At 40.3% G+C, this 71,617-nt stretch overlaps 1 long non-coding RNA gene across 1 annotated transcript; it reads right to left on the bottom strand.

Annotated features, from left to right (window-relative positions):
• Positions 1-26,464: 26,464 nt before the first annotated feature.
• LOC148214570 (uncharacterized) lies at positions 26,465-50,719 on the bottom strand. Its single transcript, XR_015797769.1, has 4 exons — positions 50,527-50,719; positions 41,087-41,157; positions 37,223-37,327; positions 26,465-27,277 (listed from the first exon to the last, which is right to left on the bottom strand). It is a non-coding gene; the product is annotated as an uncharacterized LOC148214570 (long non-coding RNA).
• Positions 50,720-71,617: the final 20,898 nt, after the last annotated feature.

Raw genomic sequence — 71,617 nt, 5'->3', positions numbered from 1 at the left:
AGGGAAAAGTTTGAATCTCAGCATGGCATGAATTCACTTGCATCCTCTTAAACATTTTTCTTTCTGTCTCCCTTGGCATTATGGATACGATTAAGTGTTCATTTATGTGCTTGCAAATAAAATAATTAGCTTCCACTTTTAGGGAAAAAACTTTTTTTTTCCCTACGCCCTCCAAATGATTTCCTAGAACAATCATTTTCTCAGGGTTGACTTTTTTTAAAAGGTTATCTGACTATGTTTCTTCTATCCCTTCTGTAATTGCATTTATTATTTATGTACCTCTCTTTTCTGTTAATTTTCCATTATAGATTCTGGCTAGTTGCTCTCTTTTCAAGTCTCTACTCAGTTTTTGTTTTCTCTCTCTCCCTTTTGTTTTCTTTCTTCAAATTCTTTCATATAGTGTTTTTCACATTATTTTATATTCTTTTTGATTATTACTAAGAACTTAGCTGAACCAATCTATTTCTCAAAGTGCTTCTATGCTGGATCTAGCATCCTGCCTGTGACAGAATGACAGGGTAGAAGCAATGATATTTGTCCACCTTTGTCCTATTACAAATAGTCTAAATCCGTGCTTTTCAAACCTGGCAACTTTAAGATGTATGGACTTCAACTCCCAGAATTCCCCACCCAGTATGCTGGCTGGGGAATTCTGGGAGTTGAAGTCCACACATCTTAAAGTTGTCAAACGCTGGTCTAAATTGCCTCTGGGTCATTGGCACTGCGGCAGCTTGGAAGATTAAGGATCCTTCTGCTTCAACACCTTCCTAATCTCTTTTCTAGCCTTCCAACATCTGAGTTCCCAGTATCAGAAAGAGCTGGTCTTCATTCGGTGCTATATCTCTGTTACCACTTTTCTGTCTTATCAACCGTGATCTGCATATTCCTGCTGCTTTTATATTCCATATCAATAGATAACATCAAAATGACTGAGGAAAGAAGGAACGGAAGAACTGTGAATTACGAAGGAGATCCCGAGGAGTGCATTGCCTCTTCACCGTTTTCTTATACAGTTTAGGTTTGTTGCTGCTTCGCACTCTTATTTCTCCAAGCTGTGTTTTTTCCTAGTTGTGGCTTTGAAGTGGAGGAAAAAGGAAATGTTATTAATGGTCTCTTCAGAAATGCAGAGGGCCTTGTGTCCTATTTTTAAATTAAGATGCACTTCTTTCAACAACGGAGCCAGTTTGGTGTACTGTAGTGGTGAAGGCACCAGGCTAGAAGCCAGGAGACCGTGAGTTCCAGTCCTGCCTTAGACACAAAGCCAGCTGGGTGACCAGTCGCTCTCTCTCAGCCCTAGGAAGATGACAGCAAGGGCAAAGCACTTCCAAAAACCTTGCCAAGGAAACTGCAGGAATTTGAAGGGACTGACTTGAAGGGACAAAATTATTTCTATCATCTATCATCTCTCTCTCTCTCTCTCTCTCTCTCTCTCTCTATCTTTCAACAAGAGTTTTAAAAAGGCACACAAATTGGTACACTTCTTTATTTAAATATTTTATATGTTTTGTTATATGTGATTGTTTTATCAGTTGAAAGGCAGATGATTCGCCAACTTAACATTGTGCAGTCATTTCACAGCCTCAGTGGACTGCTCTGCTTTGGAGTTGGCTAATATTCTCCACTTCTCGCTACCTGATTTATTGTGTGAGAGTGGACGTCAGCACATCTGTATTGCAAATTAAAATGATGCCTAGTTGATAGATGAAGACAATGTCTGGACAGGAAACAGAATTCTACTTATATCAAAACTCCCTTAGCCTTCTGTCACTCAGGCATATGGGAAATCAAACACTTGCTGGGAAAAAAAAAAGTCCATTTCTCTGCAAGACACGAAAAAGACAGGACTATGCTGGGTGTTTTTAATCAATTTGATTACAAGGATATATTTTGACATTTGTCCCACTCTGCTATCCATTCCATTATTAGTCAGAGTTTCCCTTCACTCTCAGAGTCCATGTAGTATATTCTGTGATTTGATTCAAGCCTAGTGTAGCTTGTTAGTTTAACGAGTTATGCAAATTCAGCCACTGTGGTTTATAAGCAGTGATTCACATCAAGAGTGGGCAAGCTACATCAAGTGAGTCATATACAGTCCCCCAATCCAATTATTGCAACCCCTAGATCATTTAAAATCACTAGATCATTTAAAATTAAAATGTAAATTTGAGTTTACATCCCCCTTTCCTACATCCAATTCATAATCATCAAGGATTATTTGAAAATTTTGTGACAAATTCCTGATTTTCAGCAGCGTTATGGGGTCAGGGAGAGAGAAGGACTAAAAAAAGATGGCAAATTTCTTCATTTCCATTAAAAGAACTTGCTCTTCCCCACTGCAAAAAGGTCAACATTTTTGGTTACATCACTGTGTTACTGCCTATACCTATCAGCCCTAAGGTGCAGCCTTGGAAAGCTTATACAAACTCAGCTCACTGTGGTTTGTTCAACAAACTAAACAAACCATGGCTTAATATAACAGATCAAGTCTCTGTATGACTCTCTCATCTCCATATTCAGCTACATACACACTATACCAATTATGAAGTTGCCAGACAGGGTTTTTTTCCCATTAAATGTACAGAGTTAAGCAGGAAAAGACCAGATCCTGGTTCATGTGCATTTTATTCATGTGGCATTTCTATTGCACCACAACATGTGAGCACTTGAAATATTAGTGCAGCTCTGCAGGTAATCCTTTGAGATAGATCCTGCCAAGAAAGAATCATGTGTGCATGATCATCTATGAACCTCATTGCTCAGGGGGGATTTGAGTTTACATCCCCCTTTCCTACATCCAATTCATAATCATCAAGGATTATTTGAAATTCAAATATAAGACCATCAGACCAGCATTTTCCTTTACTGTTTCTATTTCAGCAGTTTTCAAGGACAGATCATGCAAACTTCACGTATGGGGGGAGGTGTAGTCCCACACAACAGCATGCATTGATCTGTTCTATATGCATATAGTTAAACTACACAGAGAAGGAAAAGAGATTAAATATAGGAAAGATCTGTTTTACACGCATTCAGTGAAACCTTTGGAAAAGCATATGCCTGTATAGTCAAGCCAAAAGCATTGATTGTAACAGTGTTGGAGATTTTTGTGGAACATTTTAAATGGAAAAAATCTGGTAATGTGCACGTGCAATACAAAACTAAAACCAATTGGCATCGGTTGAGTAGGGAGAGATGGGACCCCTTCTTCATTTTTCAGAAAAGGGCTTTAAAGAAACATACTGCAATCTATGTGATCTAACTATGGATTTGATGATTTCTAAGCATGAGCCACACGGGTCTTATGTCACTTGTTTTTGCTTCAAGGAAACCAGAATCCCTCAGAAATCTCCTTACATAAAAGTGAAATTTTGTTTACAGCGGAGGCATATTTCTACCTCGGATTCTGCTTTCCCTGTTGGCAGCTTCCTAGCTGATTCCTTGGCAGGAGAGAAATGACAAGCATGAGAAATTCTGCAGGCCGTGAGCATGAGAAGCTTTGTTTATGTTGGACTTCTGAAGCCCATTTGGTTTGTGTTGCTCAGTGTTTTAGAATGAGGGCTTTGCGCTTATATGCTTAGTTGCATATCCTCGTTTTATTGAACTATTTCCCCAAAGATACTGGGCTTGGATCTTGGAAAAAGAGTTCAAGCTGGAGTGGGCATCTCTTCCCCCTATCCAAAAGATGTTCTCCCTGGAAGGATAAGCTTGCTGTAATACATTTGTTTGTTTGCAGTATTTCTAGACTGCTTCTCAGTATAGAAAATCCTGAAGCATTTATAAGTATACAGTGATACCTCGGGATACGAACGCCTCTGCTTGCGAATTTTTCGGGTTACGACCAGCTCTGGCCCCAAAATTTTACCTCGGTTTGCGAACTCCGCCTCGGGGTACGAGCCATTTTCCGCCCGTGCCACGTGGTCCGCGGCCATTTTCTGCCCGTGCCACGTGGTCCGCGGCCATTTTTCCGCCCATGCCACGTGGTCCGCGGCTGTTTTTCCGGCCCTGCCGCGTGGTCCGCGGCCGTTTTCGCGCTGCGCCGGGCTGTTTTCGCGCCGCGCCGCGCCGGGCCGTTTTCACGCCGCGCCGCGCTGCACCCGGCCATTTTCACGCTGCACCACGCCGCGCCCGGCCGCTTTCCGTGTGGTCCGTGGACGCCAGAACGGATTAACGGTAATTACATTGAACCTTATGGGAAATTGCCTCGGGTTGCGACCAAATTCGGGCGGAGGGCGGAACGGATTAACCAGATTTACATTGAACCCTATGGGGAAATTTGCCTCGGGGTGCGACCAAATTCAGAGGGCGGAACGGATTAACCGGATTTACATTGAACCCTATGGGGAAATTTCCTTCGGGTTACGACCAACTCGGGATACGCCCAGAGTCACGGAACGGATTAAGTTCGTATCCCGAGGTACCACTGTACATAAATATCATGGGCAGGTTCAAGAGAAATTACATATTGCTATTGATTGATTATGTGCCATCAAGTTGATGTCAGCTGTTAGTGCCTACATAGATAGATTTTCTCCACGATGATCTGTTCTTAACCTGGATCTTCAGGTCTTCCAACCGTGTGTCCATAACCACTGTAACTGAAGCCATCCACCTTGCTGCTGGTCATCCTCTTCTCTTTCCTTCCACCTTTCCCAGCTTTAGAGCCTTCCCCAGAGAGTAGGTCTTTGCATAATGTGTAATGGTATGTGGGAAAGACCTTGGGAGAGTGGGCAAAGAGATGCTGCCAAGGGAACGGTCAAATAAGAGACAGCAAGAGGCTCAGAAGAGACCCTCCCTAATTTCTTGGGGGTAAAAGAGATGGGCGGGGGGATTGTACTTTCAGACTTGCAAGATTGACGTTGGCCTTGTGAGGTAAGCCAAATAGGAATCACAATCAGATGAGCTAATTCTACTTTATTGTAAAGCTACATTGACAGAATCTTGCAAGTCTGAAAGTACAATTCTCCCCCTTCCATTTCCTTTACAGCCTGAGAAACTAGGGAGGGTCTCTTCTGAGCCTCTTGCTGTCTCTTGTCTGACTGTTCTCTTGGCAGCATCTCTTTGCCCACTCTCCCAAGGTCTTTCCCACATACATTATATAATGTGTCTGAAGTAGGATAATTTGAGCTTGGGCATTTGTACCTTGAGTGAGAATTCTGAGTTGATTAGTTTGATGATTCATTTGTTTGTTTTCTTGGCTGTTTATAGTATTCTCAGGAGTCTTCTCCAACATCAAAGTTCAAAAGTGTCAATATTCTTCCTATCCTGCTTCTTCAAGGTCCAACTTTCACTTCCATAGCGTGTCACAAGGAATACCATTGTCTGCACTATTTGGATCTTTGTATGTATAGACAAATCATGGCATAACTTTTCCATCCCTTCATGGCTGCTTTACTAAGTGCTAGTCTGCAGTGTATTTTTGGACTGCTTGTTCCTTCACTGTTGATGGTGGATCTTAAAAGGCAGAAGCTATCTACCAGTTCAATATTTTCATTGTTAGTTCTAAGACTGGTTGTTGTATCCGTTGTCATTCGTTTGTCTTCTTTATATTTAATTTTACTCCCATTTTTTCACTGTGACCTATTGCTATTCCAGCACTTTTTAGGTTGTTAAATAAACCATGGTTCCCTAGTTTAACATCACACAATGGTATAAGTTTTGCACTTTATTCTGAGCTTCAGCTTCCATTATCCTCACCCAGCACCAACACTTCTGAGAGAGTGGCTTGGAGAAAAGTCAGTTAAGGTATCCAAAGAAAGAGAGTTGTGGGAAAGGATCAAGTGGCAAAAGACAATATCCTTTTTCCTTGCTGTTTTGCCACAATGCCTAAGGAAACAAAATGCAAAATAACACCAACAAAATCAGCCAATTGTTCTGTTCGCCTCCTGTGCATAGGCTTCCTTTATCTGGTTTTTTGTCTAGCTTTCAAACTTGTGATTCTGCGCTGGAGAAATGTAAAAATATTCTCAAAGGCTTTTCAGTTTCCTGTTGCACGCACTTCCTTCTCTTTCTACCCTGCTTCCCAAACATACTAAAGAGCTATTCCTTGTTGTATGCGTGCAGAATTCTGGGACTCTGTTGACTGGCAGGCAATTTCATAAAGAGAGCCATTGTTGTGAACCATTTACAGTAATTTATTGGGATGAGACCAACTAAAGTTCAGCAATTTAAGGTCGCAATGCTCACAGGTCTGCTAAAACTCTTCCCAAGTCTTTGGTTTTGTTCAAACGTATATAGTGGTTTGTGTAAATTAGCAAGGAGCAAATGCCTCTTGCCTCTTCATGAGCTGTAAGCAGCTCCTTAACACTTTCTTCTTCACATAACACAAAATACATTTATAGGCTTTACTGCTGCAGAATGTGACAGCTGCTAGCTGAGATAGATTTATGTGTTTAGAATATTTAATATTTTGGGGGGTTTCACCCTCAATAAAAGCTCTGAAAACTTTACATAATTTTTTAAAAAGTTAATAACCATTAAGGCCAAAAGCATATTTAAAAAGCAGAATAGAGACCTTCAGATACAAATCATTAAAAGCAAAGCAGAATAAAAATGTTTCTCCAGCTAATTCAATTGCTAGTCTCATCTTTTGATGGCAAATCTATAAATGAGGTGCTGCCAGAGAAAAGGTCCTACCTCACATTATGAAGCTGTCTGCCTTCCACTCAGAAGGCTCAGACATTCACAGGTATTCAGACAATCCCAATAAACGTTCACAATGAGACACTTTCTTTGTCACAGGCAGAAAGATGCCCCAGCCTTTCCCTCTGCAAGAAAAAGAAAGGTTCTAGTTTTTCAGGAACAAAGCATGGTTGAATTAGAGGGATCCCTAGAAAGAGAAGCTGGACAGGAGTGGAGGTTCACCATCTTCTCATCAGTCTCTGATTAAAGTAGAGTTTCCCCAGAAAACTGGAAGTCAAAATGAATGAAGCCAAGGAACGTTTGCTTTGAAAAATCACTATTTCAGTAGAAGCACGTGAAAGTCACTAGAAGTATGTAAAAGTCTAGCCAAAAACCTGCCTCACATGTAAACCAGTTAGTTGGGAACAGAGAAATCATACCATTTTTGTTTAAAAGATCTGAAAGTTAAATTGCTTATAAATGTAGCATTGAGCAATTAGTTATAACAGAAGATCTGTTCAACACAGCCAGTTTGGACTGAAAGCACGCTGGTCAAATTTCCCCGAGATGTTCCAAATCCATGCCTTTGTTTCGCAGATGTTACTAGAAAGCGTATCACCTTGCACTGTTCTCCGTGCTGTGGAAGCCCACATTGTAATTATCCACACAATGAGATAATGGCAGAAGCAGATACTCCTTTCTTTTTTTCTTTTTAGTCCCTCTTTTAAGGGACCAGCCGGTCTGTCCCTTTCTTGCTTTTCTCTTTTCTGGCCTCAGAAGGAAGAATGAGGAAAGGCAGGCAGGCAGAGGGGGAAAAACAAAGCTGGAAACACATCTTTAAAATGTATTGTCCTTCTTTCAGTGGATTAGGTTAAATTAAATTTCCTGGAAAGGGAGAAAGGAAATTAGTCATATCTCAGAGGATGGGATTAACTAGAAATAAAAATAATTTGGTACAAATTTCACATGGAGCAAATAAAATCCGATAAGGCTGAGAGTATGTGGTTCGGCAGGTCTGAAGAAATTCTGGATTTTTTAGGCTATACACATAGCGCACACTCTTCTTGATCTCTATGCAGTTCTTCCAAATATTACTTCACTTTTTAAAATTAGTTTTCGATTTGCTCTTTCCACTCCATGTCTTTCATTAAATGAGCCAATTATGGATTATCTGGGAGACAGCCTGAGATGGAGAGGAAAACAATTTAGGAAATCAACTGAAGTGTCTGTCAAGTTCTGATTTCTTCTTGAGCTGGTCTTCAGAAGACTCAGTCATTCCACTTGCTCTTGATCAGGCCTCACATCTGTAAGACAGGATGGACAAAGAGGGGCCCCCAGAATCTGATGGTTTTGTCAGAATTCACCCCTTGTGGATATGTGCACATGATACACAATGCACATGACATCACAATGCCTCATTTGACATCATAACAAAAAAGGAGTGGAGTTTTTGCTCAACACTCCCCCCATGATGCACATTCTGCCCTGATATTCTTGCCTGTGATGTTGTGACACAAATTAGAAAAGGGAAAAGTTGGGTCAATGCACCATAATGTATGTGTTGTTATTTTGGCACTGTGGTTGGGAATTAATTCCTGTCCTAGACAAAAAAAGCGAATACTTAATTGGTTAATTATTAGTCATGCATAGTTAATTTAAAATAATTGCTTCTTGCTTTTCAGAACTGGGCGAAAGACTGCTGAAAATATACAGATGTTGTTAACTATTAAGCAAGTTATATAAATTGAACAACAAACAGCAGCATATATAACAAGTTGCAATGATGTCACAATGATGACACGTGTAATTCCATCATTATGCAAATGGAGAGCTTATATAATGATGTCATGACATCTGGTGCAAGTACGTAAGTTATATTACCTCTGCAATGATATTGTCACACACATTTTGTCACATGCCCCCCCAACTCCCAATGGATGCCTGCAGAGACAGAGCCACCATGCCGAGTTCTACCCCTTTATATGTGATTAATCATCCTTTCCATGCAGTGGTTATTGTAAATCTGAGAGATATAAAATTAATCTTTTATTAACCTTTCCAATATCTCCTTTATGGCCTTAATTATGAAAGATTCTTCAATGAGCCAAAGTCCCACTAACATCAATTCACACCAAACCCATTGATTCTGTGCTCTTGAGAGCCTCAGATGTTCACTGTACCATGTGCATCCAAGCAATTGGAGTTAATGTAATCAGCTGTGGTTCAGTTAACCATGGATAAGTTGCAGGATAAGCCTAAAATGCTGGTTGTACAGCATTTGCACAATATGCTAAGCTTTCTTAATTTTAAACTTGGCTAATCTGCTTGTTTCTTAGCATCTTGTGAGAAACCCGCCGGTGTGGTGAGTGTATAGTTCAAGGACTTGTTTAATCCCAGAAAACTGACTGGATTGAATAAACCATTGTTAAGTTCAGTATAGATAACAGTTTTCAAGAATGATTATTCCCCAGTTAGTTGCATAGAATTACAGCTTGTAATTACAGTACACATATGAGTATAGCTTATTTGGAGATAGTTAGGATAAAAACAGAATAAATATACAGACCTTAAAACAGGAAAAGTCATACTTAGATTTTTATTTTTTTTTTGCTGTTAAAATTTACAGGTTCTAGGATATACCTTAAAGAGAGCACCAAGAATGCCACAGCTCAACCCTGAGTCATAGATATTCTCTTCTGTTGGATACTTTAAAGAGATAGGCCTGAATCTTCATGGAGCACCTACAGAAAAAACTGATGCTCCATCAAAGTGCAGAGAACAACATCTAAAAATAAGTGCATGTTTTTAGAGCAGTGCAGGGGGTAGCCCTTGCTCAATCTAAAAACAGACACAAGGGAAATGGAGCTGTGGGGAGTGGACACAGGGGAAAGATATAATCATAGCAGTTAGTGATAACTTTTCATAGTGACAAGCTACTTCATTAGATGCCGAATTGAAGTTCAGAAATGAAAAGAAGAGACAAACATGAAATGATTAAAGAAAAAATATAGGTAGTCCTCACTTACGAAATACAATTGGAACTGGCAACTCCATCGCTAAGTGATGCAGTCATAAAGTGAAAAATCACATGACTGCGCCCAACTTACGATGGCAGTTCATCACTTCTAGCAGCAGTTGTTATGCAAATCACCGTGGGCTGTTAAGCACGATGTCATGGGACCACGACTTGTGACTTCCTGATGGATTCCCCATTGACTATGCTTGAGGAAGGCCAGCAGTGAAGGTTGCAAATGGTGATCACATGACCGTGGGACACTGCAACCATCATAAATGCACACCAGTTGCCAAGCATCCAAATCATGATCATATGACTGTGGGGATGCTGCAGTGGCCACAACTTCAAGGACTGGTTGTAAGTCTCCATATTCAGTGCCATCGTAACTTTGAATGGTCGCTGAACAAATGGTTGGTAAGCAAGGACTACCTGTATTCTTTTTTACAGTTGCCCAACCTTATCCAACTGGTGCACATTGGATATTCTTTTGTACTTTAATCCCTTGCCATTCTGTTTGGGGATGATGGGAGTTTTAATCCAATATATATGGAGGTCAGTGCTTGTCCCATCTATACAGAGCAGATGCAGACTCTTATTCTGAAACTCCCACACGCCCTTTAACTGATACCTCACTCTTCAAGGGACCTCGGCTCGGCATGACATTTTATATCTGTGCCATCCACCATGCGAGCAGGTGCAGAAGTTGGTAAGAAACCATAGCTCAGTGGCAAGGTACATACCTTGCAGGCAAAAGGCCTTGTTCAATTTCTGGCAATCTCAGCTAAAAGGTCAGGTGGTGTATTTTGTGAAAGAGAGCTGCTCTCCATTATAGTAGACCATAAGTAGGTGGGCAAATAGTATCTGACAGCTTCCTTTGTTGGGTCTCGATATGAATGGGCGTAGCTACCCAGTATCGTGTTTGAATGTCTACATTTGCTCGGTCTTCAAAAGACAGGTTGCACTGTATTGTATTGTGCATAAGAACTCTCTCCTGAATGGCTCAGACTCGGATTTGAACACGATAGAGAATTGGGCTTTAAGGTTTAGGTCCAATATCATTCCAGCTTTTTCTTGCATTTCCTAGAAATGAGTCCCCAGAAGCCTCACTGTGCTGAGCCCTAAATGCAAATCTGTACATATAATTCAACCCAAATTTTGGTTGGTAATCAGATGTGCAAATTCACATATGAAAGATATACGGAGCTATATAAAGTCTGTTTTGTAAAGGACGGGAAATAAAGCAAGCAAAGTACTTAGTAACTGAGAACAGGTTGACCACAACGATGTTTTGTTGCAATGACGTAGGTTTTCATTGCTAAGCAGCAGTATGCTATTTTTTTGTTTGTAGCACTGGGCGCTCATGTTCAGTTGTTGGCTTTCCACATCACGCACACACATAGATGCAGACACACATACTATCCCATTGGCTACTCCAGCACAGGTATTCTTTTTTTTAATAAATCTTTAGAAAGGAATTATTTGTAATCAAGATCCTGAGAATAAGGAGAGGCATGTAATCCCTAAATCAAAGAGGGTATTCAGACAAGCAGATCAAGATCTTGATTTACTACTTAGAGTCATGCTGAAGGTGTCCCCAGTACTGTAGGGTTCAAACTTAACTATTCCTTAGTTGGTGTTACATGACTGCTTGTCTCTTCCAAAGTGGATTGTTGGCAGTTTGCCAGGGCTGTGGTGGATGTTTTTTATTCCCTTCTCCTTCCCATCAGGAAGCGGGAAAGCCTCAGCTTGATAGTGCTCTTCCATCCCAAATGGATCACCTCCTCAGAAATTTTATTATGATTTCCCTTGTCACACTGGTGGCAAACTGGGGTGGCAAAGTCATGTCATCCTTCCATTACAGTATACAGAAAGATTTGGTGAATCATTTGCTCCATTTTCTTTTCTGCTTTGGTTGTTCCCTCTACATCAGGGTTCCTCAACCTTGGCGACCTGAAGAATTCTGGAAGTTGAAGTCCACACATCTTCAGGTCGCCAAGGTTGAGGAACCCTGCTCTACATGAAGGTGATAGTTGCTTTTTTTTAAAATCACCAATCCAGAAACCATCTTTTTGATGAAGCTTTGGCCTTAACTGTTGTTCCATTCTGATTTCAGCTTCCACCAAAACAAAGTCCTTATAGCATAACTGTGTTTGTGGACATTCGTACCTTGCTGGTTTAGTTTCTTCCCTTTTGTGGTCCTTCTGTACTCTTCCTTCTACTCTCACTGGATATCTTTCAGAATGAATATTTAAATGATAAGCACCTTGAACACCAGCTGGTTTGTTGGCTTGATTTTGGATATGTTAATCTATAATCCGTCTTGTAGATTGGTGGCATGATATAAATAAAGAATAATTACAATTAACAAATAATTCATCATCAAGTAAAATTGTAACATGGGGGAAGTAACAAACCTGGGGGGAAAAAGCACATATGGGATCTAATTCTGCTGTCAGCAAGTATTCTTTGTTAAGTAGAAGTCCTGATGTGACGCATGAACCATGAAGAGCTTTAGAGGAGAAGCTAAAGTTCTCTAAAAATTATGTATTAAATGAAACAAGATGGGATCTCCAATGTTTGTCAACCCACACAGAAATCTGTCCTGTGGATTAGAGCAATTATACTTGATGAGACACTATGTCTGAAACCTCATCATGAACACACAGGCACATACCAAATATTAACAGTAACTAATACTAAAACTTTCATCTGTGATTATAAGCACATCTGGAGGCCATTACAGCTCTTAAAACTTCCCTTTAAGGGCTGGTTGCCAAAGCTGAAAACTAAGCACCCAAAAAAGATAGCACTTAGAGTAACTCAATCTTTTTTTCATTAAAAATTACTTAAAGAGATTTAGATTTTCTTCTCCCAGTTGACATTCCACTGTTTCTTGACCAAGAGTCCCATCACATTGATAGAAATAGTATAAGTGTGTTCAACTACTTGAACTAGGTTTTCCCTTCTCTTTCCCAAATGTTCAGCAGATATAAGTTATGTCTACAAAACCAAAGTATTATTTTCCAACTTTGGCAGCTTATGACTACCATACAAACTGCCTCTGCATTGCATGCAATGTATTTAGTGGTAAAAAATATGTTACAATATTGATGGGGTTGTTCAGAAGCAAACTAGCATACAAAATTGTCAAGATATCTAGTCTAGTAAAAGAAAATGTGGAAGTACTTTTGCCCAGTGATATGACAAAATTGGCTTTGCATGAATGGTCTTTAAGGAGGCTTCCTGGCTGTTGGCAGACAAGCTGATGACATTTTTCCTAGACTTGGGCTGCTTCACACTGTAGGAGGGGGTCATAGTACTAAGTGAGGCACACACAGTCTCTCCCTGCACACATGCCTGCACTCAGTCTAGATCAGTATTTCTCAACCTTGGCCACTTTAAGATGTGTGGACTTCAATTCCCAGAATTCCCCAGCCAGCATGGCTAGCTGTGGAATTCTGGGAGTTGAAGTCCACACATCTTAAAGTAGCCAAGGTTGAGAAACACTGGTCTAGGTAAAATGATATTGAGAAGGGGGGAAAAAAACCTTTTTGACTTTTTCTCTCATATATGTAGATTTCCCTTCTTTAATGGAAAAATATTCAGCCCCTCCTCTGAGACTGAAAAGGTGGCTTCCCAAAATAATTCTGCCATCAGCACCTGGTTATTGTCTTCTGTCAAACAACTTTCTGAGTTTAAAATTTTGATAAAGTTGGGTTCCATATCTCTGCAAATTTTATCAGCCTTACAATCTGAAGACTAGATTATGAGGAACTTCTTTATATAACTGTAGTTTATATTTTGTATTCTTGTTGGCATTACAGGATTGCAGATCATATGTGACCTCCCCAAATCTTTTTCTCATGAAGTTCATGCTGTTGAAATTTGGTAGCAAACCAGCAAACAATAATAATTTTTTTCCTCAAGCAAAATTGGGGGAAAAATCATAGCGCTCGTAGAAGCCCATGGGGGAAAGTCCCAAGGAAAAAAGTCCCAAAACTCCCACCCATCCTCCAGATGATATAATGTCATCACTGTCCTATCCCCTGCAGCTCTTAATTGAGGGGGGAGCATTTTACAGAAATGAGGCCCCCAACCTGTTTAAAGTGTCTTGATATTCTAAGAAAAGTTATAAGAGTGTTTTGAAACAGCCAATCTAATGGCTTGGCTGTAAAGATGGCGACTTCTTTGTGAATCTCCCTTTCTATTAGGCAGTGCTGGAGATCTGCCCTTCTAGGAGCAGGTTCATCCGTGGAAGCTCTTCTCATCAGCCACAAAAGAGTCCTTTGCTCTACTTTCAGAGAAGAAAGCAAAAAGTGAAGAATGGATGAATGGATGGATGAATCAGGAAGGATTTTGGATCTCTTGCATCCAAATTCCTCACATTCCCCTGTGAGATACCTAGAATGACCAACACATTCCCCAAAGTGTATGAGCCTTGAAGAAGATCATATTTTTTTTTTTCTTTCAGCCACCTTCCATCTTCTGCCAAGATTAGATTTAAGGATTCCTACCTCATGGATCTTCTTTTCCCCATCTTGCTTGGGTGGCTCTTCCCAACTCATGATCAGCTGAGAGGATGGCAAATTTAATTGTTATTGTTTTATTTCCTTGAGACTTAAATACAGATAATTAAATGCTCATTTCAGGACTGGTAGGCTCTAAATCATGTAAAACATGAAATATTAATATGGTGTGTGTAAAATATTTTTACTACCTAGGTTGGGATTAAGCCCAAGGATTTGCAAGGGAAAAAAATGCATTCCAGGCTGATATGAACCCCAGAAGCAGTCATTTCAGAAAAAAAAAATCAGTTCTACGAATTAGTTTATTGTTACAAAAATCTATTTGAATACAGATGAAATGGTGTTATGCTACTTATACCAGTTACTGTTACTTATCTGGAATTGGTGGGCAAGAAGTCCATTAGATGGGAAGTACTGAAGATCCTTGTCTGCCTTTGTTGAACTTGTACTTGCTACTAATGTGCAGAAAATATTTGGTCACATGGTTATTTGTGAACAACAAAACATCTAAATGCATGTTGAAATGAAATTAAAAGCACATGCTGTAGAGAACAAAAATTAATATAAATACATTCCATATTCTTGAGCTGTATATTAAAGCCAACTTTTGTCTGCTTCCTCTAAATACATAATATTCCACACCCATTTTTAAAAATTAGATTCAGTTTTGGTCCTTGCTCACTCTTTACAGGAAAGTCATGAGCTGGGTTATGGTGTATATAGATGTGTGATTAGTCTCAGAGCAATGAGAGTTTTAACTAAACCTTAACTAGTTCAGATCTGTACCTTAAAAATATGTATTTCTCTATCAGCAAAAGAAGTACTTAACTGAGCGTGTGTGTGTGTATTTCATGGCAGAAACTGGTATAATACATGTGATAGGAAACTGGACCAACCCAAGCACCTTGACTTAACTGAAGATGATGAGAGTTGTAGTCCAACACGCCTGAGGGATTCTGGGGAAAGCTGCAGGATATGTCACATTCACACATTACGTAACACACAAAACCTTCAGTCTATAGAGAAAAGACTTCTGCAGTATGTAACTATGGGGAGAGTGCTTGAAGTAATAAACCTTTTCATGGGGTTAATTGTGAAAGAGGTTGTTCAGTCTTTGCCTGAACGCAGGGATGCACCGACACACTTCCACTGCTCCCTGAGAATTCACAAGGACCATTTTTCCAGTGCAGGAAAAAAACAACTTCACAGGATTAAAAAGCAGTCAGCCTAGGAATCCTGCCTGATCCTTACCATTTTCTTTTTTAACTCCAGAACCATTTTTCATTTCCATCCCTGGGCTGAGGTTCTTGGTCCTACTTGTTTCAATATTCCCTCATATGGCTTTGCTTAAGCAATAAAATAGCGTGCATGTCTGTCTCACTCTGAGCAATGGGAGGCTGAGAAAAGGGGAACAAATGTTTGAGATGTTTGCAAAGGTATTGTCATGAGTTACTCTCTGGCTTGGAGGCAAATTTCTATTCATACATTCTGGGATCTGTTAAATTTCTCTGCGGCGACACTCCTGTAAACTTTCCAGCCTATCCTCTGGTTTTACCTTTTCTTCTCTACTCATACTATTTTTAAAGAGATGACATTGCTGGGGCTGGGGAGAGGTTTTTTTTAAAAAAAAATCTCCAAGCAGGACTAAGTGACATCTATAAAAAAGACTCCATTTTTATATTCTGAGCTGCCTGCTGGTACACTGATTCTCTTGTCACCCCTTTGGGCCTTTTCTCACTGCTTCAAATGAACCAACTTTGACTTGGTAGCAAACCCCCTTGGCAAGAAATTGACTGTCTCCACTACTGATCCCTGTCATGCTTCTTTTGTATCTGTCCTAACTCAGGGCCAAATGGAGTGCATCTGTGCTACCACTGATTCTTTAATTGGTAAATGACATCCAGCCTTTCTCAACCAGGTGATCACCAACTGTGCTGGAACTAAACTCCCTTAGTTTCCAGCCAACATGTCTCATGGGAATTGTAATCCCAGCACATCAGATGGCTTCTGGGTTGGAGAAAGTTGGTCTACATTATTAATATGGATCACAAACCAGCAGGGGGAGCTACACTCATGCTACTCTGAGCATGTTTCTTCACTGAGCATGGTACCATAGTTCTCCATGCAGTACCACATAATGCCTCCAGTTCTTTGTATATATTTCTAAACTGCTTGATTTGCCTGTTTTTACTACATGAATAGATACAATGGTTAGTGTTATGTACAAATCAGTGGTATGGCTTGTTAAACAAATCATGATTAAAACATCTTGGCTCAGCATGTGCTTGAATGGACCTTCAGAATAGCTAGTTCTGAATGAGAAATATTTTGCTGAAATGAAATTTTAAGGACGATTTTTCCTTTCATTGTTCATCCCAGCCTTCTCAAACACAGCACTCTCCAGATCTTTTGGAGTACAACTTCTAGTCCCAGCCTGTATGTTTGGCAATCAGGAAATTAAAGTTATAGCCCAAAACTCTTGGAGAGCAGTTCATTAAGGAAGGTTTGCCACTCTCCCACCTTTGGGCTAGGAAGTGCCATTAACCTTTTTTATACCAGTGTCATCTTTGACTGTCATTCTTTTTTCTGCCTTCGAAACCACAAGAAATATTTTCAGTATGTGGCCTACTGAGCACCAGTGTCATTTTTGCTCCACAAGGCTACCACGATCCCTCTGCTTTCTTCGCATAGCCGTGCATCCCCCACCCCCAGTGACTGTGGGCGAAGCTTCTGCAGTTAAGCTCATTCTGCGCAAGTGATAAGGGCCCACTAGCTGCCAACACCATTCCTTTATGGAAAAATATTTTCCTCTCTGATTAGCCCACCATATACCATCAATGTTAGAATACAGCATTTAACTTCCCGGGGGAACATTTATATCCTGGCCAATGACAGGTTTACTTTGTTCTTTGGCCAGCCTTGGCTTAGACTCCAGTGCCTGAGAACACCTGCCACATATTGAATGACCAGGCTCCCTTGGGATGGGTGGGGTATGATGTGGGTGGAGGAGCAGGGGGTCCACAGATCAGCCAATGTGCTTGCAGACACTTCCCGTTGCTGGCTGCTTAACTGGGCCGGCCAGAATGCCTGACTAAAAACCTGTGCCTGAAAAGCAACAAGGGATATTTGTTATTAGTAACAGCATCAACACTGGGAGCTATATTCAGCCAGGGCACAGGGAGGGAGCATAACTCTGTAGAGCGACCATAGCCATCGGACCAATGAGCGAGACGGCTGTAGGGCTGGGGGCTTTCTCATAATGGAGCTGTTAAACCTCAAATGTTCTCCAAGAATGTAAGCTTGTAATTAAGTGCCACCAGATCAAATTATTCTCAGAAACAAGCAGGGCACCTTCATTATGGCTAGAGGATTTGATGTATAATAGAATTCTTCCACATGGGTTGGTCCCCTCCTTTCTCCTGTCTGGTGGAAGAACATCCTGCAATAACCCACTTTAACTTAATGGACTCTCAAATTTGTTGCCACAAGCCTTTTACTAAGGCAAAAAACTATGGCTCATACATTTCCTGGGCTGGATATCTGATTTTGCATGGAGGCAGAAGCAAATGGGCCTCCCTTCTCTTTCTCATGAATAGATTTTATTTTATCCCTATACCACTTTTCCTTATGGATGGACCCCTTGCTATTTATAACAGAAGAAAAAAAACAGTCTTCAATGCAACCATGAACAATAAAGTAAATGATCCCTAAAAACAATAAATACAAAACCTGCAGATTTTTTTTTAAAAATAAAGGCAAATAGAACAGGCAATCTATGAAGGTAGGGTTGGTGGTGTCTAGACACGTACACACACCTGATTCACAGACTCTCCTCTTTCCACTTAGAAGGAGAACTATATGAATGTCCCCTTCAAGCCTTTGGTCCTCCTCACTGCGTACACCCTCGCAAAAGGCCACTAACATACATATCGGCCTGGTACATCTCTGAATGACCCATACTTTTTAAAGCACCCCAAGAAAATGAAATCCCTCATAGCAGCTATTCCCAACAGAGCACCCTAGTCAGAAGTCAAGATGGTGGCCACAACTGCACAATTGCAGCCACCCTTTTCGATTTTATGACTCCCCTCCCTCGCAAACACCCCTGACTCGAAATGTGGGTTCTACAACTTCTAAAATTCCAGTTCTGTGGTTTATTGTTCCCATAAAAATGGAAGGCATTCATCTTGGGAAGGCTGTGTTACTGATTAATTGCTCCACTGCTCAGCCAAATACTGAGAACTTTTATTTACTCAAAATGATCTGATGTTTCTAAACCTTAAACTCTGAGTTTGCACATAAACAACGATCACCCCCACTTAAAATGATTTCTTGTACCCGCAGGGCCTGGAAAAATGTCTTAGCTTATGGTTCTGGTAACCACCACCTGTCAAAATCAAACGCACAGAGCTAATTCTGTGTCAGTAATGTGCCATTACCTCAGAATACCTGAATCTTATTTGAGCGCTGCAAATAGAGAGAAGGGGGCCATATGCTAATCCATATACATTGTCATAACACGTCTAAACATATATGAACATTTATATATGAAATATGTATATTGCTCTCACTACACTGAAGAGGTTTGAAAACAGACAATTTGCCTTTCTGCTGAGGCTGTTGTCTGGATGCTAAATGTTGAGGGGCATCTTCAAGACGCTTCTTAGGATCCTTCACGTTGACTGGATTGGGACCGACCAACCCTTCAAAGGACTTTCACCACATGTCTCCTTCATGCATCTTAGGCAGTTCTAGTTCTGTCTTTCACCATGATGACTCAAAGCCGGTCCTGTGTTTAGCTTTAAGCGCAGCCTAACTAAAAATGGCTACTTCCTCTTCTTGTGTACTCTTGCTGAGGTGAATATCTATCCAGAAGAGACCTTCCTCAGTTGCAGCTTGCTCTTGGAATGTCTCCTCATTCCTTTATTCATGGTTATATAGGATTTAAAGGAATGTAAGAAGGTTGTGGGAGGCTGTCTTTCTGTTGCTTTTATTATTTTAGTGGGTCTTGCTTTGACACACAGTTTTTGCTGCTCAGATTTGGGATTATTCTTATTGTTTCCTTCTTATTAGCTTGCAGATTCTTTTTACCTGCCTACATTTCTTTGGGTGTGTAGGTCAAAAAGGGGTTAACAAAGGCTTGAATGCAAGTAATTGCTTGTGGGCTATCTGAAACCGTAAGTCTCCCAACAGGATGCAATTATACGGAGCAGAATTCGAAAACCCCTATCATCAGGGACATCCGTGACTGAGTGACTGAAGCCCCGCCCTTTTTTAGGGGCATCGCCTCATGATTGGGATATACAACCCAGGGCCCCGCCCCACGCAAAGCTGGCACCACTTCAGGATTGGCACCACCCTTGATTGTCTCTGTAAGTCTTTTGGTAAACTTTGCACCCTGAGTTGATGGACTTCTGAATGTAATGGGCTGGGCCCAGCTTCTACTCCAGAGGAAATGCATCGAAGACAGTTTTGCTGAGTTTCTCCTGGAGCTGCAGGGTGTGTGTATGGGGCGGGGGGGGGTTCCCACTCCCCTCATCCCACCTCCCACTCCCCTCATCCCATCTCCCACTCTTGGAGTTCCCCCCACCCTTCTGAAGCAGAGACCTTCTGCTGTCCTCCTGTTGCTTTCCAGCTCTTCTAAGGCTGCTTTCTCACACTCACTGCAGCCCTTGCTTTGTTTTTATTGCTGACTTGTCCCACCATGAAAGGCAAATGCAGAGAGGGAAGACCAGGCAGGGGGACAAACAGGCTTCTTGCAGTTGGGGGGACAAAACTGGCAGCTGTTTAGAATGGGGCCCAGCTGTATATGAAGTCTAAAATAGCAAGTTCTAGCCCCTTTACTTTTTTCTAATTAAAGCCAACTTAACCAACACGATTCACTGTTGGTGTGCACTTGCACATGTATGGAATGCATTGTGTGTGCAATGCACGTATATGCAGTGCATCCAGCGTGTAAGATGTTGAAGTCCCAGATTTAAATGCTGCTTCGGTTACTGAATTATCTTAGACAAGAAAGCTGCAACCTTAGTCCACAGTCAGAATATAGGTGATGATAATGCTGTTTTAACATACAGGGTTGTTGTGACGATTGCATGTTGCATTTCATGCCAATGAAATGCTCTCCCCCACCCCGGTTTTATTTTTATTAATTAGGTGAAGTGAACAACAACAAAAAAACAATAACAAAGAAAAAGGAAAGAAATATATGTACATACATAAAATAAACTTTACACGAGCAGTGTTTCTCAACCTTGGTGACTTTAAGACCTGTGGACTTCAACTCCCAGATTTCCCAGAAGGCTGGCTAGGGAATTCTGGGTGTTGAAGTCCACACATCTTAAAGTGGTCAACGTTGAAAAACACTGATATAGAGGAACCATTCTTGCTTGAATTCGGTTAGACTTCTGTGAATATATACAGTCAGTTTTTCCACTGCTGTATATTCTCCAATTTTGGTCTTCCAATCTTGTATCATCGGCAAGGTCTTTCTTTTTTAATGTTGTGCCAGATTGATTCTTGCTGCTGTCAGCATATGGCATAATAAATTGTGATGCTTTCATTTATATTCTCTGGGATCATGCCTAATAATACTTTGGTTCTGGTGAAATGCCCTTCATACTTGACAGCCCCACAGAAATACAAATAAATAATATTGATTGATTGATTGATTGATTTGATTTGATTTGCAAGGGCGGGCATCTCATCTAAGCAACTCTGGGCAGCTCACAACAGGTAAAAATCGTCCAATAAAAACAGGTTAAAAACCAATATACAAACATCAAAAACTATCCAGAATCAATTGAAATGATTATATAAACCACCTCAAATCAAAGATCCATATAACTCATCCTAGTCAGTCAATGTTGCTGCCTTTATCCAAAAAATTTTCATTGAAATCTCTTCTGAAAAGGTTGCCAAGAAAACTGCATGGACCAGTCCACTTGGTCACCCGGAGTCCAGCCTGACTCAAAGGACTATACAACAACAGAGCGACAGAAACTCTGTGTCCTCATTGCAGGAATTTGATGACGGTGCCCTGCAGTTGTAGATACTGGTCTGAAATGCAGGTTCCCAGCACAAGAGTGTTTCTTTGTTTGTCTGGATTTAAGAGAGGAAGATGCAAAGGAGAGTCTGCTTGGACATATTTGCCTGTGGCGTGGTGATCCTTGTTTAGAGGACCTTTTGGATTTGGATCAGGATTTTGGAAGAGATGTAAGCAGTGAGGCTGTAATTAAAACCAAAGGAATAGAAAACCATCATAATTGACTGAAAGCACAACACTGCTTGTGCAACAAACCGCTTGCATAAAAGTTGGTGTTTAGCAACTTGTGGCTGGGCACACCCAAAGCAATTAGCTGTTTAGAAGAATGTTTATGTTTGACCTGATTTAGTCCAACCAGGATTTCTTATGGCAGGGATGTTTATGAACAGTTTTCTCTGCCATAAACCTCAGCCCAAACCAAATAGCTGCAGATTAATCCAGTGTGGCTATTCTACTGGCTATTGGGCTATAAAAATTGAATGCACTATGCTACTTTTGAAAATTTTTCACCAGGCAATGTTTTCCAATATTGGTCCCTGGCGTTCTGGTATTCATTCCTCCATTGCTTGGATACCCACAGATTTGACATTTTGAGAACATATTATACGTACCCTTACAAAGTGCAAGCATCTAAGTGGCTGGTTTATCTATCTATCCAATTGCCCAAAATAAAAGGTTTGTTACCTGTCAGTGAGTCTATTTCTGAAGATGGGTCAAGAGCAGTGTTTCTCAACCAATAGCAACTTTTAGATGTCTGGACTTCAACTCCCAGAATTCCCCAGCAAGCATACTGATCTACAGGATCCTATGATGGTAGGACCAGAAATCCACAGCTAGCAGAAGCAGCCCACCTTTCCTGTTTAAACTGACCTTAAGTACTGGATAAGACCTGACAGGCACTTTTGGAAGGGCTGGTCAGCCACTGCTCAGGCAGATGCCTCCTCAGAAACAAGATATCCAGTCTCTTCTGCAATTCAATCTAAAATAGCCATGGCATGGAAGATTGTGTGCCTGCAGCAGCCTAAAGGGGCCAGCAGGAGCTGAGAAGATCCCAACTCTTGACCACATCACTAACCACATCACCAAAGAAGCATGCTGGATTGTGTCCACAGCAACAATTATGTCAAGAGAAGACAGAGAAAATATTTTAAAATACAACACATTAAGTTGCCTCTGTCAGATGAAGAAGGCTACTGGACCATGTTTGTACTGCAGTTAGAGTGATGTGAGGATGGGTCCTACATCCTCCCAAAACCCATGCTGGGTATGAATTCTGGAAGCTCTGGTTTCAAGACACCTCATATTACGGATAAAAGCTCTTTGCAGTAAAAGGACAAACTAGACATCTGTTAAGTATTCTTGAATAAAATATTTACAACTGGAGGAATGGGCTGCACTCCAAAAAGTAGTGGGTTGGGCTGGGATAAATACTGAATATCATTGCATTTGTTTATTTATTTAAAACATTTGTGTACAGTTTCTCATTAAACCAGTGATTTGCAATAAGGTACAATTAAAGTAGTAAATTAAAACAATTGATTAAAATGTACATTAAAAGACATAATAAAATATACAAAATAAAATAAGCAATAAAGCAAACATTTTTACAAACTCTGGATCTAGTTGTGTTAAACAGTTATTGCTCTGTCTCCAACCTTCCCTTTTTAGGGAAGGTTGTTGAGATGGTGGTGGGAAGACAACCACTGAACACTCTAAAGGAAGTGGATTATCTGGAGCCTTTTTAATCAGGATTCAGGCCTTGGTAGGGGAGGGATATAGCATTGGTTGCATTAATAGATTACTTTTGTTGGTATTTAGAAGGGGGCAGTGTGTCCCTTTTGCTCCTATTAGACCTCTTGTCAGCCTTTGATACCATAAATCGTGGTATCCTTCTGGACCACTTACAGGGGGCGGGGATTGAGGTGCTGTGCTTTAATGGTTCTACTCCTTCCTCAGTAGCAGTTCCAGTTGGTGGTTGTAGGGGAAGAGAAGTTTGCTTCTGGCCTCTTATGTATGGAGCACCACAGGGTTCAATCCTCTCCCCATTGCATTTCAGTATCTCCTTGAAGCCACTGGGAGAGATCACCCTTTGGTCCAGAATGCAGTGTCATCATTATGCTGATGACTCTTAACTACACATCACCATCCTGGGCCACACTGACAATGTGGTCAAAGTCTTGTCTCAATGTCTGGAGGCTTTTAAAGTCTAGATGGAAAAAATTGGCTGAAGCTGAATGCAAGTAAGATGGAGTTTTTGTTTCTACCTCAAAGTTCTCTGCTGCCTTTGGTCTCAGAGGGTCGGTACTTCCTCTGAAACAGTGGATTCATGATTTGGTGGTCCTTCTGGACTCACAGCTACTGCTGGATTGTCAGTTGGAGGCTTGGCCAGGGAGCCTTTGCCCAACTCCATCTAGTTATGGAGCAGGAGAACCTAAGAACAGTAACTCATGTTCTCATCCCTACCCAGTTGAACTATTGCAATGCACTCTTCAGAAACTGCAATTGGTACAAAATATAGTGGCTCACGTGTTAATTGATATTAGGACACCACGACCATACTGTGCAGCAAGCCCTCCATTGGCTACCAGTGGGTTTCTATGTATCATGTAAAGTGCTGGTTTTAATCTATAAATGGCTTGGTGCCAGAGACAACCTTAGGATACAAGTACGAATACTGTATGTGGAAGTAGGCTTTTCAGTTAAAACCAGCACTTTGAGGTTGGGAATGGAAATGAGCAAGAAGCCAGTGAAAATAACAAAGAACTAGAGTGATACGTTCATATTGCCCAGTTCTGATCAATAGTATTGCTCCAGCATTTTGGATGGACTGAACTTTCTGAAATACGTTCAAGGGGTATTACTACATAGCACATTGCAGTAATCTAAACAAGAACTTACCAGGGCATAGCTTTTCACCCAAGCTTATCTTTGTCCAATTTTATTTGATTCCATGTTCAGTTAAAATTAAATAGTGTTAATATTTCTCTTTAGTCATGTATTTGATAAAGTGCTTCCTATTGCAATTTTACAAATGACAATTTGATTATAACTTGGCAGATCTTTAGAAGCCACATGCCACCCTGCAGCCTCAAGATGTGCATCTTTGCGATGATCCCATGGGTCTGAAGCATCGAGGAGCTGCTAGATATCCCAGTTATTGCTGGGAAGATGAGCTTATTCCTGTGCAGAAATAAAAGTTTACTTTCTCCATCCTGTCAATTAGAAGTAATGCACGTCTTTCCTGTCAAGATGCCCCCAGAGATCAGAAAGGCTTCAGCAAAAAAAAAAAAAAAAAAGTGAAATGGATTTCATTTAGTGCAATTTATTTATTTATTCTATTTTTTTGCACAGACTTTGAAGATGAAATGCAAACTAGCAAGAGGAGGAGTAATTGAAACAGTGTGTCATAAAACAAAAAGAATCTAAACATATAAGGAAGAAACAATACCCCCCCACCCCTGCTCACTCCAGTTCTTCTCTGTCCTGTCCTTGTATTTGAATCCACGTCAAACTACCATTCTGCTGAAATACACATTTTATTGGGGGACATGAACCATTTACCTGCAGCACGGTGCTGAATCAACTTAGAGCTCTTTCTGGAAAGAGACCTTTCTTTGTCAACTCTTAGGGTAAAAAAACCACACACACACCCCTATCATTTTACAGAAGGAAAAGAAGCCTTTTTCCCCTTTGCGCTTCACCTGGCAGATCTATCTAAGAAGTGGGGGGAAGCAGAGTGCAAATTTTTGAAGTCTCTGGTCCATTCGAGGATGCTGAATTAGTCAAGCTGTGGGTAGAAAGAGGCTCAAATAGACCTTTGAGCTTAAGAACATCCTTTGCCCAGGCTGACAGCTGGAATTTGGACTGTTTTTCCAGCTGCTTTTGAGGGCTCCAGCCATCACCCTATCCAGATGTTTAACAATCCTCATTAGGCCTCTCAAGTAAAGACAACATTTTGTAGGAAAAAAAATAAGCCATAGCCTCCTTTATCCATTCTCCTAAGTAGTTGGCTGAGACAAGGCAGAGTGATACATGTGAGACTGTAGACAGGATGCAATCCAGTTAGCCTGAAGAGATGCTAATATTCCAAATTCAGGCCATACACAAACACACACAGAAAGAGAGATTCTATTAGGCAAAAATGGGAGCACATTTTCAAGAGTGCCATGCGTTACTATGAAGTCTAGTAGTGTCATTATGTTTAAAGAAGTATTTTCAGTAGAATTTCAGGGTACCCAAAGTCATTGCCAATAGTCAACCAGATGGGATGCTAACTCTGCTTACAAAAGGAGCAGCTGTGCATCTAATTAGAACCCCAATCATTTCTAGTAGTACTTACAATGAAACCTATGAAGCTGTCTTATACTGTTGCAGGATCTAATTGAATGGAGGTGGTGTATAAATTTCATAAACAAATAAATCTTTGATCCATGTAGCTTATTACTATCTACGTGTGTTGTAGATGCATTGTGCTAAGCCCAAGGTTTGTGCTTTCCCAAGCTATTGAGAAAGGCACAACAGGCAGAGTTCAAGCTAACTATAAATATTGATTTAGAAACTGTATTGTCTAGATTTGCACAATATACTAAGCCACTGTTTCTCAACCTTGGCCACTTTAAGATGTGGGGACTTCAACGCTGTCTGGGGAATTCTGGGAGTTGAAGTCCAGACATCTTAAAGTGGCCAAGGTTGAGAAACACTATGCTAAGCCAATCCAAGCAAATCACATTAAGATTAAGAGCACTGAAGCCAGTTGCTGGTTAGCAGTCTTTCTCCAGGTAAGAGAGAACAGTCTTCCCCAGAACTGTTGGGAGCTCAGTTTGGAATCTTTCAGCTTTCAATACTCCCCTTTACTTCTTGCAGCAGAAGCTACTTCAGAATGTACCATCATATTATAGCAGTGTTGTCCAAACTTGGCCACTTTAAGATGAGTGGACTTCAACTCCCAGAATTCCCCAGCCAGCATGGCTGGCTGGGGAATTCTGGGAGTTGAAGTCCACTCATCTTAAAGTGGCCAAGTTTGGACAACACTGTCTTATAGCAATTACATTATGTTTTAGTGGCAAACTTAAGATTGTCATATTGATTTGGGCTGTAGTGTCAATCAAACTGAGCCACTGGGGAACTTCCGTAGGGGCAGTTACTTTCTCCAAACTCTGAACCATAGCTCAAAAGCCTTACTTGGGAGAACAAGCTTATATCCTTGCAGTCAACTATGGATTAAAAAAAAAAAAAAACCAATTACACTTTTATCCTGCTTCTTAGACCAAAATTTATTTCCCAAAGTGGCTTAAAAACAAAGTCATTGGGCCTCTCCTTTTAAATGGAAATAGAATACAAGTACAGCTCTGAGATATACATGCAAAAATGACAATACATAGAAGAGGAAAAATACAGGGGGGAAAACCAGAATTCTTCTCCCAATTTGGCAATGATGTAACAAAGTTGTAAATAGGCATTGATTTTTCATTTTGGTCAGGCTAAACTTCCCTTGCTGGCAGTCTTGCTTGGGCAGACATGCAAAGACATACTTGATGAACTCTAAACTTGTAGCTGCAGCATCCCCCCTGCTGTTTCTGGAGAAGTCATGACTGGAGCAAGGTTGAGAACTGCCTTACATCAAGAAAAATGAATGGTGCATTCAACTCAGTATTGTTAGTACATCAACCAGCTCTCCCGAGTCCTTCTATTTTGCTCTACTGTATATGAAGATTCTGTGGCTTGGCCATAAGACCTTTGGCGTGCCTGTATTATGAACCACACTTTTCTTTTCTTTTTTTGCTGGCAGTGAGGTGAAAACAAGTGCCTTGTAACTGGGTTTTTTTCCTCCTTCCTGGAAGCAGGCTAATATAATGTTATGGCGTCTCTCTTCTTAGAAAAGGGCAGCTGGGATCCCTTTGTTCCTCTGGCTGGTAGAAGAGGCCTAAATGCCCTTCTGCTTGCTTCTTCAGTCTTGGGACAGCAGCCAAGGTCAGGGCAATGCTTTGGAAAAGGTTAGGGCAGCCCCAGAGCTGAGCTTGACTCTTGGCTTCATAAATCCCAGTGTCAGGGCTCAGTCATCTGTTCAACTCCCTGAGGGATCAAAAGCAGAGTGAAATTCTACAGTGCTTGGATTCTCGAAATTTTTGCGTTTTTTTGTAAATTAATCATGAGTTGCTCTGGCAGCCTTCTCAAATGCATTGCAGCCTTATTTAATCAGTCACAGTCAAAGTGCTGACTGGGCCTAATTGTAGTGCTGTAATCAGAGCACAAAGAAGGGCAGAAGGAGAGTGCTGGTCCCCAAGATGCTTGGGAGATTAAGTATTTTGCTCAGATCCAAACATTTGGGGTTCCCATTGGTTTTCTTAGGGGAAAAGTAGAACCTCTGCCCTTCCACAAATGGGAACAATGAATAATCCCAATTGTTTTCTTTTGGGGTTGTGCACTATATTTATGGGTCAATGAATAAAAGCTTGGACAGAGCACATAGAAGTTAGCCTGCAGTTCCCATCATTCGTCTCCATTGCCTAGGGTGAATAGGAGTTGGAGTGCAACCACACCTGGAGAAACACATGATTTAAACCATCCCTAAGATAATTTGGGTATCCAACATTATAACATTGGAGCTATTATTTTCAGGCACAATATTGCTACCATACAAACAAAGAAAGAAACAAGATAAGTATTTAGGTTCCCTTGCTAAATAATAAATGGATGGTTGAGATTATTGGATGTCAGACAGCCTCCAAATCTAATAAAATATAAATATAAAATATATGATCATGGGTGCTGAGAAGATGGAGGTAAGGAAGACAGGAGTTACTGGAAAGTTATAGAATGAACTCAAAGGTTTTGTGTAAAACTGAAACATGTCTTTGCTTTTGAGGAATCATCCAATGGTTTTACCTGTCATGGAAAATCTATGAAGACTTCCTGGGCAAAATGGAGCTGAACACGATACAGACCCAGTAAAGCATTAAGTATGAACACAGGCTATGAATGCTTCCAAATATGCTTTACGCACTGAGTACAGCTTGAATCCCCCAATGTTGTCTTTTCTTAAATGCATGCACCTTAAGCAAACTATTTTTTGAGTTTATTGATTTAAGGTGGTAAACCTGATTGCATTCTTTTTGCAAGTGAATTTTGTTTCACCAGACTGTGAATTATCTGATGCATATCACATGAGACTTCTGATGTCCAGAGAATTTGGGTAGCTCAGGGTTGAACTGTGGAGCCCTTGGGGTTCTCTGAGCTTGGCTGTTTTCTTGCAGACATTTCGTTACCTGCACTGAAAACGTTACCTAGCTGGGTAATGAAACGTTTGCAAGGAAACAACCAAGCTCAGAGAACCCCAAGGACTCCACAGCCCAGAGAATTATTGGTGTCTGGTATTGGAAACAACTCAAGTTACTCAAAATTCATACAAAGAAGCCCTCCCCACTTTCTAGGACCATGTCATTGAATAACTCACAAGTTCTTTATCTCAGTGTTTTGCTATAATACAAAAAATGTCTAGTATCTCCAGACATTATCTACCCAGCCACACACCATCTGCCAAATAAACTATAAATATTAGTTTCACATCACAGTCTCATACTAACATGTGGTTCATACATTTGCATTTGCTTATTTACAGTTTTACCAAACTGAAATATTAAAAGATGACATTAAGTTCTAATCCAGATCAGAGAAAGCAAAGATGAATGGCAAACGTTAACCTGACATATATCATTGCAAAGAATAGCCCAGAACAACCAAGTTCTCCATACATTTTCAAACCCTGCCGTTTTAAATCACTCTGACTTTTTTAATTCTTTGGAGTATTTAAATGATGAATTCTTCTATGAATCCATGTTAAGTAATGGATCTTGTATGTTTTATGACCAATATCATGTTTAAAATATTAATTGTTCATGATACATACTCCTCATTTGTTTTATTAAAGTTGCTTGGGTGAGTTGAATGATCGATGTTGCCTTAGGATTAGGTTTGGAGTTGCTTCATACGGATGTGTATAGTAGAGAATACATAAACATAACCAAAATACATATTATTGGCAAAGACTTTTCTCATAGGAATCTCAAGTTATCAGGCAGAAACTTTTTTTATAGTCTAATCCAATCAGCGCAGATGACTAACATGTTCTACTTCTCTTGCTTGTTGCCATCCATATTATCTGAAAACATTTGTCAATTCTTTTAGACCCCCGGTGCTGATTACATGCACAGATACAAGAACAATGCTGTTGTTCTGAGGCCATTTACCAAGCCACCAATAGTGTTAACTTATATATTCTATTCAAAAAATAAGCCCCCTTGAATCCAATTGGGTTTATTCATATGAAAGTGGTGAAAGCATTGTAATCTGAGCCTTGCAAATGAGTTTGTACATTCATAAGCTTTCTGGGCATGTTCCAAACTCTGGATAATGATGACTCAATATTGGAGCGGATTCTAATACTGACTGACTGTCTATCTCTCTCTCTGCCTATCTGGTTAGCTATTTAGCTAAGTTCATGAGGATGGGCTGGTTTACAAATCATACTAGGTGATGATTTGCTTAACTATTGAATAAACCATAACTGGTTGCAACAAATTTAGCCAAAATGAAACAAGCCACCTTATGTTTTAGTACAATGTGTAAACTCAATCAGTGTTTTGAGAGAACTTTTTTACACTGTCAGAGACTTTGCACAAGAGCTAACAGCCCATGAGCTTCTAAGCAACATCTGGTCAGCAAGCCAGAACTGTGAAGAGGGCTTGGTTCCTCCATTTTACTGAGAGAATCTGACATGGGATGACCATATGTAGTATAGACAGCATGATTTACTCAAGGTATTTGCCAGCAATCTAAATTCAAAGCCTGGCTAGAACAGATCTTCTTCCAAAAGGGTTTAGGGAAAGCAGATTTTATTCTGGAGAAGGTATGGACTCTCCAGATTTTGCTCAGCATTAGGCATTATTGCCAATAGTGCAGAATGGTGGGAACTGCAGTCTAACATCTGGAAGGCCACATGTTGTTTCCCCCTCCCATGCCTGGGAGTCTAGTATTAATTTTAAAGGAGCAAAACCACAAAGTAACATTGGGGAACTTTAAAGATTCAGATGAACAAATACCCATTTTGGATGTTTGAACGTGCCTGTATTTTTTTGCGAAACAAAACAAAAAGTTTGTGTGTTAAGCTTAAAATATCATCCTATGTACCTCCTCTTGCCTGCAGCAGAGATGTTACTGTCATTCTTGGTATTCCCAAGCAATCTCACATCCAGGCACTTGCTATACCCAATATACGGTTACATCGTCTTTAAACCTTTTACTGAGAAAACATGGGTTCTATTTGTTTGTTTCAATTTTTATAGCCACCCCTCTCAATGTCGTGACTCGGCAGCAAACAGCAGTTTAAAAACATAAAAATAAAAATGACATCCAAACAAATATGTAAACGGCAGCTAAGGTAAAAAAAACAATTCAACCATCCCACAGGCTCTGTCTCATATTCCGACCCCCATGCTTGGTGGCATAGCCAGGTCTTCAAAACCGTATGAAAGGCCATCAGGGTTGGAGCTAATCTAATCTCCAGGGGAATGATGTTCCATAGAGCAGGCGCCTGTCACACAACACTCCAGACGTAACAACTGTTGATAAGAAAGACAAAAAAGTCTGGATAGTGGACACTGCAATACCTGAGGACAGCAGGAGAGAAGAGAAAGAACTGGAGAAAATCATAAAATATAAAGGCCTGCAAATAGAAGTAGAACGATTATGGCAAAAGAAAGCAACGATAGTACCAATAGTTATAGGCACCTTAGGTGCAATCCCAAAACATCTGGAGCACCACTTGGACCATCGGCATTGACAAAATCACCATCAGTCAATTGCAAAAGACAGCTTTACTTGGAACAGCTTACATCCTGCAACAATACCTTTAACACCATCAAACAACAACAACTGTCTATCACAAGTCCTTGGGAAGGACTTGATAGGTAGATAAAAATGCCAAATCCAGTGTAAACATCTGGCTGACTGTGCAACCAACCATAACAACAACATGCTTCTTGTGCTGGATCTAATGGGATATGTAGACACAATTGGGGACAAGTGGTCCCTCTGTCCCATTCTTCACTGGTTCCTTTACCAACAGTCATCTATAACCCAAATCAGGAAGTAATTACAGGTAGTCCTCGCTTAACAGTGGTAATTGGGACTGGAATTTCCATCACTAAGCAACACAGTTGTAAAGCATGATGCTTACCGCGCCGCTTAGCAGTGGAAATTCCAGCACTTCTGGTTGTCATTGTTAAGTGAATCCCATGCTGTCGTTAAGCATGACATCACCAGGTCTCCATTTGTGACCCTCTGCCAGCTTCCCCACTGACTTTGCTCATAGGAAGCTGGCAAAGAAGGTCACAAATGGCAGTCACATGACCATGGGACCCTGTGATGTTGTAATTGCGAGCTGGACACCAAGTGTGATGACGGAGATGCTGCAACCATTGTAAGTACAAGGGCCAGTCATAAGTACCACTTGTTCAGCACCGTCATAAGTTTGAATGGTCACTGAACAAGTGGTCGTTGAGCGAGGACCACCTCTATATGCTGATCTCCAGTTGTGTAACTCTTTTACAGTTACACATTGTTAGAAACGTGTGTATGTGTGTGTGTGTGTGTATATATATATATATATATATATATATATATATATGTTTATATGATATATACACACACACATATACATACACATACACACATACATACACATTATATTCATTCTGTATTTATTTACAGAATTCATTCTGTATTTATTCTGCCACAATTTGATTTCCAATTTATATGCATATTGCACTCCACAGATTTAAACATGCAGATCTGAAATTAGTTATATGCTGGTCTCCAGTTTTCCAAAACCTTGTGGCTCAGTTTTCAACTCTGTGATGTACAAAAATACATGTGCAAAGGGAAAGGGCTTACAGCATAGTTCGTTATATTATGAGAAACAAACACAGAAATCAGATCAAAATTTTATGTGCTTTTTAAAATTGCAAACTGATGTGGAAAAGGATGGGATGAATTTAAGACTGGCAAATTCACTCAGCCTGAATAGCCATATTTTCCACTACTTTAAAAGCCCAGAGGGTTAGTCTTTGGTATAAAGGCTTTAGTGTTTAAAACATACTTCTGTAACTATTGTGAATAAAGCCTCTATACTTCATGGTCCGTGTGTGTGATGCTAGCACACAGATAGGAGTCCCTAAGATGGGAGCCAATGGATAAAGGAGGAGGATGTACTAACTCAGACTAACAGAAGTTGAACAAGGAATCCCCCAAGTCCAAGAGCTGATTGAAGTATCTAAAGAGGTTAAGGGAGCAGTTATCAGGACTGTCCTGGTTTCTTGTATCAAGCATCCTGCATTCTTCCAGACAGGAAACCTAAATGCTTCTTAATTCAGAATTTGGAAATGGAAAAGTATGTGCATCAGAAGCGAGACTCAAAAGAGACAACAGTTTTGTTCCGAGCTTGGTTTATTAAAACAGATTAATGTTTGTATGAACACGTCCCACCCCCCACTTGTCAATGATTAAATAATCATTTTGCATTAGGCAATTTGCATCTATTGTTTGTCTTCCCTATCTGTAATTAAGCCTGTTTTGCCAAGCTCTAATGTTAGCCACAAATGTGATGCAAACAACAACCAGAATAACATGTTCTGATGCTCGTTGGGGTATAGAAAAAAGAGATCGGGAAACCTTTATCCACCAAGTTTCAACTCATTTCTTAATGCTAGGAAATCAGGAAAAAAAAAATCAGATTGCCTGAAAACTGGCAAGTAGTTCTAAACCTGAATTACACACTTTGATTAATACTTGGTGCACCTCCTTCTACAAAAAATGGTTACCCATCTGCCAAATTATGAATCCAACATCATAAGTTCAGTTTAAAATTTTCTGTTTTGACCATTTGAAGCTCATCTGAATGCTTGTGGATGCTTGTAACCAAAGTACATGTTGGGAAAGTATATAAATATTGTATTGCTTTCCAAAGGCATGATTGATGATCTAACACATTACAATATGCTCTTATTGGGTTTTTCAAATATGCTTTGTTTATTATAATCAAGCAAAATGAAGGGAGTAGCTGTAGTCAAGCAGAAGTTTGGAACTGATTGTAACCTTGGCAAAGTTTAGCAAGAAAGCAAAGTTGTTCAGCAGACAGAGGCCATGAAAAATAAGATACTTTTATTTCCCTTGGAAAGTAAAGGAGTTAACTTTTGGGAGCCTGGATACCTTAGAGCAGTGTTTCTCAACCTTGGCTGCTTGAAGATGGGTGGACTTCAACTCCCAGAATTCCCCAGCCAGCATTGGCTGGTTGGGGAATTCTGGGAGTTGAAGTCTACCCATCTTCAAATGGCCATGGTTGAGAAACAGTGCCTTAGAGACTGCTTTTCCCAACAGTTTCTGCTTGCCCTACCTGAGCAACTAAAAGCCCCCACCTAGCAGGAGGTACAGCAGGAGGGGGCCAAAGGGTGGTGGGTGTTCTCTGTAACAGCTCCCCTCCTTTGAAATAGCTTACCCCCTAAAGCAAGGATAGTCCTCAACTTCATGGCCATCCAGAAACAAGTAAAAACCTGGCCCTTATGGAAAGCCTTTGGGTATCAATTATTGCCAACAGCGTCTTACCAAAAATGCTAGCACATTAATTTTAGGACCTAATCTGGGGAATTAGGACCTAAAATCTTTAGATTTTACTATTTTAATTCATCATAAAATTGAGGGGGGGGGTTGTACTGTTGTATTTTGTAAGATCTGTAAGCTGCCTAGAGTCCTTTAGCTTTTCGGTGGGAGCAACTATAAAAGATAGATAGTTAAACAACAGCCAATATCGGAGCATCTGGTAGCATGGGGAAGTGTTAATGCTTAGTTATACACACTGTGCAAGCAAAAAAGAAAGAAAAGGCTAATCACTCTCAGTCTGATTTGGCAGAAATATTAATATTTGTGGATTGAAGTCCAAGATTTAAATTGGGAAGGCCCACATACATACTTTTCACTTCACAAATAGACTACTGCAGCACGCTTTACATGGAGCTGCCCTTGACAAGTGCTCGGAAACTACAGCTGGTCTAGAATGCCGCTGCAGAGATGGTAACAGGCATGCTTTGGTATGTCCATGTGGCATCACTGCTCTATGAGTTGAACTGGTTGTCGTTTGGTTTCTAGAGACAATTCAAAGCCTTGGTTATCACCTTTATGGCATAAGAGCTGGCTGTTTAAGGGACCACTTATCTCCAAAAGATTTGCCCAACCTGCAAGAGTGGGCATGCTCCTGACCCCTGCAATCAAACAGTGCTATCTGTTGGGACCTAGGCAATGTGCCATTTCTGTTGCAGTGCCCACCCTCGGGAGCAGATCCCCCCAACATCCATATGACTCCCTGATGATATTCAAGAAGGTATTGAAAACTTGGCTGTTTCCCTAGGTCTTGAGATGGGGTAGGGTCAAGCCCCTACAGAATTGTATCCAATTAAGTATCTTCTTCCTTGTGTGATCTTTTTTCCTATGGATGAATTCTTTTCTTGTTCTTAATGTTGTAAGCAACCCTGAGTCCTGTGGAGCTAGGAAGGAAGGAAGGAAGGGAGGGAGGGAAAACTTACTTATTGGACACTGAATGGAATAATTTCATTTTTAGGTAGTAAGCATGCTGTGTCATATACCTAATGCAATACAAAGAAAGGGGAAATGGAAATTAGCATAAAGGGCAGTAAATTAAAATTTCAATTGCCATTTCAATTGTGCAAGCAGACTATGTGACAGTACAAATTAAAGCACCTGAATAAAAAAAAAAATGTCTAAAATACAGTTAATTTGGTGCTTGACATTATTATTCTGAAATCTCTACAGGCAAATTTCTCTTTTTAAAAGGATAAGGAAATTACCTAGAATTAAACTTCAACAGTTGATTGTATATATAGCAGTAAAAAATCTTTTGGAATTCACCTTTTTCCAGTATTTTATTCAGTATTAGCCCAAAGCACTTGCAAGCCTTAGTCTGGAATTAAAGTCTTTATTTAAATTTCAGTGCTCATTACGGGCTGCTTTGAGCCTAGCTGCAGTAGTACTCCAATGTGCTGTCCTAGAAGCACGTTGTATTCATGAGACAGTAGACATTACTCGCTCATTTTTATTCTTGTTTTTGAAAGGGGGGGTCTGAAGGCATGGTTTAAAAATAAAATAGGTGTGCCCTGCAAAGGCTTAATGACCTATTTTCACCTGTTATGTAAAAACCTCTGAAAATAGCATAATTGAAAATAATTCTATTTTTATTTCATTGTGGGCAGGCCTCTGTAACCAAAAAGGGGGAACAGGAGTTCCTCAAATTATTTTAAAAAATCAATAATTTGATTAACTGTCATTTAGACCATGTCTCTAACTAACTTGCAACCCACTATGTTGAACTGTGGGAGCTTCCTTTTCACATCATTCCCCTGCTATTTTCTCTTCCTTGAATTTCTTTTGAAGCCTTAGCTGCGCTTCTATTAATTTGCTGGGCCCCCTTTGCAGGTGTGTGACAAAGGTCCTCTTTGTTCAATTGACGGTCGAGCCTTCTTATTAAAAGTTCATTCGACGATAGAAGTGTCCTCATCCTGCATAGGATCTGTACATTCCTATTCTTAGATTAAAACATCATGGGCCTCTATAATGACCTGGGAACCTATGATGCGAACACACTGCTGGCATTCAGAGTGATTTCCTATCCCTGAGCTCTTATGAACTTGGTTACATTTCCCTAACATTGTTCCTATAACTCCCCACAGTGCATTTGGCAACAGAAATGCTTTGCTGAAACAAGGGGTTTTTGAGTGTTTTCAAAGGAAAAGGAGAGGCAGTTCTTCTTAAATCATTTGCCTGATGCAAGGCAGGTTTTGTGTTGACTTGGCAAATGCCAGGAGAGGGGCCAAGATGAAAGAGATGACAGAAGTGTCAGCATTTCTGAGACTCCCCACCTCTCTTGCCAAATGAATCAAAATCGGCAGCAATGTAGCTAGGGGACAAAAATAATAGGAAGGAAGAAAATCTGCAAGATAACATCTGTTCAAGTGTCAAAATTCATTAATGGAAAGATGGGGAAAACTGCAAGCCCACTCAGGGTAGTTGGAAAATCTGTGATTCTCAGCATATGTGCAACTCCAGATCACATTATTATTTTTCCTCCCATCAGATGCAATTGCATCGAACAGATCAAAAGAATTCTGGCCCAGCTAAAGGAGCATATGAAAAGCTTATGCGTATCTTATTACTCAGGATCCTAGATACTTTCTGCATAGAAATTGGATTGCAAATGCAATAAATGTTAAAAATGCTAAATAAAGGCAATCACTGGAATGGTAACATCATTACAATATAAACAAACATGGAAGCAAATTTTAAATAATCCTTTTTATAGTATGCTTTAGCTGAGTGGACCTCAGATCTACAAACCTTTTCAGTATAATGTCCATGATTTTGAAGGGGGAAAAGAAAGAATAAATCATTAATAAAACACCTTTCTTTCACTAATTATTAGTGAAATAATTGTTGCAGGTCTGTTTTTCCTTCCAACTGTTTTCTGAATTTTACTCACACCTTGTGTGCCAAATACGTCATGTGGTGTCATGTCCATCCTACAAAATAGGTTTGTATGTGCATACTGTAGTTACATAAGTGAATCAAGAAGGGCTGTCACAGAATAGTTAAGAGCAGGGTTTCTCAACCTTGGCGACTTGAAGATGTGTGGACTTCAACTCCCAGAATTCCCCCGCCAGCCATGCTGGCTGGGGAATTCTGGGAGTTGAAGTCCACACATCTTCAAGTCGTCAAGGTTGAGGAACCCTGGTTAAAAGGGCAGAAAATACACAAATCTTGAAGTAGTAAGACATAGGAAATGTGCCCTTAGGTCCAGCTGAATTCTTTGATCACAGCTACCAAAAAACTCATTTCTTGTTCCACTTGGCTCTTCTCTTGTTCATAAGAAAACTAGTCTGGATCACACTGAAGCCTTACTTGGTCTGTCTTCCTGTTTCTGCAGCAGTCAACCAGATTCCCTGGAAAGCCAACAGAACCATTCTTTTCCTAGAACTGGTCTTCAACCGCATACTACCTTGGGACCTGCAGGGAACAAATGCCCATCACTTGTACCTACAGATTACTACATCCTCCATGGTCTCCTTCTAAAGTCCACTAAACATGGGTACCACATTTCACTAGAGTAGATTAATGTTTCATGTAGCGGTTTTACTAAGTTTGGGCAAGGGACAGCAGATAAACCCATCATGGATGTGTTATTTATTTTCAAGGAAAACAGCGAGACCACCAAAACAAAATCTGTAATGGAATGAATGGGCACACCTTTCATGGAGTATATTAGTGTCCATTTTGGAATACTTCATAGAAAAGAAGCTGTATCAAAATACGTATATTTTGTAAAGCTGCATACAAAACTATCTATATTTAGGAAAGTTACACACTAGATGCATGCAAAATACATGGTAAGAAAAAATATGAAAACAATGGAGGAGGTTCTCATTTTAAAAAAGCAGAATTATGCAGAATTGACTAACAGCAGTTTACATGTAACATTCACATAGACTGGATATGGACTGATCTGTATATCTCCAGTTTGGGGCTACTGGTCTCTCACAACATTTTGATTCATATATTATGTAGTTCTAATGTTTACAGGGTTAACAAAGCACTTGGCATGGAATGAGGGAAATAGGTGTGGCGAGGCTTGGATTACTGGCTAGAAATTATGGCTTGCTTACACATAATCTGCCTTTTTCAGAAGGCACCATGGCTTTCCCTTGGGTCTCTTGTTTCACACTGCAGGGTGCTCTGACCTTTGCAGAAGTTGGACTGGGGAATGGATTGCCTTGGTATATTTATGAATGGTGCCATAAATTCCATGAAACTACAGGAAATAGTTAGGAAAGGACACATAAACCCTAATCTTCTTTGACATCTCTCAGGGTCACTGTAGGCTTAGCTCTTTATCCATGTCAACATCAATGGCCACCAACTGTTATTGGAATTTTCTTTCTGCAGCATGGAATCTCCATTTAGAGTGGGTCATGGGCCATAATTTTAATGGAGTTTGTAAAGTAAATCAGTTTGTATAAAATACATCAGTCTGAATAATTATTTGAACCAACTGGAAAAATATGGTGTCCCCCTCTGCCCAAGACATAGGTATAATTTAGCCATGCAGCATTTGCAAGCAGTGAAAAAGAAAAAAATCACATGAATGTACACTGGATTATAACTGTGACAATCTGGCATAGTGTGAGCAACTTTGGGGCGCAAAGGGCTACTCAGGGTGCAGACTTAGATGGAGGTCAAGAACTAGACATGCCCATGTACCCCTTGTCTCTCCTGCACATGCACACCACTCAAAATACAGCATTCATATTTTTTTCTTTCACACTAGACAGAAAGAAGAGTGAAAGAATAAGCTCCTTCTTCCTAGTGACCCACTGCAGCTTTCCTTCCTCAAACAGGGACTTAGCCTAGAGGTCTTCTGTGGACTGCCTGTGACTGGGACCCAGAGCTCAGTTCAGGTGCCAAAGGGGATTTCCAGAGACTGAATCAGAGGCAGCTGTCAATGGGAGTCAGGAACCAGGAGTCAGAGCCAGAAGGTCATGCAGAAAGTCAGGGCTGAAGCCAAGAGGTTGCGCCAGGAAGACCATTACTGGTAACCTGAGGTCTCAGCAGACTGTCTAGCAGCTAGAAGGAAGAACTAAGCCTAGGTTAACCCTATATTCTGGGTTCAGGCATGCTGAGTGAACTACCCTTGTTCAGACCAGGGAAAGGTGTGGCAAAGCTGACAGCTTTGCTTAGAGAAAAAACACTGACTAACTTTAATGCCAATTGGAAGCCCCTTTTGGACTTTTTTGCAGGAGACAGAAAAAAAAATGAAATTATGATATATGGATTTGATGATTAGTTAAATGAATAGGTTATACAAAATATGTATGTTAAGATGTAGTTTTAGAGTAAGAGGTTATTATATGATTTATCTACGTCTGCTGTATAAGAAGTTGGAAGTTATACTTTTTGTAATTTTTTTCTTTTTTTTAACTTTCCAACACCTTTGTATTCTTTCTTTATTTCTAACGCTCTTGTTCTCTACTTTCTTGATTATTAGTTTTTGTTTCCTTTTATCTTTTTGCTTTTTATAATTTAATAAAGTTCTTATTAAAAAAAAGACTTGGGAAGGATGGTTTAACCCCAAGCAATCCCTGAGCTGGTTTGGGCTAAAACTGACCTCTCTTTTCCCAGTGTTGATTGGGTTTTCATATTTGCACCACAGTTTAACCCCACCAATTAAGCATGTCATGTGAACATGGCCCTTCAGGAATCAACAGTTCTATTAACCAGGCATTAATTTTCCAAAGGAAGTCCCAAGCTGTGTTAGGAAGAGTCAGATTTCCTCCCACACAAATTCTGATTGCAGAACTGACTCAGCATAAGTTTCTCTGTACCTCCTCTTCATGGAAAAGAGTCACTTTCTCCACGCTCTGGTGGGTATTACATTCAGGAATAGAGAGGGATTCCCTGCTATCCAAGAGCATTAAACTTATTTTGTTAAATTTCTGACAGATTCTACATCAAGATCTTTAAGGAGAATCAGTGAGATCAGCCCATCTATCATAATCAGAACAAATTCACTGCAAGACATTTTGCCTGTTGATATTTCTTTCCAACTAACCTGTCAGAGCCTGTGATCAAAAGGAACAGGATTAGAAACCTCACCCTGTAAATTATATCCTGATCAAGAACTATCTGTGTCGTGCCCCCTCACCTTTTAATCAGTGTTTGGCTGAGATCTGAGCAACAGAGCATGAAGAGTAGGCAAGTACTTGAAACAGATTAAAATAAATATTTACAAGCTGATTCCCATGAGAGCAGTATATGGTTGTTTTCATCAAATAACCATGCCTTTTCCTTTGATTTATGAACTGACTATATACTATTAGAGTTTCAAGCTGAATATCCCTCACTCTGATTTCTAATGTTTTAGAATTTCAGGAAGGCTTTGATTTCTATAAATGGTTACTAGGTACCTCAACTCAGAACAAAATTACACAACCATGCTCCTTTTGCTAAATATAATGTGAGTGGATTTTTCCAGATTAGTGCATGCCAGAACCAATCTTCTGAATAGTTAAGACAGGTCTGCAAATAACATCCTGCCACGTCTTCAGATATTTTCAGAAACTGAATATCATGGAGACTACCGATGTGGAGAACTGGTGGCCCTCCAGGTGTAACTGAACTACAATTCCCCATGCAGTAACTTTATCTATAGGATTTTAATTGTGGCAGTCATGAATCTGATGGAGACCAGCTTGTGGTAAGATGTGTAACGTTATCATAGTTGGTAAAGCATCAATATGGCTCTAGCTGGTCCTGGAACATGAGATTGCTGGAGAATTGCCTTATATAACTTTCTATGTATGCCATGTAGCCATGCAGATGTTTTTAAACTTGCTGTCATGGTGTATATATTTAAAAATTCTCTATAAGGGGCAAAACTTACTTCACATAGCCTAACATTTGTACACAAAAGGCATTTATATAATACAAGCCACCTGTACATAGATTTCTATATGTGAACACAATATGAGTTTTTATAGCATGGGCACATCCAGGCAATTAGAGGTTGAGCAAAACAGATATGGGCTCTTTCCTAACTGCTAAGTTGAAGTGCTACCCATCATCCTTGAATAGAAAACTATACCACTGTGCAATTGGCTAGAGAGCAGTATGGAGATGGCCTTGAAGAAGGTATTTAACAGTCATTAGGTAAACACCACCTTAGCCCTAAAAGGGAGGAGGGAATGAGAAAGAAACTCAAGACTGACCCACCTTGATCCTTTTTGGTATAAGGATGTTTCACTCATGGGCTAGGGATGAGATGAAGGCAATGTCATAGGAACCTGACAGGAAAAAAAAAGTCATCAGGGCATGTTTATGCCATGGCTAAGTGCAGGTGGGGAAAGTCCTATAGTAGGGCTGGGGAACTGTGCCTTTCCCAGAGATAGGACAGCTTCGCTATTTAGCTAAATATATCTTGCGAGGCTCCATAAGATTTAAATAGACCCAAGATGAAAGACTGGGCATCTAATGCTTTCCGGAGGTCTCAAGCTAGAATAGTAAAGGGACGAACACTCCTTTGTCTAGTTCAGTAGAAAGCCTTGGAAGAATGCTCAAATGACTTATGTCTCAGCTTGCTAGATTTATTTGCTTACAAAGCCACTTTCTTGGACCAAGTCCACTCTTCCCTCCTCATCTCTGTAGACAAAGTGTTATATTTGAAGTAAGGTATGTCGCAAAACAGAACAACAAAATGGTGTTAATGGAGCACACAGTGTCAAGAATGAACCTTGCAGATGAAGTGATTATGAATCTCCATCTTGATGCTGCGATGGTACCAACTACATAGAGCAAAATCAAAGGAACATCTGCATTGTAATATATGTGAACTCCTCTCTGTCTTTAAATACTGTCTAGATACTGTCTTGCATGTTAATTATATTTTAAATGCTGTAGTAGAATTAGCTCTCCCTGAACAAAATTGCAAACTGCTTATTTAATTGTTCCCAAATTTATAGTCAAGGAGAAGTGTAAAATTATATCAATAAGGCACTAAGTCATCCAGCCAACACAAATGACGATCATGTGTCTGTTTTACAACCTCAAGCCTTTGCTTGAACACATAATTGAAAATAAATATATTATTAAATATGTGCCAAATGAATGCTTCTGTGGGTGATTGCTACCCTTAATATCAATTCTGGTAAGTCTTAAAATTGTTCCTGATTGCTTCTACTTTCTGTCAGCTCTATGGGGTAAAACAAGTCTACATTATGGTGCTGCATGGAAACACACTTCTCGTAGATATAAACTAAACAAACCAGGAAAAGCAAGTCTTCATAGAAGCTAACCATTTATGGCTTCCCAGCTGGGAAAATCACTTACCATCCAGATTGAGGAGCACCCATGTTAAAAAAATAGCAGACATTGTTATTCCAGTGGCATGGACTCAAACTATGCAGAAAGCTGAACCATTTATATAACAGGAGCCTGTTGTTTCTTTTGGCAGGCCAAAAAGCTGGAGCAGATGGTCAGCAAGAATTCCACCTCTTGGCTCATTATTGCAAGCAAAACATGATGCTGGGACTTAAGGTGATTTACCACCCAAACTGTCCTATCTCCTATGCAAGTTCTTGTACTTCTACCTCCCTCTGCTCATGAAACCCTCTCATTTGGGGGGCTTTCAAATTGGGCTTTTCTTGGAGGTCAACCCAACTGATCCTGCTGTGAGTGAGCATAACCCTCCTCAACCTGGTAGACTTCAGATGTATTGAAGGACAATTCTCTAAACTCTCAGCCAGCAACTAGAAAGTAACTGCTTGAGGAAGCCTGAACTGGCCTCATTAGAGGATCCCAAACCCTTTCCATACTAGAGCAGCAAAAGTGGTTTCTCTAATCTACCTGTGGGACATAACAGGAGGTTCTTCTTTGGGGAACTCCCTGTGGAGAACCCTAAGAACATCACCATAAAGCTTTCTAAGAGGATGGTGGAGCGGAAAGCTCAACTGTGAAATTCCCAGAAACAATCAGATGATGGATCTCCACGAAGTGTCAGGCCAAACTGGATTATGATGCATATATTCATCAGAGTGGGGAGGGAACTGTTTTCTGCGACAGCTACATATCTTGTGACAAAAGTTATCTCTATAAGGATGTGTTACAAACTAGGAGATGCAATCGTATAAACTTTCTCTAGTGAATCCCTTCTTCCAAGGTTTTCCAAGTAAAAATAATTATGATCGACAGTCCCCAGTCAAGCTGAACCTTCTGACCCCACTGGTCCATCTTTGGGGAGTTCTTAGCCATTCCACTTAGGGACTTCTCCTTTTATTCTAGCTCCAAGAAAAATAGGAAGGAAAATACTTTTGATTTTCCTGCCCAAAGTCAATATGGAACCTAAATCTCTAGACACAAAAGGAGTTAAGTGGGAGTTTAAAACGGAATACAAAAGCGGGAGGGCGGGGGAGGGAACAATCACACACAGAATTCCAAATGAAATCAATTCAATTTCTGCTCTCCTGTGGAAAATGCCTGCTCAGAGATTCATCACTTTGTGAAGTTTTCCAAAGAGCACAACAATGCCAAATTGTGGTCAGTGTTCCCTAATAATCAGGGCCAGCCCTACCATTAAGCAAATGAAACAACTAACTCTGCCTGTAAATTCTGGCAAGTGAAAAACAGCCCACTCTGCCTCTGCTGAGCAAGATTGCCATCATGGTAGAAGATGCTCTCCAGTTATACCAGCACTGGAGTAAAGTTCGGATGACCACCTTTGGCATCAAGCTGGGCAACAACATTTCTTGCAACTGCTCTGGAGTTAATGACACCATCTGTGTCTATTGGCAGCATAGCATTTGCCCAGTATGGTGACCTTCAGATATACAGGACTTCAGTGGCTCTCCTGACGAGATGATGATAGCTGAAATCCAACACAACTGGATTTATTTATTATTTTATTTATTTAAGCAATTTATATGGCCGCCCAACTCATGGTGACTCCAGGCAGCTTACAGGAATAAAAAGCCCAAATACAAAACCCACTACACTCCCCCCCCACCATGGCGACAACAACACATTTACACTAGCCATTTGATGGGCTCCGAATTGACCTGATCCCCAGGCCCGCTGGCAAAACCATGTCTTCAGGGCCTTGCAGAAGAGCATCAAGATGGGAGCCAGCCTTATCTTTGTGGGGATGATGTTCCACAGGGAGGGAGCCACCACGGAGAAGGCCCTTGTTCTTGGTCTCACTAGATGGACCTCCTTAGTTAGGGGGATCCGTAACATACCCTGCCTCCCTGATCTGATGGGTTGGGAAGATGAAACTGGGAAAAGGCTGTTCTTCAAATGATGGCACTAGGGTGGGAGCGCTGCCATGAACACAAATCTGCCAGAGGTTTAAGAGCTACCCCCCCCCCCCAACATCTAGCCAATTAGCATAAGCAGGAAGTTTAGCTGTTCAGACTGTGATCACATAGCCTGATCTTAAAGTAACACCCTTCATTGCACAATTTTTCGTATGTTTATTTTGGAATGAGTCAGTTGTGTGCTTTTCAATACATGCACTGAGCTTATGATCTTATTCTCTTCTATAAGTCAAAACATGTGTCTCTTTTAAAATGTGTGTCTTTCATGGCCAACCAATACAAATGTTCATCACTGCAAGTAATGCCCCCATCATAAAATAGTTGAAATGTATGCTGTACGGTTACCATTGTGCTGCTGGTGATAAAGGATGTTTTCTTTTGCTGACACTGTATTTCAAGCCGCATGGAAGTGATTTCCTCCCTTATGATTGCTGTTTGAATAACATTTCCACAACTTAAAATGTGCATTGCAAGCATACTGGATATTTTTGAGAGTTGGATTGGACAGGGGAAAAACTTGGCTGCACTTGGAAAGAATTTGAACAGATGTTTCCAAGCAAAGATACAAGTACTTTCTTGTCTTAAGGGTATTCCCTTGGGTGAGACAAGGATAAAAGACCAATGGTGAGTTTCTGCATTGGAATTATGGAAGAAATACTCATATTGCAGACCTAAGTAATTCACGCTGTTACTTAGAATTTACATGACATGGAATAGTGAAACTGCTTCAGCTTTAATTTTTGTACATTTATTTTGTAGATTTCTAGCCTTCCAAGAAATTCCCAAGGTGGTATACAACGTAAGAATTAGAAATATATTGAAAACAGAAATATAGTTTAAATAAAATATAACAGCAACATGCTAAAACGTGATACGTTTCAGTGGTGTAAAGCTGCAGGCAGTTTTAATAAAGAGAAAAGTGTGAGAACAAGACAGCATAATTTTGACAAATCATATGAAGAGGGCATGGGGTGCGTGTACAGAGACACAGCTGAGAGAATGCTGTCCTACTTTTTTAGAAGACAGGGCTACTATTGCTCCTTCAGGGAGTAATATACAGTACAGCAGGGTTCCTCAACCTTGGCAACTTTAAGACGGATGGACTTCAACTCCCAGAATTCCCCAGCCAGCCTTCCCTTGCTGGCTGGGGAATTCTGGGAGTTGAAGTCCACCCATCTTAAAGTTGCCAAGGCTGAGGAACCCTGATATACAGGGTTATTAGGACCCTGCTTGTCCATGTCAAGGCTTGTGTTTGGAGAAGTGAGAAAACACTACTTATAAACTGGAAAAGAGAAATACAATCTGCCTTCCTGTTGGATTTGAGAAGAAGGCAGCGTCACGATAACATGTCATATTAAATGGCTAGCAAGGTATCTTCATGCCGCGGTTAGAGGGACATGAGAATGAGCCCCTAACTTCTAATGTCTACCAAACTTAACTGATCTTAAGGTGCTGCAGCTGATTGTAAAGCACACATATGCTAATATAGTTGCTAACAAATCTTCTGCTAACTTATTTCCAACCATTTCATATTTGATCACACGCAGAACTTTAAATCACACCACAAAATATGTAAACAATGAGTGCAACTTAATTACTTTTGATTTCTTACATGTATATACTGCCTGAATCAAAAAAACTCTTGGTGGGTTACAACAATATACTACCAATTTCACACACTGTTGCTACAGTTTGACCCTAACATCTTCTGGACAGATGTATTCTGTACCATATTTATTTAAAAAAAAACTTTTAATAACTTTTTTAATGTAGGTTTTTTTTAAAAAAATGTAGTTCCAGTCCTTGCAACCCACATTTAAGAAATGTCATTTGCTAACTGCAAGAGTTTGGAACACAGATCGAGTTCTGCTCAGCAGATTGAACATGGAGATTCTCAAATACTAGGAGAGCTGCTCCCAGGTTCGGCTTATGGTCACTCACTCACTCACTCACTCACTCACTCACTCACTCACTCACACACTCACAGCCTGTTGAGGCATGCAGATCTTGTCAGCCCCCCTTGCTTTCTACCTGGATTTTCCAGATAGGTGCGGCTAGAGCAGACAAGACACACAGCCCTGGTCAACAGCCGGGAAATAATTAGGGATACACACAAATCACTTCCAACTGAACACTGAGGCACAAGAGGTTCTTTGAAATACACAGAGACCCAGCGAATTTAAAGTAACAGCAAAACTTTACTGGTTGCAAGGTACATTTGCTCTTTCTCATACACACACACATGCTCATCCACACTCATCCACGTCCTTCCCAACTAGGCTGCCAGCCACTAGCTAGAGGGACGGAAGCCGCCAAGTCTGGATCCAAAGATGACTCAGAAGACTCAGACGACTCAGACGACTCAGAGTGGGCAGGCTTTGGGACCTCTTTTATCCCCAAAAGTCCTTGCTTTGTTGATTCACAAGTCTGGCAGTTGTTGATGGGATTGGGGTTTCATGTGCTCAGGCCCAACTTCTTTTGTCTGGTTCAGGTCACATTTTTCCTTTGTTTCCTTAAGGACTTACTTCCTTCTTATCTACCTCTCCGAAGGGGTCTCATAGACAAAATTCCTGGGTTTTGTCCTCTCTGCTTACATGCCTGCTTCATCTTTAGGTTATGGCAGCTTCAGCCTAGTCTCACACTGGTTTGACACATTTTGGAACAAGTGAATTCATACATCAATGTAGATGAAAGTAAACTAATATTCATTATATTAGTCAATTCCCGTTTGGATTATTGCAATGAGCTTTACATGGGGCTGCCCTTGAAGACCACTCGGAAGTTACAACTGATCCAGAATACAGCAATGCACACAGTATTGGGTGTTCCTAGGTTTGCTCATGTTACACCTCTATTGCACTGGCTCCCAGTTTCCTTCCAAGTGCAATTCAAGGTGCTGGTTATCACCTTTAAAGCCCTACATGGCACAGGACTTGATTATTTGTGGGACCGCCTCTCCCTAAGAATACCTGTCTGTCCCACCAGATCGGATAGGGGAGGCATGCTCCAGATCCCTTCCCTGAAATCCTGCCACCTAGTGGGACCTCAGAAGCATGCCTTTTCCATGGCTGCCTCTACCTTATGGAATACCGATTTGGCAGGCCCCCACCCTTTTAGCCTTTTGGAAGGCCATCCAGACCTAGCTTTTTTACCCAGGTGCTGGGGTAGGATAGAATAGAATAGATAGAATGGAATGAGGGTAGATGGAGCTTGCTGCAGGGCATACTAAGGGGATGATTAAGGTGGTGAGTTTTTGTTTTTGTTTGATTGTTTTATGGTTTTATGGTTATGTTTTATAGTTACTGGGTTTTATTGCTGTTGTGAGGCACCCAGAGTGGTTTAAGATGGGCAGCCATACAAATCTTTTAAACAAATAAAATAAATAAACTAATACAAACATTAATTCCAATTCTATATACCCAACTGCCATACTGGAAGAAACTTCCTACAGATATATACAGGTTGCTGTGAGAAGTGATGATCTCTCCCTTACTTACAACATCTAGGAAGCTAGATTGCATCAGTCTAGGCTGGTATAATAGCAAAAGAATGCTACTGAACTAGGGCTGATCTCAAATGTTCCTTTCAGCTGGATGATTTTAGAAAATGGAACTGGATAGTTCTTTGTTTTATTTACTTTCTTGACTTACAACCCGTTTTTCCTCCAGGAGGCCAAGCTGAGGTCACCAAGCTCTCCTTCCCCCAATTCCCCCACTACTACCAACTGTGAGATCAGTTGAGCTGAGAATTAACAACAGGCCCCAAATCACCAAGTGACCTTCCAAGACCAAGGGTGGATTTGAATCTGGATCTCCCCAGTCCTACTCCAGAACCTTAACCATTACTGCACACTGGCTTCAGTCACCAAAACTTGAAGAACTGTCCTGAAATAACTGGTGGAAGATTTTTAATGGGAAAAAATTAGATCTGCAATGAAATGTTTGAAGGCAGCAAATAAATGCAGAGATCTAGAGATGTATTAGACACACAGGAGTAGTAGTAGCAATAGCATAATATGAAGACAAGGAATCAATTTTTTGCAAATAAGGGTCTGTGAATATCATAGAAAAAATAATTGAAACCAGGCATAGCTGCAGCAATAAAATTCATGCTTGACCCTCCAAAGAATATATTATCTCTGCCACTTCTCCTCTGGTTGTTCACTTGCGGAAAGAACCAAGGTGCATTTTAAGAAATATCTACAGTATCTTGAAGGAACATATATACTTGATCACTGAAAGGGAACAAACTGTTTTTCTTCTTCTGCTCATATGTTTACACTATCTCCTTGTCAAGAACAATAAAGAAGGAGCCTATAGGTTTTCTTCTCCACAGTTTACAGCAGCTTCAGAGGGACAACACTATGGGTCAGAATTGATCAGAATGGAGTAGGTTAGGGGGACATTCCACGTCCCACAGGTTTGATTTCAATCAAAATCTTCCATTGTTGCTTTTGAAAAAGATAATTGTATTGAGTATTCCAATCTTGAAATCATTGCAGCAACAATTTTACTTTGGCAGGGAAGTTTGCTTGATAGTATTTTAGAGTTCTAAGAAGCAGTTTCTCCAAACTGCTTTAGTCAGAGCAGGTAGGTGGTCTTTTAGAATAGGGGCTGGGAAAAGAAAGGGTTCATACATTACACTAAGCCTAATTCATTTAACTTGATTTATTGAATAAATCACAAAAAGTTGAGATCACTTAGCCCACTAAGCCATAAATCTTGCTTTTAAAAATACAGAGCCTGGGTTCAAATACAAGCTAAACTAAAAACAAGCCAACCACATTATGGCTTAATATGATATGTGAACCCAGCTGATGAGTAGAAAATGACATGATTTTGTAATTTGGTTGCTCTGAAGATTGAGAAATGAGACATTGTTGTTAATTGTTGAATTTCAAAGATGATTCTATTTCCCCTCTACAGGTAATTCTCAGTTAACAACTACCCTGTTTAGTGACTGTTCGAACTTAATGACAGTGCTGAAAAAGTAACTTTATGACTGATCCTCAAACTTATGACCATCGCAGCATCCCTGCGGTCATGTAATTGCCATTCAGGCACTTTGTAACCAGCACACAGTTATGACTGTCGCAGCATCCCATGGTCATGTGATTTCCATTTGTGAGCTTCACAGCTGGGTTCCAATAAGCAAAGTCCATGGAGAAGCTGGCAGTAAGTCACAAGTCACGGTCACATGCTGTTGCACTTAACGACCATGGGTGATTCACTTAATGGCCACAGTGGAATTGACATCAAAGGTCTGGTGCAGTCATGTGATATTTTGCTTAATGACTGTATCATTTCAATGGACATTGCTGGTCCCAATTGCGGTCGTTAACTGAGGACTACCTGTATTCACTTTGTCTTCCCTATAGTTACCAGGACTTTAGGGAACAGGAAAAACACAAGACTGCAGGAACCCCAAATCTTGGTGTTTGGGAGAACTGTTATCTAAGTCACCAGAAGTAACTTTAGGATTAAATTCTGGATCAGATGGGACAGTTGTGCATGTACACTCAAAACTACATATAAGCCAAGATAGTCTGGTAAGCAAAGATCAGGAAAACCAAATGTGGGTTTATGTTCTTGACCTTGGATGGAAAAGATCAAGAACAAGAGCCCTGGAAAAAGCTATAGATGGTAGACAGAGTCCCCATATAAGAAAGACAAATCATGCACATTTAGAAGGCAGCTCTGAGGCTAGCATATTATATAACTTGTACTCCCTAAGGGTCAACTAATTGGTATTATGGGCTGGGCAAAATCACTGTAAAACACAGTATTGTCTCCCACATCTACAAAAGGAACAGAGTTGTGGTAGTTTACAAGAAATGAGGTGCCAGAGATTTGATGGCTGGAGGTCCTACTTTGAGTTGGAAGTTATGTTCCATCCTGTACAGTTATGTCTCTTTCCCATAGTGGATCTGAGATACCTCTCCTGCACTTTCAAAATGAGGGAGGGTTGAATCCATTGATTTTGCTTTTATGTTGTTCCAGTCCTTCTGCATCAGTTTCTAAATTTGGCCAATTAATACCCACCACCCCAGAAATCTACACAAATTATGCATGCATTTTCAGGTGAATTTCATCTGATATTTATATTTTCTTTACAATAGTTATACCATATGCACTTTATGTGACAAGTATTTTAAAATTCTTAAAAGTGTGAATTTACATGCACATATTTGGAACACATTAGATAAGTGTTAATTGAAATTTGAATCCAATTTCTCCTCCATCACTACTGAGAATATAGGTATAGATCTTATCCTAAATCTGGTTGTGAAGCACTAACATATCCCTCCCTGCAACATACTGAACCAAGAACAGAAATCTTACTTACATGCATATTAACGTTTACTGGATTTCTTTTGTTTAGAGGTTTACTGGCATTTTTAAAAACTGTAATCTTCCATCTCAGGATAATGTCCAAGAGCTTTGTTTATTTGTAAGACCTGTTGGAAATGATTAAGTGGTGGGTAAATGCACTTATCTCTGAAATGTATAAATATAAATGTCTATCTTCTTGTATTGCATTCCATCACTGAAGATATGGGTTTACATATGCAGCTTTGACCTGCGTGGAAAACCTTATTAGGGAACGAAGGAAGGCCGTAGCTGCCACGTGCTTGGAATTTCGTCAGTACTTAGAACTGTTTGTCTGGAAGGCAGACTTTTAAAAACAAAATAAATTGCATCATGCTCCTAAAGTACAATTCCTGGCTAATAATTGTTTCAAGAAATAAAAATAATTGGAACAAAAGGACTTGGAAGAACATTCTGGGCCTATAACAAAGTCTCAGTTGGAATAGAATCTAGCTTAGCTAACCTAGCATATGTGAAAACCCTTTCACCTGATATGTTGTTGAGGTCTTTCAAACACCTCTGATTTCAGATTCATTGTCAAGGAAGGTTTGGAGCGGAAAGCAGCATTCTAGGGTACTTTTTCTCCAGCACCCCAGGCTTAAGGTGTGGACTTCTGAATGAGAGCTTTCATTTTGTCTTCTAAAACCCAGCCATACTAGAGCAAAGCTGCAGTATTCTACCTGCAATTATCTGAGAGTGATTCTTGCCAAACTCAGTAGTGGTTAGTTGCAAGTAGACATGAATGGGATTATGGTGTGCCTGAACTATCCAACATGCTTCACTAGCTGAGTTAAAGTTCTAGCTCCTAAAGTTGTACAACATGCTAAGATTGGTAAGTTTTAATCTTGATTCCTTTTTGTTGTTGTTGTTTAGCATGTTGGGTCCAGCCCGTCTGGTTAGTTCATGTTTCAATATACTGCAAGTTCAAAAAATGGATTAATTCATCTAGAAGTGTTTTGGACAAACCCAGCCAGGGAATCTCAGGGGGAAGAAAGTTACAGCTAGGATACTGTGTGAGCCACATCTTGTGCTAAATCGAGAATCTCAGGCTCCCAAGGGAACAAGAAGAGGAAATGGTTGTTACCACTTTCATCTTGTGTTTTCCAAAGATAACCAACTCTGACTCAACATAGGTAAAAAGAAAAAGCTAAGGTAGCTAAGTGACCTGCAGAGCAAGTCATATAAACCTTGGGTTGTAGAGGGTGTCATAGGCATCTACCAGTTACTCCAATTCCAGATGTCCATCTGTTCTCTGCCGAAGGACCTCCAGTGAAAGAGAGTCCAAAATCAGGAGTGCATATCATGGAGATAGTGAGGCAGAATCAGGGGGAAAAAAAGTACATTTGCTTTAATTTAAATGTATCTATGATAAAGCTTATTCTGAGAGCCGAAAATGCAAAGAATCTGCAAGCTCTAGTAATAAAAGGAGCAAAGTGAAAAAATGGAACTAAAATTAAATATAAAGAAGACCAAATTAATGATTATAGCAACCAGCCTTAGAACTGACAATGAAGATATCAAAGTAGTGGATACTTTTTGCCTTTCAGGATCAACCATCAACAATAAAGAAACAAGCAGTCAAGAAATATGCCACAGACTAGCAATTGGTAGAACAACCATGAAGACCTTGGAAATGATATTCAAAGGCCATGATGTGTATATGGCTACAAAGATCAAAATAGTCCATGCATTGGTATTTCCTGTGATAGTATGGAAGTGAAAGTTGGACTTTGAAGAAGCAGAATTGAAAGAGTGTTGATACTTTTGAATGTTGGTGTTGAAAAAGACTCCTGAGCTTCCTAGATAGCCAGGAAAACAAATGGATCATTGAACAAATCAACCCAGATTTCTCACTTGAGGCATAAATGACCAGGTTCAGATTATCTCTGGAGAAGGCTGTAATATTGGGAAAGGTGGAAGAAAAGAGAAGAGGACAACCAGCAGCAAGATGGATCCACTCAATTTCATCAGTGATGGGTGCACCACTATAAAACCTGAAGGACTAAGTTAGAGACAGATTATCATAGAGAAAATATATCTATGTGGTTGCTAAGAATCGATACCAATTTGATGGCACATAATCAATCTTAAAACTAAATTAAATATGGTTAATATGATTATTCCCCTGGTATTTAATAATGTCCCCCTTTCTCTCATATTAAAAACTGTATTCCAGACACCTCTTTTGCAAGGACTTTGGAATCCAGACAAGATTATATGGGCTCTGTGCTGCCCTGGGATTGCACGATAAACATTCCTGCTCTAGGTTAAACTCAATTTACCCATTGAGTTGATTAAACAGTTAATCTGAATTCAAATCTTTATAAATTGTGTTTGCTTTAATAATGTTTTAAACTTTCTTTAATGTTTGCTATTTTAGTCACTTTAATTTTTCCAGCACCCACTGTCAAGATCCCTTTATGAGGCTTTTCTCTTTTCTCTCCCCTTTCTAGAAGCTACAAGTCTGTGGCTGTTTTGTGTTCTGGAACAGTCTCCCTCAGCTGGAGTGCATATTTTCTTCTCATTCTAAGTGGTCAATGACTAATCTCTTTGTGAGGACATCTAGATCTAGAAGATTAGGTTGTTCAGAAGGTACATTGTTAGAATTGTTTGATTCAGCATTGTTGTAATTTTGTTTTATCTTATTTTTTGCTAGTTTAAGAATTGAGTAACTTGGGTTGTGAATAAACAAACTTAGATATTATCCCCGAATGGAGATAATTCTTCTCTCAGATTGTTCATTCTTACAGGAGCTGATACACAGGTCTGAATGTGAGCCGAAAGGCCTGTTTTGTGATAGCAAATCGTGAATAAAGGGTTTCACACAAAGTTGCTCATGAACCTATGTACATGCTGTTTACTCTAACAAATTACACACTACTGAATCTGTTCTAACTACCTAATGGGCAGCTTTCTCTGGGACTTAGCAAGGCCTGCTTGGAATGATGGAAGCTGCCATTTCAATTCAAAGGCATCAGATAGGGGATGGACGGTGTAAGGTATTCAATATTATTATCTTCTCCTACGATCTCTTTTAGTCTGGATCCATTTCCCCTCTAGTGACTCAGCCATTGTTGAGGTGATACAAACCTGCCTCGTTTGGAATGGTCAGATGATTATACAAGCCACTCTAGTCCTTTGCCTCCTTGCATCTAGCCACGAACACGCCTCCACAACATCTTCTTTTTGCTGGTCCCTCGCCATTTTGAATTCATCTCATTCCCAGCTCATGAACAAGACAGCCTTAAGCTGGGCATGGTTGTATTAGAGATAAAGTAGTCTTTTCCTCTCATTCCAACACCATCCAAGGACAGCTTCAAGGTACAAAATATGGTTGGCTTTGTTACCTGTTATCTTATATTGCAGTCAGAAGACTGCAATAATTTGAAACAGAGGCAGGCTAGGGATCAGTAATAGGTACAGCAAATGTTGTGTCAGTGGAGTTTTCTTCTGACCACGGACAGGTGGAGAACCCTTAAACCCAGGTGTAGGGAAAGGCCCTCTAGGTCACTGGTGGGAATCCTGCTTTGACTTCTTCCTAACATCAAAGGAAATAACACAAAGGAAATACAGTATTTCAAGACGTTAATGGGTTAGTTTTGATCATTTTAGTCTAAACTGCAGCTAAGCCTTGGATTTTGATTTTGCAGTCTTTGTGGGAAAATAAAGGAGTGTTTCCAAAACCTCTTATGAATGCTGATTTTGGCTTGAGTACCTTTGAGAGGTAGTTCGTTTTACTGCCAGACAGCAGACGATCAGAAATTAAACCACAGAAGTTGAAGTGTGACGTATTCTATTTTTCTTCCCCTTTTTGGCATAAAGGTAAATAGATGTTGGAGGCAAAGATATAGAATTATGTACTCTTGGAACAGGCTCTTCTGTTTCTGAAACATGTTATACAAGAAAATAAAAGGTAATTAATATATATGTACATTGAGTCAGGGTAAGTTTGCAAGGATAAATGAATTTGCCAGCTTTGGTGTCTTTCTGTTTGCTTTTTTCCATACTTAAATTTGATTGGGAGATTTAAAAAAAATCTTTGCAGAAAAAGTGTACATTTTTCCTACCATCCACATTTTGTATACATTAATGCTTTAGTTCATTTATTTGAAATTATTAGCCGCCCAACTCCAATGGACTCTGTATGGCTTAAATGATACAATATGCAAAATGTCCCTAATATAACGTGTTTGCTTTCAGAAATATATACATTTTGTGTATATTTTCCTCTAAGATATTTGATTTTTAATTTTTTAAAGGATGCATTTATAATCCATTTTTGTTTGGAGAAATACTCTGCAAAATGTGGAGGGTTTTTTGCTGTAGAAGGAAATGCTAATTGAAATGATGATAAATATTTATTTGGCATGATCCCAGAAACAGTAAGGTGAGGACAGGAATTAAATTATAGCTCAGCCATCTCTCACCTGATGCCTTCCAGAAATGCTGTGTTTCTGTGGCTTTTGAAACAAGGCTCTGCGAGTGATTCTGAATATTTGACAAAGGCAAAGGCAAAAAGCCCGCCAGGAAAAAGAAATCTTGGCAGCACATCAAAGCCAGAAGCTGCAGCCCTAAGATAGCGGCAGACAGAACAAAAGGACATTAGTTACTTCAACAACTAAGCAGCAGCAATATCCACTGTATTTTCATTATTCTTCAAAAAGGAGAAGGTATTTGGTTGAGGTTGGTGAAGCAAAAGCCAGCAGTTTCCAGCTGTTATATGGCCACTAAGAGCCACACTAAATCTCTCTTAATGCAGAAGGGGAGAAGGTAGAAAAGTCCTTTACTGTACAGCAGTGTTTCTCAACTTCAGTAACTTTAAGATATGTGGACTTCAACTCCCAGAATTCCCCAGCCAGCATGCTTTGCCCTGGCAATGGGCAGTCAATCTGTATGTCTTAACAATTGCTAGCAATTTTCTAATCTAGCTGAGTTGTGTCTTTCAGTCTCCTGACAAATCAAGCTGAGAAGTCAAGCTAAGCTTTGGAGGACCAGGAAAACTATGATTAACTCCTAAGTGTGGGTCACAACTCTGATACTTGCACCCCAGCTAGGGGGTGACACTTAGCTGACTTTGGCTGATCTCAGAAAGCTAAGTAGGGTCAGACCTGGTTAATATATGGATGGGAGACTACCAAGAAATCCCAGGGCTAGATGAGGAAATTGTAAAAACATCCTGGAAGAACAGAAAGGCAAGTCATTTCCATTTTGCTGTCAGTGTGGTATAAATTTACTTTTCAGATGTGTATTGTATCTCTTTCAGCAATAGGGTATAAATCAGAGAGGAATGTAGGAAAAATACATATTGATAAACTAAGACTACAGGTTATTGCCTCAATAACCAGTATGTAGGATTTGCGACCACTAAAGTTTCAATAGGAGAATTTAAAGGTTACCGTTCTAGAATCTGCTATGTTGATTAGTGAAGTTGATGGGCATTACATGTAAATTACATGTACCTCATACAAGAGGAAGGAAGGAAGGAAGGAAGGAAGGAAGGAAGGAAGGAAGGAAGGAAGGAAGGAAGGAAGGAAGGAAGGAAGGAAGGAAGGAAGGAAGGAAGGAAGGGGGGGGAAGAGGGGAAGGGGGGAAGGGGAAGGGGAAGGGGAAGGGGAAGGGGAAGGGGAAGGGGAGAAGGGAGATCTACTTTAAACCAGAAAACCAGTTATTCATTTCTAATCACAGAACAGCCTATTGTTGACCTTGCATCATTTCTCTTATAATCTGGGTTTCCCCATACATTATTATTAGCATTCAGATCATTGTTACCTTAGACTGGAATACTAGGCTGGCCTATCCACTGGTGAGGGAGAGCTTTGACAGCTGGTTTAATTTAGGAGGAAGAGGAATTGGACTGAATATACTGTTGCTAATGGGACCATCCTGTGCTCCAGATCTTTAAAAGTTCACTGAACCAGCCTTCCCTGAACAGCTTGCCTCAAATAGACAAAACTATATTGCAATCAGTGATTAGAATTTTACAAGTAGACAACAGAATAAATATTAAATACAATAGGAAAATTATAGATACAGCTATATCATCAGTGCAATCAAATCATGGTGAATTCTACAAATAGTAAGCAGAATTTTGCACTATTCAACGAAACAAATTCATACTGATCAGACAGTTGCAACTGCACTTTAAAAAGTTCTGAATGGCCTGGAAAATCTACTAAAAAGATGTTACAAAATATAATTGCACAACTTTATAAAAGGAGCAATACAATAGAATGTGGACCATAGATTCATTAAGGCCATGCCTTCACCACAAAGGCAGCCTTAATGCATACAGGACATTTTACAGCCGTTGGAATGTTAAATGGGCTAAAGTTAGAGCTCTTCTAAATTTGGAGCTAGTTATTTGATGTAGCTATCTTGCTGGCCTAAAAAAGGATGATTGACTACTCAAATGTGCATCTTGAAGAAGGGGTTGCCTTCCAGATCCTTAACACAAGGTTAGAGCACAGAGATTGCCCACTTAACATCCATCATCAGAAGCACATCTTGTGAAAACCCATAATATTGCAATTTCTGCTGCTGTGATCTTCAGGATGATCAAGTCAGTCTAAACTTTCAAGGAAAACAAAAGCATTAGCCAATACATAAAAATATATCCATAAACTATTCTCCACTTTGATCACTCCAACCTCCCAGCAGAGAATCATGTGGGACAGTTTCTGATTGCCTCAAACATATGATTTTCCTTTGCTGCAACTTCTCTCTACCAGCCTAATTTGTTACCTACTTTAGTTTCAGTATAAAGGGATGGTATATGAATTCCAGTTAATTTCTGATGCATTGAATTTAGCAAAAAACTAGAAGAACTAAAAATCTATTGAGTAAAAACCTATCCCTAGACATTGGCTGCATATTCATTTCTGAAACTGAATATGGCCCAGAAGCAAAGCTCTAAAGCCATTCTCAGAATGATTCTGGATTGAGATTTCTGGATATTCATAGTTCTCATACTTCTTGATTCTTAAGTGACTTAAGAAGAAAGTGAAGTAAGATAGCCAGTAAAAGAGAAGTAGACTTAGTAAGGGCTGAACAAGCTAAACAAAATCAACTTTGCTTGTACAGTGGTACCTTGGTTCATGAACGCTTCTGTTCACGAACAATTCGGTTCACTAACAGCTTTGGCAGCAAAATTTTGCCTCCGTTCGCAAATGCCGGATTGGGTGACGAACAGGATCCGCGGCCATTTTCCCACCCATGACACGTGGTCGCGGCTTCCTGTAGGGAGGGGGACTCTCCCTCCAAGCAATATCCGCCTCCCCACCCGCCTTCCTGTCCTCCACGCCAGAAGTCGCGTCGAGCAAGGTTAGCGTTCTCTCTCTTCGTGCTGTACTTTGTGTCATATTTTTGCGGTTTAAAAAAAAACCACATATGGTTCAGAACGGATTAACCGTAATTACATTGAACCCTATGGGGAAATTTGATTCGGGACGCGATCAAAAATCGGTTGGCGACCAAATTCAGAGGGGTCAGAACGGATTAACCGTATTTACATTGAACCTTATGGGAAAATTTGATTCGGTTCACGACCAATTCGGTTCACGACCAGAGTTGCGGAATGAATTAAGTTCGTGAACCGAGGTACCACTGTACAAGGAAATCTATGTAGCATGAATCTAAGAAGGAGCACAGCCTTCTTCTCACATGATCTCCATGAATAAAGCAAGGTGTATTGTCTTTACAAAACACTGACTTTTATTCATTGAATCTGTGGTAATAGGAGGATCAATTATGCATTCAAGGTTTCTGATTGTGCATATAAACCCTACACACAACTTCTTTTCTTTTACCCGAATATGAATGGAGGGGCTGAGGGATGCAGGCAAGGCAAAGTGAATGAATACTAGCAAATGGAATCCATATCTTCCTTCATACATTAATTTTTTCAATTTTTTGAAAAAAAGAATTTTTCAATATTTTCAATTATTTTTCAAACTTTCAGAAGCTAACATGTCAATGGTTTTCACCATTGTCATCATTTCCCACAGTTATTTAAACTTTTATAAATAAATGTTGGAGAAATGTAGAGGGAAAATACTGTGATGGTTTTCAGAAATCTCCTTCAGTTATTATCACTGGAAATGACCTCAGTAAGAGGTTTCGAAAAGCATCCGAAGTGAGGCAACCTCCCTAATTCATTTAAATCCCTATGCTGCTGACTTCAGTATGAGTATGTGCCTTGGCTTTCATTTCAATGAAATAAAAATGTAAAATCTCCTAGGATAAGTCCTGATTTTGCTATGGCTACTAGTTCTGGTTTATTTTTGTCTTAAATTTGGCCAGCTTCATAGAGCAATCTGCTATTCCACAGTCCAGATGACCAGAACAACTGGTTACATTTTCAAAGCTGTTAAAGACAGTTTTCTCTTGGGCCTATCAAGTTGCCCAAAACAGAGCCTCGATTTTACAGATTCAGACTTTGGCCAGCCTTTGAATGCCAGACAGACAGAAAGAGAGAGAGATAAAACTCTGAAATATTTTTATAATGGTACCAAAAAAAAAAAAAAAGACATTTGAAATTGAAAAGCTATTGAAAAGAAACCAAATGGAAAGTGGTCGATGTATTATGGACAAAACAGGGATGGTAAAAAAAAAAAATTCTTAATTCAGAAAGCAATTGAAATGCATTCTTTATACTAGCATAAAGATCAACTACCTTCTTGACCTTTTAATGTCACCATCTTCACTGATGCCCATATGTTGTCTAAGACAGTTTGGATAGCTTGTGTCCTATTTCTCAGAACAAATCATTGCACTGAAGCAGATGCATACTGAAATTTCACATCATCAACATTGTTTTATGTATTGGAACAGTTCTGCGTGTGCAATTCTTTGGGGGATGTGAAATAATCTGAATAATATATTAAAAACAAGTCCCCTCTCACCCCTATGGGTGGTCTGTGTCTTCCTCAAACTTGGGTCCTCTACCAGAAGCCTGGGAGTTTGAGGGTTCTGCACAGTATCTTAGCTGCTCCTAGCACTGCACTCTTCTGGACAGAGAGCTCTGATGTTGTTCCTGGGATCTGCAGGAGCCACTCTCCCAGCTTACGAGTCACAGCCCCAAGTGTTCCTACCGCCATTGGGACCACTTCGGCCTTCAGTTTCCACATCCTCTCTAGTTCCTCCTTCAGGCCCTGGTACTTCTCCAGTTTCTCATGCTCCTTCTTCCTGATGTTGCTGTCACTTGGCACCACTACATCTATCACCACTGCTGTCTTCTGGTCCTTGTTTACTACTACAATGTCTGGTTGATTGGCCAATGCCTGCCTGTCCATCTGGATCTGGAAGTCCCACAGGATCTTAGGATCTTACCATACATGGACAAGACAAGAGAACCTGGAATTGATATAATCACTTGGGCTGTGAGCCTTGTGAAAATAATGTTACCGATTTGTTGAATTCACAACTTGCATTTCAGCCAAAGAATGTTAACTGCCTTGAGCACCATGAAAGACACCATTCAAATACACAGAAGAACCACTCAATTCAGCCACCAAACTAACTTACATGTTGTAGTGGAACAGCTGAGCCTGTAAAATGGAAAGCTGGAAGTCTCAAACAGCTTCTCCCAGAAGCTCTCTGGGACTTCATGCCCTGTGCCCACCTCCTGCTTTGAAATAGTAGCTTATAGTTCCTGCTGTTACCCCACCCATCTCACCTGGTCACCACTTGATCCTAGTGTATGAGAGAACTAAGACTCTCATCCCTTATGCTGCCTTTCTAGCAATTAGAGTATCAAAAAAGCAACAGTTGAAATAATCTTTATATTGCAGCCTCCTGGCCATGTAGCCTAGAAGTGTGTTAAATGGAGGTTTTAGCCTTTCCTTGCCCTTTGAGAAATAGGTCAATCACACTAGAGATAAAAAGAGGAGGAGGAGGAGATGCTGCATTTCCTGGTATTTCAGTGTGCACATGCAATGCTCTCTGTGTGAAATGCTGTGAAAGGCCATTGTACATCCACCCACTCAGCTACTTAACTTCTAGAAGGTCTAAGGCAGGAGCTGAACCCTGAAAAAATGATATTGCTCATATTAAAATAAAATTTAAAAAAAGCAGAACACACAGACCAGTGATTTATGAAGGACACATACTAGAAACTGTCCTTTATTAACAAAGACAACCTGAATATATTATACAGCCTGTTTAATTTTGAAATTAATTTAAAACATAATTGGATATTCTTGTTTTTACCTATTTGCAAAGAGATTGTCCATGCTTCTGAGCTTAGTCAGTCTTATGCAAATCTACTTGTTATATTGCCTCCTTTTCTGTCATTCTTTCCCAAAGTTACTAGGCAACAATGTATAGAAACTAATGGAGGTACTTTCCAAAATTAAAAGTGATTGGATCCAATGGCATTGATCTTAGAGAAAATCAATCTCATTACAACAAGAGGGTATTATATACTCTTTGGGTGTCCCTTCTTTTAATCTTCTGAAAAGGGATTTGCATCAGGTGGAAACCTATTTGTTACATTTACTTGAAAGAGAGGAAGGGCTCAGATGGGAGAATAAATTACAGATGCTTGGATGAGAGAAGGGTTTGACATTTCCTGGGTCTAATTGATTAAGTCAGTATCTAAGATGTGAGTGGTGGAGAAGGTCACAGCTGCTTGGGCCCAGAAACTCTAAACAGTTTCTGCTATAAAGAATGAAGGAACCCGTTCATAGGTCATAGGAAGTAGTTGTGATTTTTTCAGAAAAGTCTCCTGTGAACTGGTTTCTTCAAGAAGTGTTACTGTTCAACTCTCAGCCAGCACAGCCAACCATTTTATCAACTAGAAATTACAGGGGCTATTGTAGTCCATCATATTCAGAGAGCATCAAGTTGTCTTTCTTTTCTGGGCAGACAGGCACACTTCCAGACAAAGCACCATTCTAATGGTTCCTTAACTCTGATCATTCACAGAGAAGCCCAAAAAGAGACCCCAATACACACACACACACACACACAATGTCCAACATCTCATGAAGTCACCAATTTGTCCTTTAAATTTCATGAGATTTTGGCATTCTAGTCCAAAATCTCACAAGATTTCATGCAGAAACATCAAGATCTTGTGAGATTTAGTGATCTTATGAGATTCTCATCATTTAAACAAATAATTTTTTTTAAATTTAATTTTGGGGTCATGATGCCATTTGGAAGAGTCATGTTATAGATCCCTGACTTATGTGACAGTCTTCAAAAGTTTCTGATCATGATATGGTAGCCTACATAAAGAAAAAGCTTGGGAGCCATTACACTGGGCTACTATCACCTTACATTCGTCTTTTTAAAGAAAGCCTATGATGCCTTTTTGTCAAGAAAGGTGCTACAAAGGCTGGCATTTTACTATAAAATGTACTAGTTTCCCGTTAAGAAAAAAAACTAACTTCTAATCTTTCCACCCTAAGTAATGTGTAAGGATGGTCAGGATACTGGATACATTTCATATGTATATAAGCAAACTATTTCATGAGACAATATCAATGCTGTGCCAGTCAGCAGTCGCCTTTCAAAGATTAAACTCATCTATTTGCGTGTGCGTCTGTGCCTTCGAGTCAGTGTTGATTCCTGGTGACTGCCTGGTCAAGTCCCTGAAGTTTTCTTGGCAAGTTTTTTTCAGAAGTGGTTTGCCATTGCCTTCTTCCTGGGGCTGAGAGAGAGGGACTGGCCCAAGGTCACCCAGCTGGCTTTGTGCCTAAGGTGGGACTAGAACTCAGGGTCTCCCAGTTTGTAGCCTGGTGTCTTAACCATTACACCAAACTGGCTCTCCCTCAACTATTTAAGCATTCCGTTTTCTAGGGGAGATAGTTGAACTGCTGACTGTTTTGATTGCCCTTTCCATCACTGGAGATGGATTTTGTTTTCCTTCTTCTTATAGGCGAGACTACGCTCTGATCCCCATTCCTGTCATTACATGGGATTACTGCAGCATTGACCAAGCAGCACAGGATCAAGACTTCTGTGAACCTAGTAGGACAGTGTGTACATCCTTGGATGCCAAAAATACTAGGCAGCGCTGAGAGTTGTATCACATTTATAGATTCTTCATAGCTTGACCACATGTCATAAAACAGTGCTGAGTTTCTGCTATCTGATATTGGAAATTGCATGTTTTCCTCACAACAGATATTTGGGGGAAATGGCACCCTCTAGCCATTTACAGGGCATGTCCTTATTGCCAGGGACCTGCCTATGGCAAATTAACTTTGTCCTTGTGGTGATATTATATTACAGTGCTGTCCATTGCTTACAGTTGTCACTCTTTGCATCTCCAGATTCTCTAGCAGTTAACATTTGACCGAGACTGAGTTGCTTCTTCTTCCTAATCCATGCAAGGAAAGTGGTCTTCTAGATATCTAGCCTAACCCACTTGGAGCTTTACAAGTGAGCACCAGTAGCTCAAACTGGTTTCTAATTTGTTTCCAGGTTCAAACCAAGTATTAAAAAACTTACAGGCAATCTATTTTAAGGTTGAAATAATTTGTGGAGACCCATCATATGTTCTATTACCAAAGAAATGAGTCCTTTTGTGGCTGGATTGTGGTTATGGAATTCTCTCCCAGAGAGGATCAAACCAAGATAGTATTTGAGCAGCACGGAAAACCTTCCGATTCCTTCAGGCTTTTTCCATTTTAATGTTGAAGGTTTTGCTCTGTTAGTTTGATCCAGTTAGAATGCATCTGGTTTGAGATTGCTTTGTTCTTAATTTTGTCTTTGTTTTGAAAAGTGTTCCACAGGATTTCATTAGACTTCAAAAGCAGTGCAAATGCTTTATATAAATAATAAATAAATTCTTTCCTATAGTGCTTATGCATGAACGTTAACATAGTCTCAAGTCTGCAGCCTGCTATTTCACATGCTGAAATGGTTTATTTATAACTGTTGATAACAGTTTGTCAAATGAGGAGGATATTCTAGCATTATCTTTACTTCAGCCCAAACAACAAACCAGTGCTTCAGCTTTTACGTTAGCACAGCTTAGAACAGTGTATAATTTGGGTTGAAGAGCTGAGGCAATCATCTTTGATATGAGAATAGAGTGTTTCTATTTTTGTCTGGGAGACGTTAGTGGATATGGAACTATTGCAAGAGTATTATTACCAGTAACTAAAATTAACAAACCAGTCCAAGTAAATGTATTCCAATATTAGCTGAAGATTTGTTTAGTTAATTAAAGATTACAACAGAGCTCTAACTTCTGCCATCAGAAAAATCTTGTCTATATTTGTCAGTGAGATCTTATCACTGCCCTACATCTTGATTTTATTTTGGGAACAAATAACAGTCCTACATTAAAAAATGTTTTTAGTCAATGTGCTTGCAAATTGGCTGTGAAGAACCTTGACTGTTCTGAAGGCAGTAACATCTCTGGATGCGGCCTCTATATTTCTCAGAGTGTGCAAAACTCACAGAGCTGCAAGTTGATCTTCTGCTTGGGAAGTGGGACACAGCCATCAGCTTCTCCATTTCCAGAGAATGAATTCAGCCTGTTTCCCATGTGCTCCTCATTTTCTTTCCCTGGTAGTATGAAAGTCTATCCGGTTTGACATAATGGTGACAGATCCTTCAGTGGTTAAAAGGATATAGTCAAATCCCAATGTCAGAAGTCAACATATTGGTGGGGAAAGGAGCACTGAGCAGAGCAGCTGACACCAGGTAGATTAGTCAGTCTTTATCACACACATGGTAGAGGCAGGATTTCCCATTCTCTCTTTCTCTCTCTTTCTCTTTTGTCAGTGAGCTTTCCCCTTTTATTTAAAAAACAAGAACAATACTGTCATGTTTGCATTTTTCCTCCAGAATATGGAACCATGCCCCTGGAATCTTTGGTATGGTTACCAGAGGCTCCAAAAGTCATAAGAAAGTTCATGGCCGGCTATTGTTCAAAGCCTGCAGGATATTCATTCCTGTTTTACTGTTAAATAACTGAACTGTGCAACTTGTCCCCTGGGGCATAGCACTGTGGCTGAGCCACTTCAGATCCTTCCATCTTCCCTAATACTTCATCTTTCTTCAGATCTTTCAGTCATGCATTATGCAGAAAAGTTAAGTCCCTAGAACATTCAATCATTCTTCAGATTCATAAAGACTTATCTACCCCACCATCTCTTTCCTGTTTGAGAAAATCAAGATCCATTCATGGATATTATTTATTTTTCTTGGTTCACGGTGGAGCTTATGTTGCTTTACAATATCTGCATGACACCTGCATCAGGGGTTTTTTTTGCCATAAAAAACAGGAGTTACCAATAACTCTCTCGCAATTTGATACGCTTGAACTGAAATTTTAAGAGTTGTAGGCTTCTATAAGTCACATCTTCTGCAGGCAAGTTAAGTAAATCTGTTAAGAGGAATTATTTTGAAAAAGATTGTGATGCTCAAGCCCAAGCAAGCTACAAATGAGTACTGAGTTCAACTCAGTGGGAGGGGGTAATAGCACGGTAGATTTTTTATCCGCTGTTAAGGTTCTTAACAGTAAGGTTCATCTTACTAATTAAACTAGGTAATTAAGACTAAATGAATAGACTAAAATTTTACAGTGTGGATACTTCCACATGGGTTTTATATTTAAACCAGGTTTTTTTTACATTCAGAAGCAAAACATTAAAATTATGATATCCATCTCAGTATCTATATGAAAATTGGTTCCTTCAGTCACATTAAACACTACATTTGTTAACAGTTTTAGGGAGCTCTGGAAGCTATGTGCAAGGCTTTTGGAGTAGTGCACTTCTGCTGTAAAGAGTTGCAAAGGGGGAAATTATAATGTGAATCTGGTGTTCAGTTTGATCCCTGGACCAACTCCAGGTACCCATAAATTAATTAGCAGATGCTTCATTCTCTTTCCATATCTGCTGTTCTGAAGGTGAATAGGTCCTATAGCTTTTCCCACCTCCCTGAAATCCCATAGCAGTTGCTTAGCTTCCTGACATTTCCAAGAGAGAGAAGGACGATTAAACAATTTGAGGATGTACAAATCTTAATCTGAAATCATCTTTCCAATGCAAGAAAATAGTCTATCTTCTTTTACCTTCTATCAGTGCTGAATACTATTGCTTTTGTTCATGAAGACTTGAACAGGCATAGGATGTCAAGAGAAAGTTAAGGGATAAGTGTGTATGACACACTAAGCCATAATGTGCTTGTCTAGTATATCATGTCTTTATGGCTTAATGCTTTGTATGTACTCAGCCAAGTTTATTTAAAATCCCTTGTTTAAAGAAACCATAGTTTACCAATCCAGCCTGAACCTTTGAATCAAACCTGAACCCTGTTATGGTGATGAGTGATTTTTGATGTTTAGTTTTTTAATGTACTGTTCTCCAGATACGTTGGACTACAATGTCCATTGTCCTCCAGGTACTTATAAACAATGTATATTAGTAGAAAATCTGAATACAAAACCTCTGGCTAAATCTGATTAAATTGGAGGCAGGAATGAACACTTCTGTAGTTCAGTGAAAAAGAGCAGTGTTTCTCAACCTTAACAACTTTAGGCAGCATGGACTTCAACTCCCAGAATGTCCCCTGGCTGGGAACTGATATAGGGTACTCTCTCACTGATGTTGGTAACAAACAGTTGCACTAATATTAGAAAGCAGAATGCAGGGAAGATGGTTTTCCTAAGAATAATACATGCATTTCCCAAGGAGACAAGACTGTATCCTCAACATTCTCCAGTTGCAAGATACTGTACTGTTTGCAATAAACTATGATTTATAACTATCTGCATCAAGATGTTGGACTTCTGTACACTCTTTCCCTTCTGGAATGGCCACAAAGAGATGATCAGAAAATTCCATCTTTGACTAACCATCCTTAGGCACCTTCATCTTGGGCCATTCACTAACAGAGCACAAACATCTGATATATTCAGTGCATGAATTATAAGCTTTAAAAGTTTAGGCTGGTGGTGTATACTGTTCCTGCACTGAAAAACAGTTTGGCTGTTTCCATCTGGCAGTTGGCAGCTTTAAATTGGTCCTTATTTGGTGCACATTGAACATTATGTTTGCAACTAAACATCACTCCTTAATGTCTCTAGCATTTTTTTTTTTTTTTGCTGTTGGAACAGATTGCTGCCATAAATGGTCTCCACCTGGTAAAATGACTCTACCTCTAAAATTTGGTATTCATTAAACTTTATGCATGCAATTCATTCCTTTGCGTGCATGTGTACATATATGTATACATACACATACATATATGCAGAGAGAAGGAGGGAATACAGTATAGAGAAGGAGCAGGAAGAAAACAATTTGGGTTGCAAAACTGATATAAAAAATTGCAAAGTTAAAATGTAATTTAATTCTTTCTAATTTTCTTCTGCTTTGCTATGTTGACCTCCAGCTAGGAAAGACATGGGGAAAAAGCCTTTAGACCAGCCTTTTTCAACCTTTTTACTCTGGAGGAGCTCTTGAAATAATTTGCAGGTCTCAGTGTACCCCTGCATAAAAAAGTCACCAAAATATCAACGCGTCACAATACAATTCACTTCTAACCTACACAATCCACATTTTACAAAGAGCAAAGCAGCAGGCTGGCAGCTGAGTTGCAGCACACAAAAATCCCCACTGCTGCAAGCGCTAATGTTGTGCAGCATGCAAAGTTAAAAAACCAATCTTTATTTTTTTTCAGACGCTCTCTCTTGCTGAACCCCTAGTGACACTTGCAGAACTCCAGTTGAGAAGTTCTGCTTTACATTACTGTACTTCACTGCTCACCGGGCTCTATTTGAAGACAGCTCAGAAGCTGCACCTGGCCCAGAATGGAGCTGCCCAGCACCAACCACTTCGACAGAATAACGCCCATCTTGCGGGAGCTGCGCTAGTTCCCAGTAAATTTCCAGGCTCAGATCAAGGAACAGCGGTGACCTAGAAAGCCCCAGGCGGCTTGGGCCCCTGCTACTTTTGGGAATGGACAGTCTGCCCAGGAGATGCAATCTAGCTGGGAGAGGATGTTGGGGGTGCCCACGCCAAAGAAATCAGAGATGTGCAGACCTGGAGAATGACATCCTTAGTGGCAGCCTTCTTACTTTAGGGCAGCCTGCTCCCTGAGGACACACCGCTCCACTTTTTGACCTTTGCCCTGTGCTTTTCCACAGGGCATTTGGAGAAGAAGAGTTTAGCTGACAGCAGCAATTTGAGTAAAATTCTGGATTCTTTTTCAGATATATTTTTAACGTGTCTGTGGAGTAAGCCATTTAGAGTTGCACAAGAAGGTAGCATACAAGTTATTGTACTGAATAAAACAAATAATAAAATAGTAAAAGAAATGTTGTCCTCTCATTAATGACCACTTGATTGCATAGCACCTAATTTAAAAAAAACAAACACTTATAGGTAGTCCTTGTTTAGCACAATTGGGATCGGCAACTTGGTCATTAAGCGAAGCAGTTGCTAAGTGAAACCGCCACTGTACTTAGGATCTTACTTCAGCTTTCCTTTGCTTTACAGACCTGTGAAGGTCATATATGCGAGGATGGGTCGCAAAGTTACTTTTTCATCATCACTGTAACTGTGAACTGTCACTAAATGAGGCAGTCGCTAAACGAGGACTACCTGTACTTTCTCAAGCTCTTTAAACTCCAGCCTTTGTAACACCGCTACATTTACAATCTTCTACAACCTGGCCCCTCCGGATATGTTGGGCTACCTACCCATCATCCCTACCCAGAAGCCCTCAAGCCCAACATTGGCACCACCTTATAGGAAAGCTGAGCTAGCAATTCTGTAACCCTTAGGCTTTTAACTTCCAGCACCTCACCACCATTCGATCGTATTCTGTAGTGATTCAGAAAATGTCTAGTCTTGGCCCGAAAGCAAATAGCAGAGATTCTGACTGAGGTTACAGATGTGTTCCTATGATTTTGTTGTGGTTGGTGCCTTCAAGTCAGTCTTCACACCTGGCAACTGCCAAGACAAGTCCCTGCGGTGTTCTTGGCAAGATTCTCTTAGCAAGGAGCGGTTTGCCCTTGCCTTCATCTTCCTCCGGCTGAGAGAGAGGGAGGACCCAAGGTCACCCCGCTGGCTTCCACACCTAAATCAGGACTAGGACTCACCATCTCTCAGTTTGTAGTGCACCACACTGGCCGTCAGTGATATGTTTACCTATGGCTAACTGACCCATGGTCTCTCTATTCACCTAATTTTTTGGGTTGGCATTGATCATGAACTGACCAAACCTGGCTGAGTTTTGACCACAGTGTTGTGAAGTGTGAAGAAAGCCAACGCTTCCTCAGGCAGGCCTATATGGAGCTGGGGATCTTGTGAAATTTATTTACTGCGCAAGACCTGTGAGCGCACGATGCAGCAGCTTTTGGCATTTTAGGAGGCCTGACCGCTCTGGAAGCCAGAGCACTATAGAATTCAATCCATAACCTCCACACTGCCCGGGCGGGAAGGACCATCAAGAGCAGAGCGAGACGCGGTTCCTTTAAGACGGACTAAGAGCGAGGAAAAAGCCGGGCAACAGGTCAACTTTATGGACGCCGGCGAACCCGGTCGGCTGCCATGCCGTCGCTCCGCAATTAATAACTGTGCGGGGCTGCTGGTTGGGAGAGGTAGCTCGCGGAAGCGAGATGGAACAAAAGCGACTCCCTCCCCCGCCCCCCCCGCCTCGGAAACCAGAAGGGAAGTCCTCTTTCTCAACGCTCGCCCTTGCAATTTGGAAACGCGCTGCTTTAATTTCGAAAGGCGGGAAACTTCTGTTTGGAACCGGGCGCGCCGGTCCGCGACTTCACTAGGGCTGATTGAATCAAACCAATGATCTGGGCTCGCTCAATGCTCTGGACCCCAAGCTAGCCAGCCACGTTTTCGATTTGGCAGCGTAGCGGCCGCTGCGTCCGGAGACATTTTTCAAAGTGACTTTGGAACAAAGACTTTGCAACAACCCTGCGTGCATTCTCAGAAGCCAGCGACGCTTCCCAAGAAGACAGGTCTTCGCCCGCAGGATGTTGCAAGGGCGTCCCTCCACGGAGCTCGCTGTTCTCAGGAAACAGTCCTTACGCTGAAGTGTGCCTCGTTTCGCTGTTCTTCGCCAGCCAAGATTTTCCTACGGAGACGGATGCGATTCGAGTCTGGTCATTTATGCTCAACCGGGAAAGGAAATAAGAGGAAATGCATCTCTCCCCCCCCCCCGCCCCAAAAAAAGAAAACCAGGACGTCGTAAATTTGCCTCACATTTGTGTATGCTTGTGCAGAGAATCTGAAATGCAAAAAGCCCCGCTGTCCTGTCGTTTAAACAGAACACACAACTATCTCTCACCCCTAGCTGGAAACTGATAAAATGCGTGCCAGCCCCCTTTGCTGTTCAGCTGCTAATTGTGGATGGCCAGCTTCACAGTCCTACTGTTCTCCTTATGAGTCTTTCTTCTGGGGCTTGGCCTGGACAATTTAACAGAGAATAAGCTGTTAAATGGAGGATTGCCTTTGTAGAACAGAGTACAGCAGAAGAAAGCTGTGCTTCCACATGGTTTTGCAGAAAAGCCATTTCATTTATTTAGCCACTTATTTCATCCATTATAAACCAGTGCAATCGCCATAGCAATTCTAGGTAATGTACTGCTTTTTTTAATTGATTATGTGCCCTCAAGTCATTTTCGACTCCTAGCAACCACGTAGATATTTTCGTTGATGATCTATCCCTGACCTGTTCAAGTCTCCCAATGGTACATTCATCACCATAAACCAACCCCCCCTCCAAAATATAACAATAATACCTTTACAACCCATGCTGGGGAACCCACAACTACAAACACTAAACATCCATCAGTTTCAAAAGTGGGGTCCCAAATTGCCTTGCCCCAAGACCTGATGAAAGATCTCCAAGGCCTTCTTAAAAGTCAGCAATGTCAGGCCATTGCGGGGGGGGGGGGGGGGGATACTGTTTCAGAAGGCGGGGCAGCCATAGAGAATCTCATCTCTCAGATCCCATAAGATGGAATTGTTTTAACAATGGGGCCTTGATTATGCAGACTCTTCTAGATCTTCCAGAATAGACACAAAGAGTTGGAGAAAAGCAATCCAGTAAATATTCAGAAGAGAGCAAGTTTAGCATAGTGGTGAAGGCATCAGGCTAGAAACCAGGAGACTGAGAGTTCTAGTCCCATCTTAGGCATGAAGCTGGCTGGGTGACCCTGGGCCAGTCCCTCTCTCTCTAGGAAGGAGGCAATGGCAGAAACCACACTTCTCAAATCTTGCCAAGAAAATTGTAGGGACTTGTCCAGGCAGTTGCCAGGAATCAACACTGACTTGAAGGCATCTATCTATCCAGGCCCTGAGCCATGAGTCTTATCTCTTCCTCCCAAAAAAGTCTGAAGGTGATGCTTAATTAATTTATACATTATATGTATACTGTATGTATATGAATGAACTAATTACAAAGCATAGGAACTGTCTTCAATGGAAGTCTTTATGGGATTGCATAACCCTGTCTGGAATGCCCTAATTCTGTACTGCCTGCATATACCAAAGAGTTCATTTGGATATAGCCCCCAGCAAAGTTTGAGAATGTCATCCTATTTTGGAATTCTATCAGCCTTGGACCATATGATTCCCCAAGGTATTTGCATCTCCTTTAAACCAATATAATGATAAAATAATAATAATAATAATAATAATAATAATAATAATAATAATAATAATAATAATAATAATATAGATAGATAGATTGATATTCCTGCCCCAAGTGAAGGTCAGCATAACTTGATACTACAAGAGTAACATAATTCAGGTAATTTAGCACTCGAGTAAAAATATTTTTGATGGTGCCAAAGGTTGGGAGTAAGGTAGATACCGTAATTGCCTGGTAAAAGAAATACAGGTTATACTCGCATGACATGCTTATCCATTATTTACTCAGTTAGTCCATAAACCAATAAACTAATCACATGTGCTGAGATGTGAAACATGCTAGTTATTAAGATGCTGGCACCAGGGAGTCAGGTTCAAGTTTTGTACAGGGCCCGTGACTCTCTCTCAGCCCGACCTACTCCACAGGGTGGCTGTTGTACAGCCAAAATGAATGGTGACTCCCATGTGCACTGCCTGACCTCAGAAAAGGCA

Source organism: Python bivittatus, unplaced genomic scaffold, assembly GCF_059951505.1.
Source record: "Python bivittatus isolate LINGU-HERP-01145 unplaced genomic scaffold, Pbiv_v1 ctg000610_np1212, whole genome shotgun sequence".
NCBI lineage: Eukaryota > Metazoa > Chordata > Lepidosauria > Squamata > Pythonidae > Python > Python bivittatus.
This window is presented reverse-complemented; position numbering and strand designations above follow the sequence as displayed.